This window comes from Phascolarctos cinereus, unplaced genomic scaffold (genome assembly GCF_003287225.1).
Source record: "Phascolarctos cinereus isolate Bilbo 61053 unplaced genomic scaffold, phaCin_HiC Scaffold_7;HRSCAF=346, whole genome shotgun sequence".
Lineage (NCBI taxonomy): Eukaryota > Metazoa > Chordata > Mammalia > Diprotodontia > Phascolarctidae > Phascolarctos > Phascolarctos cinereus.
Window position 1 is genome coordinate 50,257,765 of NW_027556180.1, and position 72,089 is coordinate 50,329,853.

Sequence of the window (72,089 nt, forward strand, 5' to 3'; positions counted from 1 at the left end):
CATATTTGTAATCCCAATGCCTAGCAGAAATGCTGACTTGTGGTAGGCACTGTATAAATGCTTATTGCTTGATTAACTGAGTAATTGCCAATTGTAAAGGTTGTTATGTGAAAAGGTGAAGTGGAATTTACCCTTAAGCAAAGAGATTCAACCTATGTCCCTGAATTATCTAACCATAACCATTCTTTAATGGGATAAGTAGAGAACCTTGTGAAAGCTTGTAGGAAAATTGTTCATATGTATTATTTGCTCTGTTGAAGGGAGGTGTCAAGATAAACAATGGAAAAAGCTAGATTATCTCAGGGGCTAGAGGATATAGATTCAAATCTTAGCTCTCATGTTTACTAACTCTGTGACCTTGGACAAGTCACTTTATCTCTATGGATATCAGTTTACTCATCTATAAAATTTATCAACTAGATTGCTTTGGACATCTCTTTCTACTCTATATCTATGATCCTTTAAAAATTCCTTTGTACCCATAAAGACCTACATAAATGGTAAATGGTCGGTGAAGTGATTATTGTTCACAATCACAATGAGAGCTATGTATCATTTCCTTTGATCTTCATAACAATATTCTGAAGTCAAAGATGCCAGTATCATTTTCTCCATTTTAAAAATTAGGAGACTGAAGTTTATAGAGGGCAAATGAATTGCCCAAGGTCATACAGCTAGGTAAAACTTGGAACTAAGGCAGGTCTTAACTCTAAATCTAGGGCTGTTTTCATAATACGACATTGATTTGGTTTATTGATCTAAACCATAACTAGCCTGTAACAATCAGATCTTTGTCTCAGGGTTTAAATATAAAGAATTAACTGCATGTTTATTCCTTCAGAAGCATTAAAACAATAATTTAGTGCCTAGTTAACACGAATAATAAATTCTAATGAGGAAGTATAAGATTTTGTTCTCTTTCACCAATTTCCTTTCCTTGTACCCACATAGCAACAGAGAATGTAAAATATTCTATTTTCTTCTTTTATCTAAATACTTCCTTTATCTTGCAATTTTCTAAAATCTGAAGAGGCCAAGAGGAAGTTAGAGGTGAATGTAAATTTTAATTGTGGCAGAGAAACAAACTGCTGCCCAAATGTCAGGGAGTTTCTTCCCTGGGGAATCTGAGCTGCTGGGATTGTGCTCTATTTTTTTTAATCTGTTATAAATTGCACATAGCAGCAGAACAGAGCACTACATGGATTTCAGGGGCAGTTATATTGCCCTTTGCCAAAAAATTGAGGTAATTATTATAACAGGATATGACTGATTGAATTTTGAAAAATGAAAAGAGTAGGGCAGAAAGGGCAAGGACAAGTATTGGCTTGCCAAATGTACCCAACAGAGCAACTACTCAAGACCACCAGTGTTTCTATTTCCCCTGGTCATATTTCTGGTTCTTACCCCAGATGAAGTTACGTCTCTGTTTGAAATGGAAATAAAATGTATTAAACCATATCCTACTTTAACCCTTTTTTAAATGCTAAATATTAGGCCAAAAGATCAGACAGGTTGTGTAATACCAATTCTCAAAAATAAAACTATTATGCCAGCATGATGGGGAAAAGCTTTAACCTGCTTTTGTCAAATATGATAACCCTTGTTTCTGGAGGTAAAGAAGATTTAGGGGGCACAATTGTTGTTGTTTAGTAATTTTCAGTCATGTCTGACTCTTTATGACCCCTTTTTTGGGGTTTTCTTGGCAGAGATACTGAAGAAGTTTGCCATTTCCTTCTCCAGCTCATTTTACAAATGAGGAAACTTAGGCAAACAGGGTTAAATGACTTGCCCAAGGTCACACACCTACTAAGTGTCTGAGGCCACAATTGAATTCAGGTCTTCCTGACTCCAGGCCCAGTGATCTATCCACTGCATCACCTGTCTGCCCCAGGGGTACAATACAGGACAAACACACACACACACACACACACACACACACACACACACACACACAAATTCACATGAATAAGAATGCAAAACTGTAGGGCATCTAGGTGGGGCACAGTGGATAGAGCACCAGCCCTGGAGTCAGGAACACCTGAGTTCAAATCCAGACTCAGACACATAACACTTACTAGCTGTGTGACCCTGGGCAAGTCACTTAACCCCCATTGCTCCCCCCCCAAATGAATGCAAAACTGGCTTGACTGTAAATAGTCATTAGCTTACATTTCTTCTTATTTTTGTGGCTGAATATGTCATCACTCCTTCCCTCTCTTCACAAAAAAAGCAAAATAAAGGAAAAACAAAGAAACACCTTACTACCTTGGTTATAAATCATATAGCACAATAAAATCAGAGGTAGTGAGGCAACTGCTCGAACATGTTTTCCCATTTTATGTCTTACTTGATATACAGATGCTTCTACAGTTTGAAGCAAATGTGTCTTATATCCCCATCAATAATAGAGTTTTGGTGATTTCACCTGGTCTTATGATAACATTCAAGCCAACGGTTTGGTTTATTGATTGATTATTTTGACTTAGTCAAATACTTATAGGAAAAATCAATAGGAAACTCATCAGGATTTTCCATTTTCAGGCATTTCGTTCTCTCATTCAATTATGTGACCATAAAGTTGTATTTTGCTATTGAAAATCATCTGATTCTATAAAACTACCTATTATTTCTCATATTTTCATCCAACACATGTCCTGATATCCTTCTTATTAAGGATATGTTATCTCATAGACCGTCTTCATAAATAGTTTGCAATATGAGAAATAGACATACTGGACACACTGGGATTTCCAAATCTTTCTGATTTTGTGTTGTCTCTGGTACAGATTAATTTGGGTGGTATGTGGCCAACTTAAGAAGTCCTCCATAAAATCATTTTCAAGTGTCATTGCCACTTCCTTATATCAGAGGCCCAAGTAATAGAATTCTAGTATAATGACTCCATTATCATTGCCAATGAGAAAAGACACCATAGAAAGAATGGAATATTTTAAATTCTCATTTCGTGTCAAATTTAGAAGGCAGTACTGCTCATAATATTTTATGTTCTTCCTCTATAATAATTTGTAAATGAGATAACAGTCTAAACTTTAAAATTTTCACTCAGGACACATGTTCCCCTCCATGGCAAGAAGATCAACTGTCTACCAGAAGCTCTTTGAGCCTTCTTGTTATGGTGACTTTGCAGTCACTTAATCTTCTCTAAAAGTAGTAATAGAATTAAAGACTTCGTTTCCTGTTTTTCAGAGTGGAAACTTATTATTTAAGCATATTCAATTGAAGCTGCTGCACATAATACTCAGTGCCTTCTCATCATCATTGGCTTTTCATTTATTTGTATAAGTTGATAAGTTAGATGCACATAGACAGCTGATACTGAAATAGTGCTTCTACCTGAGAATAGCCATTTTCTGTATTTTGTGGTATTATTTGGCATTTTTTTGTATCCCATGGCTTCTGATGATTTTTGGAGAAAGTATTCATGAGACTTCTGAGAAGGTAATGAAATGGTGGCTTCTTTTGTTGCTTCTCTCTCTCTATCTCTTTCCCTCTCTCTGTCTCTCTCTGTCTGTCTCTCTGTCTCTGTCTCTTCGTCTCTGTCTCTCTCTCTCTCTCCATACACCAACACATTTCAAAAAGGGCTTTTAGATGTGTTGTTTCATTGGTGACTTTATACATTGGAAAGTGCATTGTTTCTAAACTCTGAGGATCTGAGTTTGAATTATGCTTCTGATACTTGCTGTTTGTATTACCTTGGACAAGTCACTTAACAACATTGGGCCTCAGTTACCTTATCTACAAAATGAGGTTATTGGACTAGATAACTTCTGAGACCTTTTCCAACTTTCGATCTATGATCCTATTGCTCTCTATTTTTTATATTTAAAGATTTGGATGATTTTCATATCAATTCATAACATTTTACATCATTTATATCACTTTCATTTCCAAATTTATTTCTCTCTACTCTCATACTAAGATTTCTTCTATAACAAGGAATAAAACAGAGAGAGAGAGAGAGAAAAAAGAAAGTATTTAAGCAAAACTAAGATCCATGTAGGATCCCAGATCTGAAGCTATGTGAGACTTTAGAAATCATTAAGTCCAGGCCCTTTTATTTTACAAATAAAGAAATTGAGATACATAGAGATTAAGTGACTTGCCCATGATCATAGAGCTAGTGCAACAGCTAGGTGGTGCAGTGGATAGAGCACTGGGCTTGGAGTCAGGAAGGATTCATCTTCAAATCTGGCCTCAGATACTTACTAGCTATGTGACTGGGCAAGTCATGTAACACTATTTGCCTCAGTTTCCTCATTAGTAAAATAATCTAGAGAAGGAAATGGCAAGCCACTCCAGTATCTTTGACAAGAAAACCCCAAATGGGGTCATACAGAGTTAGACATAGCTGAAAAAAATGACTGGAAAAAATGCTAGTAAGCATTTGAGACAGGATTTAAACTCAGATGTTCCTGAATCCAAGTACAATGCTTTATCTACTACTCCATACTGCCTCTCACATACCACACCATCTTTCAAGTCTATAATATATAATATTCTGAACCCACAGTCCCCCTACATCTGAAAAGAAGGGAAGGGAGCTACATTTTCTCTTCCATTTTTGGGGACAATGTTTGGTCATTATAATTACATAACACTGAACAATATTTTCTAACTTAATGTTCTCTGTTTTCCATTTTATTCATGCTTAGAATGAAATTACATAGAATCAAGGTATAACACCTTAGTCTGGAGAAGGCATAAATTTCTTCACAGGATATTCTCAGTTTATTCTTAGCATTAGTTTCTGACAATTACCTTTTAGTGGTCTATTTGCTCATGCTCCTGATGAGTTCTTCATGGTGCAATGGCCCAATACCCACGAAACAAATGAGAAATAGCAAGGCTTTTGTCTTTAGGAGGAGAAACTGGGAAGTATTTTCCCATTTAGCTATAACTTCTTTATGACTTATTTAATCTATCTATCTATTTTTGTAGTGAGGCTGTTGCATAGATGTGATTTTGTTTCTTCCAGTAGTGTGTCAGTTACTTGCTTATAGGACAAAGATTGTACCTTAGTAGTGCTAAGTTAATATGTTTTTTTTAGATTGTATATGAACTACATGACTCTTAAGACACTCTACTTCCTTACCCTTCATGTCTACCTTGTCACTATGCAAGTTAAAGTGAAACAGACAGAACTGAGGACAATTTTCCATTTTTGTCTGAATGAATTCCAAATAGTAAAAAAAAAAATCTTAGAATTATAGAATTTAGATTGGTTGTGATTTAATATATTCCCTAATAAAATGAGCAATCATAAAGCATATTGACTTCACTATTTTTCCTCTCTTGGAATAGGGACTAGTACATCAATATAGGGAAATCTCAGATGAGTAGACTTCCTCTACCACTATAGGTTGGCAATTTCTGTGGCACTTATAGTCATTGAGGGTTGCCTAGTGCACTGAGAGGTTAAGTGATGGGTCACACAAGTAGGACTTCATCCCAGATCTTCCTAGCTCCAAATCCAGATATCTATCCTCTATTCTAGGTCAGTTATCATATTTTGTGACTTTTACAAATGTTCTATTATAATGATCTTATGATATGGAAGTGACAGTGTTCTCAGAGGCTATGCCAAAGGATCATGTGATCTTGAAGGTTCTACTGCTTTAGAAAGCCTTAGGGTCTAGTTCCAATAAATGTCTGTTGTCCAAGAACCAATCCTAGTTTCATAGAGGCAGGCATTCTTCGGGTTGGCCACTAGGCAATGAAATATTTGTTAACCCATAGCACTAATATAAGCATATAAGATCATGATCATTCTCTTTTGCTTCATTCCATGGTGAAAATGGAGGAGTGGTAAGAAAGAATTCAGAATGTACTAAAAATTACACAGTTTTTAGGTCTTGTGCAAATAATAAATTAATGGTTCATATTCTATGTGATTTCTATGTTCAGTGATCCATATGTTGAGTTAATACGCTAACAAGATTTGTTGACATTCTTGCTATAAGTGAAATCAGAGGACAAATAATTTTCAGCTCAATGGAAGGATGGCTTATAGGTTCTCCTCAAATTTTAATAATATAATTCATGGAGGTAGTTTCATCTTCCACTCAAAGGTTTTGTGATCCCAAGATGCTGACTGTCATTCTCCTCACTTTGAAAAATTTAATTGATTGTAACATAATCACCATGATGAGAAGACAAAATGTCCAGAAACAATGGAACTAAGAAAACCCTGGGGGTTTTTAGGGAAGATGGGTGACACATGATGATGTAATATGCTAATAATTAGAATCTTAGTGTTCTGATAAATCTTCTTCATATCCTTAATGAATAAATTTATACTTCCTAAATTTTTTGATATTATAATATGAGAAAGTTATATTAGGGTTTTATATATTTCTAAGCAGTCAGAAAACATATCTTTTCTTCAAGTTGATAAACTCAAATTATGGCAGATATCTGAACAATACAGAAAGTGGTAGGGTGGGATAAGATGGGGTGAATAAATGGAAAATGTTTGTCCATGGACTTTCCCATGAATCTCTCCTTTTTCTGACATATATCATTTTACGTTTTATTGTATAGTTTAGTGTTAATTATACATTTACTTCCTTACTATAAATAGTCTTAGATTGTTTTCTGATTTTTTAATGTATATGGCACTCACTCAATCTTCCCCACAAAATTATAAACCACCTGAGAACAGGGATTTCTGTATCACGCACTGAATTATTTGCTATCTCTTGAAGCGAAATTTGCTGTGCATGCTATGTATTTAGTATTGGTTCTTCAATAGTAAATACTTGTTGGAATTAATTATACACTAAGGGTTTGTAAAGCAGCAGAACCTTCCAGAGAGTAGGTGCCTTTGGCATAGCCCCTGGGATGGTGCCTCACAGGCACTACATAAATGGTAATATTATAATAGCTTGAAATATATGCATGCAATGTACTTTTTATCATTGTTGAGCATGGGTGGAGAGGAAGCTAATAGGGAAAATGAGTTTTACAAGTTACTTTCTGTATATTTTCTCATTTTATTCTCATAACAATGCTGTGAGGTAGATAAGGCAATAATTAGTAACCACATTTTGCAAATGAATAAAAGGAAATTTAGAGGTTCAAAGTATCTTATCGAAGGTCATATGAATACTACAGAGACAGGATGTGAGCCCAAGGCTCTTGCTTCAAAGTTCAACATTAGTTACACTGTATTTTGCATTAGAGTTGTTGTTTGTACTTCAGTTTTGAAGAGAACTGTTGACATCATGGGGGATATCTTGACTTGCACATGAATTGGATTTAAATGAAGCAGAATTATACGAAGCTGTCAGCCTCACTCTCTCTTCTAGAGTCATCAAAGTCCAGTGGCAAGATGAAAGCCAAGACAACTGGTGATGGCCCAAGATGCAGTGGATGACCGTGAGGTTTTTGATGTCTGACCAAGCTCTAAGTGCTCCACAGTGGCTAATTAAGCTGCCTTCATAGCCATTGGAACAAATTCTTCTCATCTACCCATTCAGCCACGGGAAATCTTTACATGCTTGGGGTAAACATCCCCCCAACTCACTAATGGGTGTGACACTTGTTGGTCACCCTCCACCTGTTTTAGCTTGTCTCCTAAGACAGTTTATCACAGCATGACCACCGTGCGTGTTAGAGCTTCCTGGAGCCACAGGTGAGAGCTGGGTGAAGTTGGGAACCACAGAGAAGCTCTGAAAATCTCTTAGCAAGCCCTCAAACCAGAGGTGCTAGTCCTCCCTGAATAGCCCATACACCCATTAGAGTATAGTGTAATGGAAAGAAGGTTGAGGAGACTAGATTCATGTGAGTTCTGCATCTGTGCTAGTATAAGGGAATGAGATCATCCTCAGTCAGAATCTAACGGAATAACAACTACTTCCTCCTTTTCTTTAATGTTGCTTTCTTAATCTGATCAACTAAGAAGAAAAATTGTGCTGCAAATAAAGCAATATCATTATGATTTCATTGATGTAAGGTTTAAATACATCAAGATCCCAGATGTGAAAGCAATGTAACAACTGGGTCATAGTTTTCACTCCTCTCCATATGTTGCTCACAAATAATCTAATGCATTTTAGGTTTTACTAGTGTACAATTATTTGCTCACTAGTTCTGATTAAAAATTCAAATTTCAGAGTAAAGTAAGGAAGTTTATCCTCTTTAGAATTTTTTTTCATTGTTCAAAATACCTCTCTCTAACTTTATAATGTTTCATTTTTCATGAAGGGTTTTGGGGAAGGGAAACTTCCTAAAAACTAATATGGCATATAAACATAGAATCTAAAATGGTTTTCCATGGAATTGCAAATGTCAGCAAGTAGAACTCCCCCATTGACATAGATGACAACCTATATATACATACATACATACATACATACATACATACATACATATATATGTGTGTGTGTGTGTGTGTGTGTGTGTGTGTGTGTGTGTGTGTATTCTCAGAGAATTATTTGTACCTCAGAAAAAAAAGTGACTTGTTTACAGTTGCATAGTGAGAGAATTTCAGGGACAGGGTTTGAACTCCAGGTCTATCAGATTCCTAGTGTAGTACTCTCTCCATTATGCTCTGCCTTATTTTGTAACAAATAGCATACGAATAAATAGGAGATTTGTATGAAAATGCATTTTATTAGATGAATGTGGAAGCTAGTTCTTTTTTATTGTAATTTTGATTCAAGGTTTAATTCAGACATCACTTGGATCATTCCAAGGGCTGTAAATTATAATAGCTGGAGGTTCCCTTTTCTTCTTTATTTTACATTTGCAGATGCATTTGATGCATTTACCAGAATTTCAGACATGCTCAATTTCTTTTTCAGGCTGTGATGAACATAAATTACTTGAAGATAATGACAGAATGATATCCATAGAAGAACAGACGACATTCCTTTATTCTAGCATCAATTACTCTTATGAAGACAATGGGGCATAGCGAGTGGAGAACTAAGCTTTGAATGTGCGCATATACTACATAAAAATTAAAATAACAAAATAGCAAGAGCTAGCATTTCGGTGGTGTTTTAAGGTTTGCAATTGTATTTGTTCAGTTGTGACCCGATCAACATGACCCCATGAACTTTATCCATGGGGTTTTCTTGACAAAGATATTGGAGTGGTTTGTCATTTCCTTCTTCAGTGTGTCCTTATTTTATAGATGAGAAACTGAGGTAAATAGGGAACAAATGACTTGCCCAGATTCATACATCTAGTAAGTGTTTAAGGCTGGATTGGAACTCAGATCTTCCTGACTCCAGGCCCAATGCTCTATCTACTGAATTAGCTAGCTGCCCCAATGTTTTCAAAGGGTTCTGAAAATGTTACCTGATTTGGTCCTTACAATAATAATCCTGTAAGATAGATGCCATTATTATTCCCATTTTACATATATGGAAATTGGGGGTGACAAAGGTTAACTGAGTTGCCCAACATTCCTTAACTAATAATTGTTTGAAGCAAGTTTTGAGTTCAAGTGGTCCAGGCTCCTATACTAACACCCTATCCCCTATGCTTTTCATCCACAACAAAATCTGTGTGTGTATGTGTGTGTGTGTGTGTGTGTGTGTGTGTGTGTGTGTGTGTAGTAGATGAATTTGTGGGAGAGTGAACTTAAGATTTCTAAAGATAATTGTATACCACTAGTTTATGTACATTAAATTAAATTTACTTTTATTTAATTAAAATGTCTTTGTTATGAACTGAGTGTGTCATCTGGGTGACTGGTCAAAAGTAAAATCTTATAGGGGCTTGTGTATTATTGGAGATTATATTAGATAAGGCATTTATTAAGATTTGCTGTATGCCAAGGATTCTGCTAAACATTGAGAACATAAGTACAAGCAAAAAGAAAGACAGTTCCGCCTTTAAGGAGGCTTATATTGTAATTGTGGAAGAAAACACAAAAAAAGGGAGCTGGAAAGGGCAGTGGAGGAAGTATCTATGCAAGAGCCAAGTGGAAAAGTAGCTCAGAGAGTGTTGGGCTGAGTTAGGTTTGAAGGTTATGGTTTGGCAAAGACTTTGAACCACAAAATACCTAGAACCTGGGTGAGCTAATTGAATCAGAAGAGGTTTCCTCTACAGAAGGAAGAAGAAAAAACAAAAACAAACAAATAAACAAACAAACAAACAAACAACTCCCTAAGAATTTGAAGAGCAGCCAGCACTGGGTACTCCCTAGCCCTCTTACTTTGCCCCTTCCACCCTTGTCTGGGACAGCAAAGAGTCCCTGTTCCTCTGGCCTGGATTATTCTAGAACTCATCCAAGACGGCCAGGATAAAAATAATGCCATCAACAGAGGCATCTAACCTTCCTACCCCACTGCCTTGCCAAGGAAGTTTGACTACTCACTGGGCAGCTAGGTGGTGCAGTGGATGGACCACTGGGCCTAGAGTCAGAAATAACTGAGTTCAAATCTAGCCTCAGACACTTTATAGCAGTGTGTCACTTAACCTGTGCCTCAGTTTCCTTAATGTAAAGTAGGGATAATAAAAGCACCTTCCTCTCATAGTTGTGAGCATCAAATGAGATGATAATTTTAAAGCATTTAGTACAGTGACTATCACATGGTAAGGGCTGCAGATGGAAGTCAATAACTAAGCTCTCTCTGATGAGATGGAAGACTCACAGGCCTTACCATCTTCCCTGACTCTGTGGGCCCTTCAGTCCCCTAGGCCTGTCATCTTAACTTCTTCAGTAGCCTGCGGACCTTGCTTTCATCTCCACACACAATTTCAGGACTTCTGAAGCTTTGCATCGAGACTGTTTTTGTGTGCCGTGTTCACCAATCAGAGTGTGAGCTCCTTGAGTTCAGGGACTGTCTTGCTTTTTCTCTTGGTATCCTCAGTGCTTATCATAATGCCTGGCGCAGAGTAAGTCTTTATTTTTTTTCCTTTATGAACTCATGATAGACAAGTGGAATGGGCTGTCTCAGAAAGTCTGATGTTTCACTTCAAGTTTCACTTTAAATCTTGATTCTGGATGACTAATTGTTAGAGATATTGTAGAAGGGAGTCTTAGCCAGACACAGGTTGGAATAGATGACCTCTGCAACCTTTTATACTCTGAAATTTTGTAATTCTGTGTGGGGGAAGTTCAAAGCAGGCCTTTCAACATAGCTTAGATTTCACTTCTATGAAGCAATTATTTTTAGGCATACACTTTGAGCCACCTCACTATTTCTGGGACAGTTAAACAAATAATAAAGTCCCTGCCTCTCCAAAGAGAATCTGGCATCACTATTTTTTTCAGAAAACTGGAATTAGTAGAGATGGCCTGGGGAGCTGGGGAGATTCTCCCAATGGTTTTACATATTTTTAATAGGGGAAAAATGTCACATTTGGCCCCATAAACTCTCTGGACCTTTGTGCCCTCATCTGTATAAAAAGAAGAAAAGACCAAAACCACCTAAGATCTCTTCTAGACTTACTGTTCATTGAGTATTCAGAAAAAGATCAGGCTGACTTATGTTTCACGACCTTCTTGGCTGTGCTTGTGATTCTAGGAATTTGCCTCCATGTGTTCACTGTCTTCTCACATTGGGACTTCTGTCAGTGCCTGGGGCCTGATTTCTCTGGACCATTCTGTACCCCAAGGCCCCCTTCTCCAATTGATGGGTCCTTTATGGGGCCTACATTTTAGAGAGGGGCCCAAGCTGGCCATGCTTCATTCCCATCATGGCTCTGCTCATGGTTTTCCAGACTTCACCAGTGTGCCCCTGTCTGAATACCTTACCCTCCTCCCCCCAACTTTTTATCTCACTCATATGCCTGTTTGTCTTATATAGTTAAATGTTTCCCTTGGTTTCTCTTTCCCAATTAGAATTTAAGTTCCTTGAGGGCAGGGATTGATTTTCTTTTTGCTTGTCTTTTCATCCTCAAAGCTGAACTATGCCTGGCATAGAGTAAGAATGCGATAAATACTTATTGCCTATCTGACTGTTACAAATGCAGTAGAACCTTTTAAGACAATGCTCACCATCACAAAATTCAGATATATAAGCTGCTTCCTCCACAGTATAACTGCCTAGAATAAAAAGTAGCTATGGCACACATTGGAATGATAAGGCAGTCCTCTGAATTAGTGCTTCTTAAATTGGGAGTTGTGACCCCATAGTAGGTGGTGAAAAATTTGGCAACAGTAAAATATTTCTGAATGCACAGCCACTAAAAATTAATTAAAAATCAAATGTGCAGTGAATCCGAAGTGTTTCTGAAAGCATTTGCCCAAGTTGCATCATGCAACTTCTCCACCTTGGTTCTGAACACAAAGCATTCTCATTTTGTTCTGCCCATGCCCTCAGGCCACACAACACTGAAGTTTAAGAAACCCTGCAGTCTGAACAAGCATTATAAAGAAGCTCCTGAGACCTAGTTGACTATGAAAATTACTTATCTCTAATCTGAATGGCATTTTGAACCTTGGAATAGTCACTTAAATGGCTATCAGCTGATATTTGTTGAGGGATATAATGTGGTCACTGCTGTGATAGGTTCTTTGGGAAGTCCTCATCTTCTAGGAGCTTACAGACTAATTAGGACAAGATTAACACAGGTGAAATAATTAGCAAATACTGAAAGACATGGCTAAATTTAGTTTTAACAAGTAGCACAAGGCTTAAATATCTGTTGAGAGAAAGGGGTAATCAGTGAGATCAGTGAGAACCTAGGTGTCATGAAAGGCTTTTTGGAGGTGGTTAGATTTTAATTGGCTTGTTTCAAACGCTGACAAAAGGAAAAGGCATAGCAAATGAGAAGAATATGTCTTCCATATTCCTGTCAGTGGCATCACCATTCAGGTAATCAAACATATTCTAACCAATGGTATTACCTCTGACTCTTCTTTCTCCTTGACCCTCCACTCCTATGAAATGTCAAGTCTTACCTTTTTTACTTTTGTGGTGTATTTTTGTTTCTATGCATTATTCTCATTACTACCTGTCTTAGCTTTTGCAGTATGTCTTTCCTAATACATCATTTTGCTTCTACTCTTCAACGTGACCCTCTAATATAGCCTTCCCATTCAAGATTAATCTTTCTTTTATACAGCTCCTGTCTGTCAGCTCAAAATGCCTTAATGCCTCTGGAGGAGAGTTTGAACTCCTTAGCCCTGCCTTCAAAGCCTCTTGCAATTAGGCAGCATCCCACCTTTCAAGTCTTAGCACACGCAACTCTCTTACATGTACCGAATCTGTCCTGCACACCTCCCTAGGTCCGAGTCAAAATTGACCACTTACTGACCCTCATTCCTTTTCTCCTCCTTTCAAAAATTTATTCAAGTGTTAAAGCCCAGTTTAGATCTCACATCTTCTATAAAACTTCTTGTGACTGCTTCAGTCAGTAATGATCCTTCCTCGCCCTGTCCTTTGGATAGCAATTATTTTCTCCTTCTTCTATGTACATGGCAGGCACCACTTTCTATTAGGATCATTTTTATATGTGTGGTATTCTACACTAGTTGTGAGCTTCATCAGATTGGGAACTAGGTTTTGATATTTGATGCTCTTATTTGTGGATAACATTGTGCTAATTGTGTAAAGCACCATGACCCCGCAAAGACTTCTGGAAGAGATCTGTGAATAACTCAAAGGGACTTGGTGTATCTATCCACACAGGAAAAACACTCTGGATGAAAAATAATATTGCTCAGATTTCAACAATGTATTGACTGGTGCCCTCTAGAGTTTTCTAACAGTTTAACTATCTGAATGTCTAGGAAAGACAATACAGCTAGACAAGGAAGTGAGCCAGTCCTTGAAAAGGAAGCTTAGAGTTCGATGTGTTGCTTTTGGGCAGCTGTAAAGCTCTTTTACTGAAAGAAGAAAGGGAATGAGTATTTGTTATGAGCTAGGTACTGTGCTAAATGTTTTATAAATATAACCTCATCTAATTCCCACAGTAATCTTGGGAGGTAGGTAGGTGCTATCATTATCACCATTTTACAGTTGTGAGGAAACTGAGAGAGTTAAAATGATTCACCCAGGTCACTTGCATAGTCAGTGTCTGAGGCTGAATTTGAACTCAGGTCTTCTCAACTCCAGGGCCAGTGTTCTATCTACTGTGCTGCCTACCCACCTCTGTTGACTGAGCCAAGCTTTCCATGAAAACAAAGGTCTATCTTTTTAATACTAACATTTTGCCACTGTAGCAAAACATATAACAGCAAGACATGGGATACCACTGCCCCACCAAAAGGGGAGATAGATATTACACAAAGGGCAATGGAAAGATATATAGTAGGTGTGGGTAGGCTGCTATATACTACCAGTAAGGAACTGGAATAATTTTATGGACATGCATAGAAATGCATTGAATTTTATGGACAGGCATAGAAGAGCACCTGGTCACATAGCAAAAGTAAAGGATGACAGATGGATATTCAGAATGATCCACTAGTCCCCTTGAAATGTTGGGAAACACTGAAGATGGCCTCCAGAACGTTAGGTGAATGCCATATGGCAAACTTTCAGTAGAGTATGTACAGGTATCACAGACGTTGGGTAATGTTTGTGCTCTGCATCATTGAAACAGACTCTTAAGTCAATAAAGTCACATATTGACTTGAGTATCTCCTTCAGTGCCTAGCATAGTGCTCTGTACCTAGTAGGTGCTTTATATATACTTGTTAAAGGTGAAGTTGCTCCATCAACATCAATTAAAAGGATCCACTCTAAAACAAGCAATGGCATAGACTGAAATGAAGGGCTGATATTGAAGGATAGTAAGAACTTACTTTATAGAGATGGTATGGGCAATGAAAGCCAAGAAGTTACACGTTAGAGTTAATGGGATGGCCAATGTGGCCTTTGTAGAAGGGGGATTTTCTTGGTAGCAAAATGCAGAATAGACTGTGTAGGGGAATGTGGAGATGCCGCTGGGAGGAAGAGGCAAAAAATGCGTTTGATTATGAACATGAAAGAACAGACGGAAATGAAAATGCTGGTTCAGAATTGAATGATAAAGATGCAGTCCCTCAGTTTTGGAGCCCCTGAGCTTCCCCCTTTTATTTGGCCTTGCTGCTCTTTTGGATTAAATCACTAGTTTGTCAATCATAAATGCGATGTTTATACTGGCAGCTTCTAGAACTTTGTCCTTTCAAGATTAATGGGCAGTGAATTTGTGAGTGGTTCCAAGTGAGTCGAAAGGAACTTGATTGCTGGTTTAAATCTCTACCAAACAGATGGTTTTAACTCTAATTCTTCAATTATTTTTTCCTCTCTTATCTCTTCTTGCAGATTGCTTTTTCATTTATTTCCAAGAAATATTTTCCATCCTTATCTTGCATTTCAGGGCCTTCTGGTTCATTTCCATCCCATGGAAAGTTAACCATCAGAGCTCCCTCACTAGGACTGACCACATGCTCCCATTCTCTTTCCAAATTCTTTGCACTTCTTGACAGCAGATCTTTTTCCCACCCTGTTCTGTTACTTACAGTTCAAGAGAAGTTTTAGGAGTCATGACAATTGTGAAATAGCAGATTTATGAGGGTGGAAAGTTGTAGTGAAAATGTCATTGGTAAAATCATGCGTATGATAAAGGCATCTCAAAATTTCATCTGAGGAGCTCAGTCTAGGTTCCAAATGGGCATAGATTTAAAACTGGAGAGGATCCTAAAAAGGCCATCCAGTTCCACCCTCTCATTTCATAAGTAGGAAACTGAAGTCTGGGTTTTATGTGACTTACCTAATTTTACTTACACATGTGAAGTCTTCCCTTTCTCTGTTCCCTTTCTCTGTGTCTCGTGACACACACACAAATTTTCAAGCCTGCACTGACACCTTGGGTGATAAATTCACATTTTGTAGCTTCCTAATACTGCTAGGGTCAAGAGCAGACTCCTCTCTTGGTCATTTCATGCCCTACCTTACCTGACTCCAATCTACCTTTCCAGATTCACTATCTTTTACTTTGTTTCATGTCCTGTTGGGTCCAGTCAAACTGACCCCTTGTACCCTTGCCATCTTTTGTCTCTATGCCTTTGCAATGATTATTACTCCTTCTCACCTCATGCCTAGAGCATATTCTATCTTTATCTGCTGCTCTTCAAAACTCTAGAGTTCCACTGAAATGCCACCTTTCTCATGATTCCCTGCTGCCTTTCCTACCCCCAACTGCTAATGCCTTCCTCCCATGAACATATAATAATAATAATAATAGCTAGCAATGGCCAGGCACCATGCCAAGCACTTTATAAATATTCTCATTTGATCCTCACAATAATCCTGGGAGGTAGTTACTATTATTATCCCCATTTTGAAGATGAAGAAACTGAGGCAAATAAAAGTTAAGTAACTTGCCTAAGATCACACAGCCAATAAGTGTCTGAGGCTGGATTTGAACTCAGGTGTTCCTGACTCCAGGTCCAGTACTCTATCCATTGTACTACCTAGCTGCCTCATGTATTTGTTTTTATATATGTCACATGCCAATAGCACAGAACTCTTTGAGGGAAGAGACCATTTCATTTAGTCTTTGTATTCCCAGCACCTAGAAGAGTGCCTGGCACAGAGCAGGCACTTCTTAAATCCTTGCTGGTTTGTTGATTGATTTGGCTTCCTGTTCTAAGAATTTTTTTTTTTGTTTTGTGAGGCAATTGGGATTAAGTGACTTACCCAGGATCACACAGCTAGTAAGTATCAAGTATCTGAAGCTGAATTTGAACTCAGGTCCTCCTGACTCCAAGGCCAGAACTCTATCCACTGAACCACCTAGCTACCCCTAAGATTTTCTTAAGAGTCCTGTGCAACTTATGAGGTAAAGATTTTTTTTTTAAGTTTTAAAAGTTTCAATAATACCATCCACTATTCGACTTCTGAAACTCTTAATGTGATATATTTCTTGGTAAAAGAAAATTTTAACAGTTTTCTGTCTTCTAAAGATCAATAGAGATGTTTTAATAAAGCTCAGGGAAAGTGCCAGCTTCTTCCTACAAAAAGTATTATGCTCAGGAGATTTTTGAGACTGTGAAATGGTTTCAAGTTAAAATATCTCTAATATTCAGGAGCTTGAATTTTCTCATTCTCTGTCTCGCTATCTCTCTGTCTCTGTCTCTCTGTCTTTGTCTCTCTCTGTCTCTGTTTCTGTCTTTGTGTCTCTGTCTCTGTCTCTCTCTCTCCCTTCTCTTCAATAGATATACATTTATTTTATTTCTAATTCCTTTACTTAAATTGTCTTTCAGAAAATACTTTAGGTCTTTCAAATCCTAGCCAACAGTTTCACGGACTATTCAAATACAAAGTACCCCTCCCCACATAAAATATTTTATATTTGTGTGTTTGTGTGTACATACCTACACACACATATGCACACACACATGCACACACACATGTGCACAAAACTACACATATAACCATTTATCCAAGTCATAGTAAAACAGAAATCAGAGAAAATATACAAGCCAAACAGTACAGAGTGAAGGAACTTTCTTGTTGGGAGAAAGATAACACAACTCAACCAAGGCAGAGTATCTTATTTTTTAAAATTTTATTAATTTATTTTGATTTATCAACAATCACTTCCATATGCTTTTAAGTTGAAAATTTTTCTCCCCTTTCCTCCTCACCACCCTCCCCAAGATGGCTCACAATCTGATATAGGCTATACATTTACATTCCTATTAAATATATTTTCACATTAGTGAAGTTGTAATTAAAAATTAAAACCGAAAGGAGGAATCATCAGAAAGAGGAAACAAAACTTAACTGAAGAGAAAAAAAAATGATAGCAATTCAACTTCCATAGTTCTTTCTTTGGATGTGGATAGCGTTTTCCCTCACGAGTCCTTTGGAGATGTCTTAGATCCTTGTGTTGCTGAGAAGGGTTAAGTTTATCAGTATTAGTCATCGCACAACGTGGCTGTTATTGTGTACAACGTTCTCTTGGTTCTGCTCACTTCACTCAGCATCAGACCATACAAGTCTTTCCAGAAAGACAGAGTATCTTAGATCTCACCCAAGGAGAAACTCCTTGAAGTCTTTAGAGTAGGAAGCTGGGGATAGTGACATGGTGGAGACTTCCTCCTCCTCTCATGTCTTCCCAAAGTCTTTTCCTTCAGCAATCTGAAGTGGGGTTGGCTTCTGTTGTCTTCTTTCTTGAAGCTGGAAACCAACTCAATGGTCAAGAAAAACTTGATGCCTGACCAGTCCCAAAGAGGAGGACTCTGAGAACTGAAGCTCTCTCTCTTGCCAACTCTGCCCAGACCTTCCAAAAGGGCAGGTTTTCAACTCCATCAATAAATAGGGAGTCTAATATGCTTTTTACTATAATTCAAAGGGGATCAAAGCCGACTGAAAAGGCAAAAAGGAATGAAATCACTTAATACACACTTGCCAGAATTATACTTATTCTCCCAGGCTGTGGTGATGGCTTAGTTGTGAATCTAGTCCTTAATGGGCCCCATGATTGTTTTTTTAAGTGAACTTGAAATGTCTAATGTCTAGAGAAAATAGAATATTGTTCTCCCTCATCTTCTATTTACTTAGTATTTATAACAAGAGACTCAGATGTGCTCTGAGATTGGGTCTCAATCTTTTTTCATCTATTTCACTTAGTGTTCCTGGGGTTCCTATTCTTCCGAGCCATACACCCCTTCATAAGGCTTTTTGATATTTCTAGACATCTATATTTCTAGAGAGAGTTATGGGGCAAATAAACATAAACACACATGGAGAGATCACACTGAGATCCAGCAGTTTCTAAATGTGGCAATGTTCTTAAATGACCCAGAATAGCTGTAGTTTGACCAATCTACTGATGATAATAGGCCAGATAGCTATGTAATAACCCAATCTCTGCTAAGCCAAGGGGCTGAGGCAATGCTCTCCCAATAAAGGGTTCTAGTCCTGAGCTCACATGGCAAATAGGTCCACAGCTGGAGAAGCCTGACATCTAAGGAGAAGGCTCTTCTTTTCTTCCTTCCTTCTTTCCTTCCTTCTTTCCTTCTTTCTTTCCTTTATTTTTATTAACAGGGGTTGCGACCTTTATTTGGATCTGGAGATGGATATAAGGGATAGGATAATATGTTCTCCTAACACTCTCCAGCCCATCCTGACTCAAAATGGGCTTTGAGCAGGGAACATACCATCCAGCCCAAGGTAGAGTCCTCCAGCCTTCCTTTCCTGAAGAATCTGGACTAGAACACTTCCCTAAGGGAACACGGGACCTTAGACCCTCCAGTGTTTCAGCTGAAGTAAGTTGATCATTTGCAATCAATAAGCTGCAGGGAAAAGACAGCTAGCCAAGTTAGAGGGCTAATAACTTCCTTAGTTATAAAAGAAAACCCAAAACATATTGACCCTAAGGGGACACAATGTAACAAGGAGCTGTGGATAAGGGAACATAGGTAAACCTTCTGGTTCTCCATATAGGATATGATAGGAGCTTTTTGAACCTCAGATTTCCAATGGGGTTGGAGGTGGTAGAGAGAATCAGTCCTGTTCCCCTGACCAGGTTCTTTGTACTGGAGGAAAAGGGAGGTGGGTGGGCCACTTAGAAGGAAATGGGAAAAGGCTGAGCTGAGCCCTCTGGATAGTATGGAAAAGTGAAAGAGTCTATGAAAATATATGAGCCTCCTACTTATAGAAAAGATCTTTTCCCACCCTCTCCAGCCATTGAAGTGAGCATCATGGGTGGGATCTATTACAGTGGAAGAAGGAAAACAAGAGGGGATGAACAGGTCTAAGGAATTGCCCTCCAAAATTTCCTGTTTCCCACATCATACATCACAGAGTAACATCTTTTGATGCCACCTGAAGGGTTCATGGAATCTTGGTGAGATGTCAGAGGCTAGCAGGATTGGTGGAGCCATAGGGCTCCCCCTCCCCAGCTCTGGAAGACACTCAGGGCTGTCATCCAGGTGAGACAAGATGACAGTGTTGTCTTCTATGACTGCCCTGTGGGATTTAGACTTGAAGGTTGGGCTCTGATTGGGAAAGCCAGAGTGAAAAGGGCCTAGGGCTCACATACAAACTTGTGTAATTATCATTCAACATTCTCTTCTGCATGATCCTTTCACCATAATAGTAGTAGAGGTCAACTTGTCATATGCATGGCTGGATGATTCTTGTCAAGGCCCCAGAGCCACCCAACATTTTGCAGCTCTATGAGCTTGAATTCCACCCATTGGCCTGGCCATGCAATGAAGTAAGTATTAGTTGGGTCATTCAACAGAGCAACCAAAAATTGCCAGAGCTGTAGGGAGCCTGGTTGCTGGTATAGGGATCCTTCCTGGAATTCCATTAGACCCTCCTGTTTTATGTCCCCTTTAAATTTCTCTGGGACCACACCCTCTGGGAAGGGCCAAATACATTTCTCAAAACCACAACCCACGGTTCCATCATCCAAGGAGTGACTGGGGAAATCTTCTACATGTAAGTACATATATTGACACCTAGGGACATCTGAATTATAGGCGAAGTATGTCTGTTCCTGTTAGATCACCACTCCCGCTACTGGGTACCTGTGCCTGATGCTGGTGCTACCCCAACCCACCTGTTCATACAGGTGGCCATGGTATTCTCTCTTGAAATTCTGTTGGGGATTAGGCAGGCAAGGCTCAGACAGTTGGAGCTGGTAGAAGGCTTCAGGGGTCCCCTGCTCCCCACCTGGGAGGATGGGAAAGAATAGCATATTCTTCCACAATGAACCCATTTCTGGGGTTAGATGGGGTTGCCTCTGGGGGTCTTGAGAAACTCTGTTCTGTCCCAGGAAAGTGCTGCAGAGATGACTGTCTTGAGGTGTTATGTGTAGGAGTCTTGATGGTAACTTATCCGGGGGCATCAGGGGCACTGGTATAAAGGCATTGTCCACCATGATGGTAGGACAGCATGGCTTCCAGATGCAGGACAAAATTGCATCAGTATGAGGTCTCTGTGGCTCCTTGATCTTGGTGGTGGGACTGTGGACATCTAAGTTTTCAGAATGGAAATCTGGCACAAACTACTCATTACCATTGGGAATCTCAGGTTTGGTAAGCCAGGTCTCCTGAAGCTGGCTCAAACTTTGAAGAGATCTCCTGACTACAGGGGATGTCAGGGAGCCAGAGTTCATGAGTGGCCTCTGCATGGCCATGAGACCACAGCTCATGCTCTCCTTTCCTGGTGATTTGCTGGAGGAGGAATATGGTGCTTTTTGTCCATGTATACATCTTCTGCTCCATTAGGTTACTCCCTCAGACCTAGAGCCTCAGGCACACAAAAGGAGGGAAGATCTAAAAAGGGGACATCAATCATGTTGGTGCTTGGGGGTCTGGAGTATGTCTCCTGGATTGGAAAGTAGGGGCTGAAGGGTTCTAATCAGAGTAAGGCTTCCTTAATCCCCAGTCCTACACTCACTAACTTGTTTTCCAGCAGAAATAGAGAGTTGTGTGCCTGGGGGATTCTCCCCCCACCCCGGCCCCATGGATGCATTTCCTTCATTACAGGAGCACCTTTCCCTGTTTCCTTTGTTTCCAAAAGGCTCTCTCTTAAAGGCTGTTTCACATTGACTCTGGCTCTTTATGCCCTTAGCATGGAGACCTAGGTAAGGTCACTTACAGACAAAATTTGATTCAGATGACCAAAAGACATCTTAAAGACACTCAGTATAATGTGTAGATTAGGTACAGGGCAGCTGTTTATTTTCCTCAAACCCAAGAAATGCTTAAAATATAAAAAACTCATAGTTTTCATTGAGGAAGATTCAAAAGAGGAATAGTAACCTACAGCTATTATACTGTCTTTAGAAATTTATACTTATGATATTAAAATGTTAGGCACTTAGTGGAATTGCTGAAAAGACATTTCTTCCACACGTTTCTGAACAGTTCTATCAAAGTTCGTGTCTTCTAGAAAGAGAGGTCAAGGACTGAGATTAATCTTCTCTTGGATATCTTCTCCACTGAGAAGTGTTGTAGTAGTTTCAAGGATGATTTCCACAATGCATCCAATGGTATCTAAAGCATTTGGGATCTCCTAACCTCTTGAACCCCTGAGGTCACTTTCAAAACAGTAAATGTCCATCCCAAGATTTGGGATGAGTCACCTATTCTCAGGGAAGTAAGAGTAAAGCAGAAAAGGAAGCATGGAGCCAAGACCCAACCTCAGGCTTTCTTAGACATACCTGTGTACAATGTCATGCGTGAGTAGTCACCATAAATTTTGGAGATTTGGAGAGAAGTACTCCTCCTTCCCCATTGGAGGTTGAAGAGAGAGCTTTCTTTTATCTCACATACTTGGCAGAAAGGGAAAGGAGAGGAAGATGAAAGCAGAAATAAAACTCTCTCTCATTTTAAAGTCTACTGAGTGGCATACTCTTCTTGTTAAATAACCAATAAAGAGATTGCTTTGGTGTGTCAAAGTACAAGTACTTCAGTTGTGAGCCACAGGAGTTCCCAAAAATCATCAGGGGACCTTAGTTCGGCTTCAGGTTTGCTTCATATCATAGCAAAAAAAAAATGGTGGTGGTGAAGGGTTCTACCAGTTACCCCTATCTACTACAAAAAGAGACAGAGGGAGGAAGGAAAATAAAGTATTGGAAGGCAGGGATGGAGGAAGGAAAGAAGAAGCAAGGAAGGAATAAAGGAAGGATAGAATAAAGGAAAAGAAGATGGAAAGAAGGGGAGAAGGAAGAATAAGAGGATAGAAAGGAAGAACGGAAGAAGAGAGGAAAAGAGGGAGGGAAAGAGGACAAGTAAGAAAGGGAGGGAAAAGGGAAGGAAGGAAATTAAAAAAAAGAACAAATCAGTCAACAAGAATGTGTTACACCCCTACTCCATGCCTGAGTGTATGCTGAGTATTGGAGATATGAATCAAGAAGTGAGACAGTCTCTGTTTTTAATGAAATTGTATTCTACTGCTCAGACAGAGCGTGTTCATGGATATAGGTTTTTATTTTATATATTTATATATAATATATTATATATAATTTTATATTTACACTGTATAATTATGTGGAGTAAAATAAAATAACTGTAATCATATATATATATATATATAAAATTAATGTGCATATATAATTTATATACATTAATATCATGCTACTATATTAACAAATTATATCTTATATGCAATTATATATGATATATGTATATTGTGTACATATAATTACATAGACATACAGTTTTTATATATCTATGTAATTATAAAGCTATATTAGGAGTTCTCTATGAATTGTGAGAGTCAGGAGAGACTTTTTGAAGGAGATAGCATTTTGGCCAAAATTTTATGGGAGCTAGAAATGCCAAGAGACAGAAGTAAAGGGAGCATTCATTTCAGAAACCGGGGAGAAAAATAAGTCAAGTGAAGATGGAGGATGGAGTACCATGTACAAGGAAGAGCAAATAAGCTGATGTGGCCAGAATATAAAGTGTGTCAGTGTAATGAATGAAATAAAAAAAGACATTCTGACCTTGCTCAATATGCCTGCAGTTTGACCCTGACTCTTGTTTCATATTAATCTTATTCCTAACTAGATGTTGAAGGACTGTTTATGGTATTTGCTCCCAGGAAAGACTGACCACCCCTCCAAGAAGCTGATATTGATAAAGAGGAATATTCTCAGGAATAATTTTGAGAGCAGCTCCTTTCCCACAGATGACATGTGTGTGTGTGTGTGTGTGTGTGTGTGTATTTTTTAAATTTTTTGGCAAATTGCCTTCTTTGTTAGAAGGAACTTCTAAAGGTAAGTAGTCCTCACTCTACACCTTTGAAGTCTCCTCCAAGGTGTGGATATCTGGGATTTTTCCATTGGGATTCTAGAGGCTGAAAACAGGGACTCCCCAGCCCATGTGATCCAGATGGAGATGGTTCCACTGACTATGATGATTGATTGTGACAAGATTTGATACCAATTGAGAATTAAGTATGTTATTGTTACCTATTGGGACTTACTAACTCTAACTGTATTCTGCTTACTAATCTTAATCCTATTTTGCTATCTCAATAATAAATATTTTTACTATATACTTGCATATAAATCAAATTTGAGACTCTGTGTCATTTATAAACTAATTTGAACTAAAACTAATTTAAGCTACAGTAAATAAGGCTGGTTAGTAATACAGTGAGCAATAAATAGGTGTCCAGAATTGAGAAAAAGGTTGAATTCAGATTTTGAATATTTTGATGCCAAATAGAAGATCTATAATCAAACCAAGGGGTGATATGAAGCTACTGGAGTTTCCCATGCTGTTGAATGACATGTTTCAAACAATGCTTTAGAAATATCAGATTGACAGCTATATGGAGCACAGTGCCTAGCACATGGAAGTTACTTAATACTTCTTTTTAATTGATTAATTCAAAAACAAAGGGCAAATAACATCAACAATTAGAGTGTAACTTATGAGAGGAGAGGGTGGATATGGAGTATTTGAAAGATTATTGCAATAGTTCAGGTGAGAAATTATCAATGCCTAGATTTTTAAATGAAGTTAAAAAAAAAAGACATGATAAGCTAGGAAATAGTAAGAGAGCACCTGGATGAGTCCAAATCACTAGATCAGATGGACTACATCCCAAAGAATTGAGGAAGCTGATTGATTAGCCATCACCTGTGTTCTTTGATAGAGTAGAAGATGGAGGAGGTGCTGCAAACCTGGAGAAGGGCAAATATAATGATTAAAGAAAAAGAAAAAAACCAAGATGAGAGAATAATAGAGTATATAAGCTACAACAATGTAACTTTCATTCCTGGAAAAATTCTAAAATGGTATTTCATTTATTTTTATTTTTTGGAGGCAATCAGTGTTAAGTGACTAGCCCAGGGTCACACAGCTAGTAAGTATCTAAGGCTGGGTTTGAAGTTAGGTCCTCCTGACTCCAGGACCAGTGCTTTATCCACTGTGCCACCTAACTGCCCCCTAGAATGTATTTGAAAGGACTCAATTACATTCAGAAAGAGAAATGATAATCACTAGGAACAAAGATGGCTAAAGAGTTATTTCTCTTCTTTTTTTTTTTTCCTTATAGGAGAATTACTACACTGGGCAGATCAGTATGATAGCATTTACCTAGATTTTATGCAAACATTTCACAAAATGCCTCATATCATAGACAAGATGGAGAGAAGTAGATTAGACAAACAGTTATATGGATTTGGAAAGTGATGAATGGCAAGATTAATAGTAGTAATTTCTGGCTAAGGAGTATGCTTTTAAAGGGATTATTAAGGCTTGGATTTTGAACATCAAAGGTAACCAGTAATCACTAAGAGCAAAAATAGCTTCGTCAAGAAAAGAGAAACCCCATTTGTTATTTTTGGAAGGGTTATTAGACTGGAAGGATCTGGGACATGCTGCAGGTGCTGTTTTTAATCTAGATTTCAGGAAATGTTTCATTGTAGTTTGCTCTTCATTCTCAAAGAGTATCATGACATCAGGAAGATGATGCCATAACTTGCAGTTGAATTGGATTTAAGTGAGGGTGGACTTTTCATGCTTATGGACAAGTTCAAGAAAGCGGGCTAGAAAAACCTAGAATGATGTAGATTTAGGAAGCAGTTGAAAGGCAAGATCAAATGAGCAGATATTAATGTGGGTAACTATTAAATTCCAAGGAGTGGATCTATAGTCAGCCTTGTCTCAAGTTTTCTTTTTTCCTTTTTCTTTAGCATTAAATACTTGGATAAAGTGATTTGTATTTAGGCACATGTTGAAATGGTTGTCTTCTGAGGGTCCATTCCAACTCAGAGATTCTGGGATTCCAGTTTGGTAGAGAACCTGTTAGCAACAGTTTTCATCGGAGCTAAATAATTGTATTATCACATGTATTCTTTTTGTGAACTACCTGTGACGTATACTGCTTGTGTGAACCCTGGGAAAATCCCTTAAGTTCTCAGTGTCTGGGCAGGTCTGAAAACTTGTATTGGTGAAGGGAGTTTCATCACCCAGTAGTTAACTACACCAATGAAATGACAGATCCTAGACCCTATCCCCAGGTTGCATTTGTTATTTCTTTTTATGTTTTGGAGGCAATCAGGGTTAAGTGACTTGCCCAGGGTCACACAACTTTTTAAGCTTAGGTTCCTGGACTGTTATCCAAAGGATAAAATGAGCAACAATAAAAAAAGTGACAAGATTCTTTGCCTGCAGTCTTTGGGCTTTCTGATGTTTCTTATTATCTTGAGGAAGGTGGTAGAAAAATTAGGATGATGGGGTGGAAAGAGCAGATGATCCAGAAAAAAGAGAACCTGTCTTTAGTTAGGAGGACACCTTCACTGTCTGGCATTAGTTTTCTGAAGGCATTCTTTTCTGTTCTTGTGTATAAATTTCTCCATATCACTGAACCATTTTAACATCTGAAAAATGTTGTCTTGGCAATAGAAATTACCAAGGCGGGGGGGGAGAAACCAACAAAATTTTTGGACACATCTGCTGTTTATCCTATATCATTTAAGAATTATAATTTAGCTGTGCTGACAGGCAAAAATATTCTTGATTTAGTAAATAGACATGGATTTCACAGATTCAGTGATAAGAAAGTTCTATTTAAATGTGTTTTCAAGACTGTAAATCCTTAGGTGTGAAAAATAAGTATCCACTGCTAATGGAATATATTAACATAAGAAATGTCAGAATAAAATGCAGAAATTCATCTAATGAAATCTGACCCATAAAGATAGTAAAATTACATTTACTTCACACTTCAACCAACAGTATTTGTAATACAGTGAAGCTGCATTATTATAGCATACATACATATCCTAATTGCTTAGCAAGTATCACATATCATATTGATATGACCTTTAAAAATATTATAATAACTCCTTACCTCATTGAGCGAAGTGAAGTTAATCAAATAAAGAGATATGCTTTAGGCAAAACTGATGAGAGGGAATGCTGATTTACAGTAGAACAAATTAGAAGTTGTAGGGTAATTTTCCATATGCCTCTATCCACCCTTTCTTCTAAAAGTAAATTATTCCTAGATGATTCCTCCTGTTTTTTATAAATATAATGAATGATTTATTATAAACTTTATTTTAAACTTCAGCAATACAAATTGAACATGTTTTCTAAATCTATGAGGTTTCTTAAGACTGAAGTTTCTTGCCATACAGCTTCTTATAGAAAGGGATGGAAAGTAAAAAACAAAACAAAAAACCCCAGTATTATCAATAATATTTTATTTTTCCAAATTATATGTCATGACAATTTTAGTATTTATTTTTGCAAGATTTTGAATTCTAATTTTTTCTGCTTCGCTCCCTTCCCCTCTTCCTAAAATTCTAGAGAACTTGATATCGGTTATGCATGTGCTATCATCTAAACATATTTCCATATTAGCCACGCTGTGAAAGAAGAAATAGATCAAAAGGAAAAAGAAACAACAAAAAAGGAAGGTGAAAAACATATGCTTCAATCTGTATTCAGAGCCGTCAGTTCTTTATCTGGGTGTAAATAGCATTTTCCTTTGTGAGTCCTTTATATTTCTCTTTCATAGTGTTGCTGAGAAAAGCAGAGTTCTTCATATTTGGTCATCACATATGTTGCTCATACTATACACAATGTTTTCTGGTTATGCTCATTTCAATTAGCATCAGTACGTACAAGTCTTCCCAGTTTTTTTTTCTGAAACCTGCCTGTTCATCATTTCTTATGACACAATATTATTCCATTATATTCATCTATCACGGCTTACTCAGACATTCACCAATTGATGGCCGTCTTCTCAATTTCCAATATTTTACCACTATGAAAAGGGCTGCTATAAAGATTTTTGCATATGTAGGTCTTTTTTTCCCCTCTTTCATGATCTCTTTGGGATACAGAGCTAGTAGAGGTATTGCTGGATCAGAGGGTAAGCACAGTTGGGTTGCCCATTGGGCATAGTTCCAAATTGTTCTCCAGAATGGTTGAATCAATTCACAACTCCATCAACAATGCATGGGGTCCCAATTTTCCCACATCCTCTCCAACATTTATGATTTTTATTTTTTTTTATATTAGAGAGTTTGATAGGTGTGAGGTGGTACTCCAGAGTTGTCTTTTTTTGAATTTCTCTAATTGAAAGTGAAGCACTTCTTCATATACCGATAGACAACTTTGATTTCTTCATCTGAAAATCACATGTTCACATCCTTTGCCCATTTATCAATTGGGGAATGGCTCATATTCTTATAAATTTGACTCAATTTTTCATATATTTGAGAAATGAGGCCTTTATCAGAGACACTTGCCATAGATTGTTTCCCAGCATTCTACTTTCCTTCTAATCTTTGTTGCATTAGTTTTGTTTGTTCAAAACCTTTTTTTATTTTAATAAAATAAAAATTAGGAGCCAAAATGGTGTAGAAGCGGTGACTTGCTTGAGCTCTCCCCCAAACCCCTCAAAATACCTGTAGAATGACTCTAAACAAATCCTAGAACAGCAAAACTTACAAAAAGACAGAGTGAAACAAATGTCCAGCCCAAGACAACCTGTATGGTTGATAGGAAAGGTCTGTTGTGCCAGGCTGGGAGAGGAGTGCAGTTCAGCATTGGCTGCTCAGGCAAAAATGGAGCAAGAAGAAACCCAGAGCATGCCTCAGGGGACTGAATCATGGGAAGCTGAAGTGGTTTCCAGCCTTCTCAACCCACAAACACCAAAGACAACCTAGAAGGTCAGTGGGAAAGGTCTGTCAGACCTGGGTGAGAGGAGAGCACAGTCCAGCCCTGGCCACAGAGCAGTGCCGGGGTGACTACCACAGTTGCTTCCTGAACTCTTGGCCCACAGACAGTAGGGGATCTAGCAGCGGATCCCACTGGAATTGCAGGGATCTCTTTGCTGTAGCTGAGGCAGGATTATCTTGCTTTACCTGTATTTGGATCTAGGTTGCAGTCCTGGGTGGCAGTCCTGGGGTGAAGAAGAGCACTGGCATAATGGAGCTTATGGAGGTGGTGAGACGTAATCCTCCTCACAGTTCCAAGGCAGAAAAGAGTGCTTGTGGTCATTCATAGACCAGAGAACAGGTCAGGAAAGGAACAAACACCTCTCCTTTGATCATATCAGATTGGAGGAACTGAAAACTTACAGGTCCCTAGAAGTATCTCTGAAAACAGCTGCACAAAACTTCTGAAGCTTGGCACAGTACATTCTCCACACTGGAAGCAGACACCTACCTTAACAAAGAGTTTAAAACTCAAGTAATTGTCTAGGAATATGAGCAAACAGAGGCCAAAAATGCAGACTATAGAATCTCACCTTGGTGACAAAGAAAATCAAAACATACAGCCAGAAGACAACAAAGCCAAACCTCCTACACCCAAAACCTCCAAGAAAAAAAAAAATATGAGTTGGTCTCAGGCCATGGAAGAGATCAAAAAGAATTTTGAAAATCAAGTAAGAGAAGTAGAGGAAAATTGGGAAGAGAAATGAGAATGATGCAAGAAAATCATGAAAAAATGAGTCAACACCTTACTAAAGGAGTCCCCAAAGAATTCTGAAGAAAATAACACCTCAAAAAAAATAGACTAACCCAAATGGCAAAAGAGGTCTACAAAGCCAATGAGGAGAAGAATGCCTTAAAAAGCAGAATTGGAGAAATGAAAAAAGAGTTCCAAAAAGTCACCAAAGAACATAATTCCTTAAAAATTAGAATGGAGCAAATGGAAGCCGATGACTGTATGAAAAGTCAAGAAATTACAAAACAAAACCAAAAGAATGAAAAAAGAAATAGAAGACAATGTGAAACATCTCATCGGAAAAACAACTGGCCTGGAAAATGTATCTATGAGAGACAATTTAAAAATTACTGTATTACTTGAAAGCCATGATAAAAAAAAAGAGCTTTGACATCACCTTTCAAGAAATTGTCAAGGAAAACTTCCCTATCATCCTAGAACCAGAGGGTAAAATAAAAATTGAAAGAATCCACAAATCACCTCCTTATAGAGGTCCCAAAAGGAAAAGTCGTAGGAATATTATAACCAAATTTCAGAGTTCCCAGGTTAAGGAAAAAACATTGCAACAGCCAGAAAAAAAAATCAAGAATTGTGGAAACAGTGAGGATAACACAAGATTCAGCAGCTTCTACTTTAAGGGATAGGAGTGCTTAGAATATGATATTCTGGAGGTCAAAGGAGCTAGGATTAAAACCAAGAATGACTCTACCCAGCAAAACTGAGTATAGTCCTTCAAGGGGGAAAATGGGCAATCAATGAAACAGAGGAATTTCAAGCATTCTTAATGAAAATACCAGAACTGAATAGAAAATCTGACTTTCAAATATAAGACTCAAGTGAAGTATGGAAAGGTAAATAGGAAAGAAAATTCATAAGGGACTTATTAAAGTTGAACTTTTTTACATTTTTACAAGGAAAGATGACATTTATAACTCATGAGACCTTTCTCAATGCTGGGGTAGCTGGAGGGAATATATATACATACCAACATACATGCATATGTACATGTATACATATACACACACACAAACACATATAGGTAGATAATATACAGAGGGCACAGGATGAGTTGAATATGAAGGGATGATATCTAAAAAAAATGAAATTAAGGGGTGAGAGAGGATTATACTGGGACAAGGAGAAAGGGAGAGGTAGAATGTTGTAAATTATCTCACATAAAAGAGGCCAGAAAAAGCCTTTACAGGGGGAGGGGAAGAGTGGGGAGGTAAGAGGGAATGAATGAACCTTACTCTCATCAAATTTGGCTTAAGGAGGGAATAACATACACACTCAATTGGGTATGGAAATCTATCTTACCTTTCAGCAAAATAGGAGGGAAGGTAATAGAAGAGGGTGGGATGATAGAAGAAAGGGTAGATTAGGGGAGGGGGTAATCAGAAGCAAACACTTTTGAAGAGGGACAGAGTCAAATTATAGAATAGAATAAATGAGAGGTCAGGACAGGATAGAGGGAAATAGAGTTAGTGTTTCCCAACATGACTATTATGGAAGTGTTTTTCATGACTACACATGTATAATCTGTATTGAATTGCTTGCCTTCTCAATGAGGGTGGGTGGAGAGGAAGGAAGGAGGAGAATTTGGAAGTCAAAGTTTTAAAAACGAATGTTAACAATTGTTTTTATATGAAACTGGGAAATAAGATATACAGGCAAAGGGGTATAGAAATCTATCTTGCCCTACAGGAATATAGAAGGGGAAGGGGATGATGATGGGGGGGTGATAGAAGGGAGCGCAAATTGGGAGAAGGGGTATTTATAATGCATGTCATCTTGGGGTAGGGGAGGGGAGAAATGGGAAGAAAATTTGAAACTCAAAATCTTGTGGAAATGAATGTTGAAAACTAAAAATTAATTAATTGATTGATTAATTAATTAATTGAAAAATCCCTCCTAGTGCTGCCAGAACAACATTAAAATGTAATTGGGAAAGGTTTTACAAATCAACTTCAATTTTATATATATATATATATTATATATATATATATATATATATATATATATATATATATATATATATATATATATACACATATATATATATATATGTATGTATGTATGTATATAAAACAAAATTATCTATCTTATATTTCATAATGCTCTCCATCTCTTGTTTCCTCATGAATTCTTCCTTTCCCATAAATGTAATAAGTACACTGTTCCTTGCTCTTCTGATTAACTTATGGCATCACCCTTTATGTTTAAACCATGCACCCATTTTGACCTTATCTTGGTATACAATGTGAGATGTTGGTCTATACCTGGTTTGTATCCTATTGTTTTCCAGTTTCCCCAGCAGTTTTTTGTCAAACAGTGAGTTCTTATCTCATAGACTGGGATCTTTGGGTTTATCAAACACTAGGTTACTATCGTACTACTGTGGACTATATACACATTGACTCCTGTGTCCTATATAACTAATCTATTCCACTGATGCAACACTCTATTTCTCAGTCAGTATCAGACAGTTTTGATGACTATTGCTTTACAATACAGTTTGAGATCAGATATAGGTAGGCTACTTTTTTTTCAATTTTTTTGCATTAGTTCTCTTGATATTCTTGACCTTTTCTTCTTCCAGAATTTTGTTATTTTTTTCCAGATACTCCAGACCTTTTCTTCTTCCAGAATTTTGTTGTTATTTTTTCCAGCTCTATCAAATAATTTTTTGGTAGTTTGATTGTTATGGCACTGAAAAAGTAAATTAGTTTAGGCAGAATTGTCATTTTTATATTAGCTTGGCCTACCCAAGAATACATTTAATATTTCTATCTTTCTATATTGTATTTTGAGGTTTTTATGCCCTAATACATGGTCATATCTTTGTGTAGGTGAAATGTGCTGCTGAGAAAAAAAAAAGTATATTCCTTTCTGCTCTCATTCAGTTTTCTCCAAAGGTCTGTCATACCTAACTTTTCTAATATTCTATTTACCTCCTTATTCTCTTTTTCGTTTATTTTTGGTTGGATTTATCAAGTTCTGAGAGGGGTCAGTTGATGTAACCCAATAATATAGTTTTGCTGTCTATGTCTTCCTGTAACTCACTTATTATCTCCTTTAAGAATTTGGATGCTATGCCACTTGGTGTATATGTGTTTAGTATTGATATTGCTTCATTGCCCATAGTACCTTTTAGGAAGATGTAGTTTATTTTCTTATCTCTTTTAATTAGAAACGTATTTGCTTTTACTTTGTCTGAGATTAAGACTGCTGCCCGTGCTTTTTTTTTTTTTACTTCAGCTGAAACATAGTAGATCTGCTTTAGCCCTTTACCTTTACTCTGCGTGTATCTCTCTGCATCAAGTATGTTTATTGTAAATAACATATTGTAGGATTCTGGTTTTTGATCCACTTGGCTATCCACTTACATTTCTTGGGACAGTTCATCTCATTCACAGTTATGATTACTGTGTATTTCACTTCATCTTTATTTTCTTCCTGTTTGTCCTCTCTCCTCTTTCACCTTTTTTCTTTTCACCAGTGTGTTGCTTTTGTCTACAACCTCCCCCAATCTGCCCTCTCTTCTGTCAGCTACCCCACCCTTGCTTAATCTCTCCCCTCCTACTTCCCTGTCTGGTAAGATATATTTCTATATTCAACTGGTTTTATATATTGTCCCCTCTTTGAACAAATATTGATGAGAGTAAGATTGAAGCAATACCCATCTCCCAGTCTCCCTTAGCCCATTCTACCTCTCCATTCTTTCTGCACCTACTGTACTCCTCCTTCTCATCCATTAAACATGTTTTATGTCATTCCCTCAAATTTACTTTATACCCATACTCTCTGCTGATGTATATTCCTTCTAACTGTACTATTAGTGATGCAGTATGTAAGAATTGCAGGAATCATCTTCCCATGTAGGGATGTAAAAAGTTCAGCTCTATTGAATCCCTTGTTTTTTCTTTTTTTTTCTTTTTGCATGTTTATACTTTTCTTTGGTTTTGATACTGGAAATCAAATTCTTGGTTTGTTTCTACTCTTATCCTTATGAAAGCTTGAAATACTTCTATTTCATCGAATAACCATTCTCCCTAAATGTATTATGCTTAATGTCACTTGGTGATTGATTCTTGTTTGTAGTCCTAGCTCCTTTGTCTTCCAGAATATCATGTTCCATAACCTACAATCTTCTAATGTTTGGGGCTCCCTGATGTTTGAATTGCTTCTTTCTGGCCAATTGCAGAATTTTTTCCTTGACCTGATAGTTCTGAAATTTAGCTATAATGTTCCTTGGAGGTTTTTTTATTTTTATTTTTATTTTTTATTTTGGGATCTCTTTTTTGAGGTGATGGATTCTTTCAATGCCTATTTTGCCCTCTGGTTCCAAAACACCAGGGTTTTCCTTGCTAATTTATTAAAAGATGTTCTCCAGGTCCCCCTTTCAATTAGGGCTTTCAGGTCATCCAATGATTCTGACATTGTATTTGCTAGCTCTATTTTCCAAGTCAGTTTTTTTTGTTGTTGTTTTGTTTTTTCCCCATGAGGCATTTTACATTTCTTTTTTTAATTCTTTTGAATCTGATTGATTCTTGATGTCTCATAGAGTTATTAGCTTCCACTTGTCCAGTTCAAATTTTTAAGGAGTTGTTTTCCTCAATTAGCTTTTGTACTTTCTCTTCTACTTGACCAATTATGCTTTTTAATATAATGGAAAAGGATACACAAAAATCCACTGAAGAAACCAGTTTCTTCAGTGGATTTTTGTGTGTCCTTTTCCATTTCACCAATTCTAATTTTTAAGCAATTGCTTTCTTTTTTCCAAACTTTTGGCTCTCCCCCCCCCATAATTCTCTTGCATCACTCTAATTTATTTTCCCAATTTTTCTTCTATCTCTCTTAAATGATTTCTAAGCTCCTTTCTGAGCTCTTCCATAAGTCCTTCCTGGGCTTGAGACCACTTCCTGTTTTCCTCTGAGTTTTGCTGATAAGTGTTTTGACATTGTTGTCCTCTTCTGAGTTTGTGTCACCATAATAACTTTCTATGGTCAAATTCTTTTTTTTTTGTGCTTTTTGTTCATCTTCTTTTTTGGCCTTTTCCCTTTCTTTTAAACTTGAGCTCTACTCTCAGGGTAGAAGAGGCACTGTCTCTGGCTTCTTGTGCTAGAGGCTGCAGGCACTGGCTGTTTTCCTGGTGCTGTACTGATGTTGCCTTGAAGCTTATGGGGACCTTCGTGTCTGGTTCTATATTGAGGGTGGTGAGGTGGTGGGTGGCTAGCATTGCTGGAGGCCTGAGGGGTCTGGCAGCTTACCTGGTGCTAAGCTGGGGTACTAGTGGTGGTATCTCGCATGTGCTGAGGCCCGGTGGGTTATTTCTGCATTTCCCAAGAGATACACTGCAGCACATGGTAATTCTCAGAGCTGGAATCTGCTTGTTTCCCTGGCTATGCTGAGGCACATATGGGTTGGGGGGTTGGGTCTTGGTGTTTGTCACTGGGGCTCAGGATCTAGTCCAAGTTTATTGAAGTGGGACTTGCTGCTGGCTTGTTGGGACACTTCCTGTCCTGGACTGCATTCACCTTTTACCTCAGTGAGACAGACCTTTCCTACTTATCTTCCAAGTTTCTTGGGCTCAAAGATTGTTTCACCCTATACATTTCCTGGTGCTGTTCTTTCCAGATTTGTTTTGGGGTACTATTTTATGGTTGTTTGAAAGTGAATATGGGAGAGTTATGGTGATTTTCTGTTTACTCTGCAATCTTGGTTCCTGGAAGGTGAATCTGAAAAGGATGAATGATAGAGTCAGATCCGAGCCCTAATATTTAATTATCTATGTTTGCTTTGCTGAGCTTCAGGTTCCTCATACATAAAATGGGGGAGGGGCAGAAGTTGAACTAGGCCATTACTTGAGTCTCTTCCAATTCGAAGTCTATGATCCTATGTTTAGATCTTCCGCATATTCTCTAACAGAATCCTGTCTTCTAGCTTTTGTCCTTAGAACTAGCTCAATCTAATGCAGTCTGGGGGGAGTGTTGCTCTAAGCTCCTGGGTTTCCAGATGGAAGTAGGTTTATTGTGGCAAAACTATTTGGGTCCTCCTGCTTTTAACAGCTATTTCCTGGTCTTGCCCCAATCAAGGTAGAGAAAGGCACTATTGATCTGCTTCTTGTATAAGGTAAAATGTTGTGTAAAATAAAATCATTCATTATGAAGTTTCTAGATCAGTGCTGTCAAACTGAAATAAAAAGAGGGGTCACTAAACTATACCTAAGGATACTTGTCACATTGACATAGAAAACCACATATTAACATTATCTATGTTCAACTCTATTTTATTTATTATTAAATATTCCTTAATTACATTTTCATCTGGTTCTGAAACATTATGGAGTGTTGCTGGTACTGCCTGTTGCCTGAGTCTTTGACAGATTCCTCTGCTCTAGATTCTTTTCAAATACTGACTCAGTCCTGGTTCTCCAGATGAGAAATACTTTGCCCTTATTTATCTCCAAGTAATCTTCCCCTGACCTTTCCTTATAGACTTTGCAGTGTATTTCTACTCTGTCTTTACCTTCATTGACCTTTTACTGGATTTCATCCCCTACAAGCTCGGACTTGACCTTGACCTGCTCTGCTACAGTAATGATGATGATCAAGATAATGGTGGCAGTGGTGGTGGTAATGACAACTAACATTGTCCTTACTCTGTGCCAGGTACTGTGAAAAGCACTTTACAATTATTATCTACCCTGGAAGGTAGATGCTATTATTATCCCCATTTTACAGATGAGGAAACTGAGGCAAACAGGGATACATTGACTTTTCCAGGCTCATACAACTAGTAAGTATCCAAGCCCAGATTTGAACTCAGGTCTTCCTGACTCAAGGCCCACTACTTCATCCCCTCTTGCACCTGCCCATTGGGCTAACTAGATGTTTTGTCCTAGTTGGTTTGCTTAACATGGATTCATCGTTCTTTGCAAAAGTTGATTCATCTTTTACTTAAAGCTATTGCCCTAGGCAGGATATCTCTGAGTACATGCATTAGTCCTCAATCGGTTAGTCATTCAGTCAATCAATAAGCATTTATTAAATGCCAAGCACTATACTCAGTGGTACTAGGTATATAAATGTATGGAATATATATATATAGACACAAGTGTATATGTCAGTGTGTACACACACATGTATAAATAATAAATACAAGCAAATATTAAGTAGTAAAATACAAAGTACTTTGGAAAGGGAGCAGTAGCAGTTGGGTATTAGGGAAGGCTTCATGTAGAAAGAAATGCTTGAACTGCATTTTGAGGGGGGAGAGGAAGTCTAAGAGTTAGAGGGAAAGAGGGAGTGAATTCCAGACTATCGCAAAGGTAAGTGTTATATGTGAGGAAAAGAGAAATTAGTTTGGTAAAATTGGAGAATATGGGAGGAGAAGTAATGTCCTATGAATCTGTAAGTATAGGTTGTGTCAGATTATAAAAGGCTTTAAAGGTCAAAAAGAGGAGTTATAGTCTATCTTAGAGGCAATAGGAACAATTAAAAATGTATTGAGGGGTAGGCAGTAATATGGGTAGATGTAGGCTTACAAAAAAAATCAATACAACAGCATGGAAGTTGGATTGTAGTGAGAGATTTGAGGCGAGGAAATACATTAAGAGGTACTTGTGATAATATAGGTGGACTAGTGATTTGGGTCTGAATTAAGGTTGCTATGTGAATAGAGAGAAGGGGTCAGATATAATAGATGTTGTAGAGATAAGAGATGATAAGATTTGGCAATTGAATGGATATGTGGGGTGAGAGAGGGAGAGTAAGGAATTTAAGATAATACCAGTGATATTAACTGGAAGAATGGTGATGCCTTTGAGAGAAATAGGAGTATTAGAGAAAAAAAGTACTTTTGAGAGAAGTAGGAAAGCAACAGGAAAGAAGGGTGGATGTTAGGGGAAGTATTTTGTATTAGACATGTTGAATTTGAGATGTTTTTGGGAAACCTAATTTGTAATGTACAATAGCAATTGGTCACAGAAAACTGAGACAAAGTGGAGAGCCAAGCTGTTTTTATACATCTATGAATTATCTGCATAAAGATAAGAGTTAAAACCTTGGGGAACACTGAGATTATCAAGAAAGAAGAATATATATATATATATATATATATATGTATGTATATATATATATATATGTATACACACACATATATGTGTATATATATACACACATATATACACACACACACACACACACACACACACACACATATATATATATATATATATACACATATATATGTGTGTGTGAAGAAATGAAGAGGGCCCAGGACAAAGCCTTGGGGAATATCTCCAATTAAGAGGTGTTATATGGGTGATGATCCAGTAAACATAAATGCAGAGAGGTTGGACAGGAGAACCAGTATAGAGTCATATCAGGAAAACCCAAAGGAGGAAGAATATGATAGTGGAGAGAGTGATCAACAGGTTTAGAGAGATGAAGATTGAGAAATGACTTCCAATTTGGCAATTAGGGAATGATTAGGACCTTTGGAGAGAGCCTTTTGGTTTAATGAATTTAGACATCAGAATGCAAAGGAGTGAGGAGTAAGTGAGAAAATGATAAGTGAAGAAAACAAAATGAGGCAGCTATTTTAGGAGTTTGGCTAAGACCAGTAAGATATATAGGATAGCTTAAGGTGATGGTGGGTCTTAGGGATCTAGTAAAGTTTTGGATTTTGTGGTTGATGAAGGAAACTTGGGTATGTTTGAAGGTAATAGAAAAAAACAGTAGGTAGAGAGACATCGAAGATAAGAGTAAAGGATGATTAAGATTGCAATCTGCTGGAGAAGACCTAAAGGGAAGATGCCAATCATGGCTGGTCTTGGCAAGAGGATGGACCACTTCATTGTCAGAAGCTGGGGAAAAGAAGGAGAAAGTGAAGGGTTAAGTTATCGAATTCTGAGAGGGAAGAAAGTGCTCATGTTGAATGACCAATGAAACAGGGCTGTTGAAAGAAAAATAAATTTGGAGTAAGACCTGAATCCTACCTCTTCCATTTACAGTCTACGTGACCTTGAACGAGCTACTTCATTTGTCTGGGCCAATAAAATTCAGAAAGATGATTTTGAATGTTTTCCCCAACTCCAAGTCTTATGGCAACCACAAAGATTTTGTTGAATTTTATTTCCCTACATTCAGCCTCTGGATGGAGCCTCAACATGATATGTATTTCCCTTGCTGCCCAAAGTGTAGATATCCTGCTAGACTAATTTCCAATAATCTAAGCCTATAGTTCATTTTTGTAACTGAGGTTATAGACAAGTCGTGATCCCAACAAACAATCACAGTTGTGGTGTAGTGGAAAGTGGAACAGCTTTGTCATCTGAAAACCTGGGTTCAAATCCCAGCTTTGCTATTTATTACCTATGTGACCTTGCGATAAATCCTAAGCCTTTGGCCCATAGTTTCATTAGCTATAAAATGAATGTGTTGAACAGGTGAACGTTCTTCACTCTTTTTGTGTTATGAACCCCTCTGGAAATCTGGTGAATCCTATTTGATCACTTATCAAAATAATGTTTTTAAATGAATACTATAAAATATAGGGAATTATAAAGGCAATTCATTATATTGAAATGACACTATCACAATATAAAAAAAAGTCTGCAGACACCTACCCTAAGAGACTCTTGGACTAGATGATCTTTAAGGGTTCTTTCAGTTCTACATCCAGCACAACTGGTTTTTCTCACTTCTCCCAAACCTTTTCAATAATTCGTCACTTAGCATGGCTTCTTTCCAACTTCCTCTGACTTCTGCTGGATTTCTGTAACCCTTTTTTGTTGTAGTTCTTCCACAGAAAAAATACTTTTCATTCAGCAGTAATTAATGTCATACAGGTAATGCTCACCAGTAAGCAGGACTGTTTACCCCTTTAGAATGTTTAAAATAAGGTAGTTTCGAATAACATACTTCCTTACTACATTAGATACAGGATTTAATTTACAAATATTTGGAAATATGCATGTATACAAACATGAATCATTCACATACATGCACATATTTTATATGTATTTTTAATACATATACATACCTACATATATATGTGTATATATGTGTATGCATGTATGTGTGTGTGCGTGTGTGTATATATATATATATATATATATATATATATATATTTATATTTATATATATGTACACATGTACACACACACACATTCACTTCTGGGAATGTGATCCATTATCCACTTCAAAGCATACTCTTAGGCATACTACTCGTGCCTTTCTCTGGGAATTGTAACAATTACTTCATATCTAGAATGGAGAATTGACAAGGGCAAAGGAAATAAAAAAGGAAAAATGTAAATGTTCATAGGTTTCACATTTATATGGATGGAATTTTGCTTCTCACATATGAGTAAACATTTTGCTTAATTGACTCACGATTCAATGGGCCTGAGTGATGAAAGATTTGCAATAAAGTATATAGAATTTAAATGATTTTGAATAAAGTGTTGGATGGCCTCCAGATCCATGTGGTTTCCAAGACTCAAGAGACTCTTGTAATTTTTCTTTTCTGGTGCCTCATGGTTCATAGCGGGAGATAGTTTTTTAATTTTTATTCATTTAGAACAAGGGTTCTTTCTTAAAAGAAAGTGTAAGTAAAACCTAAAAGAAAGAATCATGCACTGGATTTGGAAAATAACTCTACTTTTGCTAAAAATCAAGGAAGGGAATTTGACCAATAAGGCCACTTTAAAAAGATTTTTTTTTAAAATTTATCCTTAAATGATATTACATCAGCCTGAACTCTACTGTTTTAGTCATTAAAGGTGTAGTGACTCTCCTAAAGAAACAGAGAATTTTATCTCACTTAAAGAACTTCTCCCTGGAAAGTAACATCAGCGCAGAAAAGTCTGGGAGGTATATTCTGGAGGTCCATTTTCAGTAACGAAGCAGAGGGAGAGTTGGTTCTCACCTCAAGAGGTGTCATGAAGCTACGTAGCATCATTCTCATTCCTAGTTTGTCTTTTAGAAGAGATAAATCCTTCAAATATTTCAGGAGGAGAAAATAGTGTGTATCTGTTGGAAGGAAAACAATCCCAAGACCTTGAGAAGCTGGCTTTATTTGACACTTGTGTCTTTACTCGATGGCCTCATCAGGCACTCTTGGAGTGCTCCTTGCAAATGCCCAAAAGATTTTAGAGCAGAGAACTTTAGAGCAGTACAAAAACCTTAGAGTTCATCCGGTGTAAACATACATGCTTACAGATCAGGATGGTGAGTGGCTTGGTCCACAGTATGTCTTTTTATTCATTTGTATTCAGGAAGAGCATGAATGAATCAATTAATAGCATCTATTGAGCATTTACTATGAGTCATGTACTGTGTATTGAGTAGTAGAAATACAAAAAACAAAACAAAACAACAGCAACAACAAAAAAACTAAAGCCTGATGTGCTAACACAGTGCTCACATTCTGAGGATCATGTATGTAGAGAGCATACACAGTGGAAAGGGGAGGTAATCTTGAAACAAAATCCCTAGAAGCTGTTGCAGAAGACTAGATTTGAGCTAAGTCTTGAAGGAAGCCATGGAAGCCAGGAGGTAGAAGTGAGTAGGGAAAGCATTCCAAGATTGGGGAATAGCCAGTGAAAAAGGCTTTGATTCAGGAGATGGAGTCTCATCTCATGTGAGAGGAATAACATTAAGATTACTGTTACCAGATCATAGAGTATGTGGAGGGGAATAAAGTTTAATTATCTTTGAATGTCTTCCTGCGTTATTATTTCATTATAAATGGGACTATTTAGTGGAGTCCTGTACTAGTTCTTTGGCTGAATATTTTTAAGTATCCTAGTTCAAGAACATAAAAAGAGGGACTGTCTTTTGACTTTCTTTCTATCCTCAGTGCTTAACACAGTGCCTGGCATATAGTAGATGTTTAATAAAGACTTATTGACCGACTGAGAGATAACGCCTATTATGGGGCAAAGGAAAGCTGTAGAAGCAGGAAAAGAGACTGCAAAGGAACTATTTCATTAGTTCTCCTTGTTCCTGGGGCATGTGTCTTTGAACCATGTAATGACTGCTAGGGACAAGAGCAAAATACTACTCTCTTGGGAATGTAATGAATGCCATGGTTCTCTGTTACTCATAAAAAGTTTGTGATTAAAAAATGTATAAGATTCTGCTAAATAGTTCTGTCACTATTATCCAAAATATAAAATGAACAAGTAAAAATTGCTGTTCAGGATATGGCTTAAATTCCAAATTAGATTTTAGTCTACTTAATTTGCAATCAGTTTGTGATAGTCAGTGGATCACTTTGAAAGTCTATTTAGAAAAGTGCAAGGAGTGTGTGCATGTTGGACAACGCCACCTTGTCTCCACGGAAACAGAAAAACCTCTAGGATTTAAAAAGATAGTCTCACTGCAACAACTACATTAAAAAAAATGTTCTCACCATTGCCTTTTTTACAATACACTCAGAGATGGGGGGGGGGGTTAAACCACCCTGTAAGGAATAAATATAACAGACTAGATTGGGAGGCAGCTGAGGGGTTACTTCTATTAAAACTTCCTTGTTTCTCACAGGGTACTTTCCCTTCTCTGTTTTTCTTTGAACATTTTTTTTTCCTGGATCTCTTGTTTGCCCTCATCATTTTCTAACTTATATTACATTTATAATAAATGTTTACATCTGGAAGGAACCTGAGAGAACATCTAGTCTGAATACCTCATTTTATGGAGGAAATGTAAGCTCAGACAGGTCAGGAGATTTGACCAATGTCATTCAAGCGGCAAATGGTTAAGCTTGGATTTGAACTCAGGTTCCCTAACTCTGAGTCTGGTGATCTTTCAACAATACCATTGTCCTGCGCATATTTCATTAACCCTTTAGTAGAATGTCAACTCCTGGATCTCAAGGCCAGTGCCTTTTATAGCAGGTGTTTCACAGTTTGTGGACTCGCTTCCTGGTCCAACTCTCCCTCCCCCACATCCCCAGTCTAACTGGACTAAATCTCCCACAAGACTTTGAGGGATTCTTTTCTCCGAAATCCCAGGGGCAGTGAGGGGACTGGTGGGGAGTTGGATTTTTCTCCAAGGCTGAGTATATGCTGCATAAGATGTCCAGACTGTGGGTAAGGGATGATGGAGATGGTCTTTTTCAGTTGAAATCATAGGAATCACAAGGATAAGAAGATTTTTTTTCCCATGCCTTAATATGTCTTTGGCCCTGGCTTTACCATTCCACTAGCAGAGAAGCCCAATACTGAATTCAAAGTTGGGGGAGTGGTGGTTGAAGGGGGAGATAAGCAAAGAGGAGAAATGGGTGTCCCTTGTAGCCCAGCCAGTAAGGGAGAACCAGCAAGTAGCTACAAGCCAGGTTAAAGTCACTTTCAGTATTAAGAATGGCGAGCAAGAATTCTGGTCACACTCTATGTGGATTCTTATTAGTTCATAACTCCTCTTTCCTAGAAATAACAGGTGCTTGGAGGTTTACATTAGGAACTCAAACTATATTTCTTTTGCAATGAGAACTAGCACATGTACAGAGCATCTCTGCTGCTATTCGCCAGGGTAGAAGAGAGTAGGAAGCATACTTCTGAGAGAGCGATGATATGTAATAGAAGTACCTTGGAGACTTTTGAGTATGCCTAAACATTCTGTAACTGCTTTCAACCTGCTAATCATGTGTTTAGATGAAGCCTTTTCTCTAGTTGCAAGAATCAGAATGGAGTCTGTCATTCTCTTTGACAGTTCTCTCCCTGTTCAACTCCTTCACTGCAGCATCTGGTGAGAGAGACAATACTATAAAGGAGAGGCCTTGAGCCCTCTTCTCTCTGAGATCAAAAAGTGGCCCAGTGAAATAAGACCCAGTCATTTCCCCCTGCATTTGTTCTTTTTCATTATAGGTGAAGTGATTATACTCTATAACCTCCTGAATTTCAAACAGTCAGAAGAGCAAGCCTCTCAGCATCCCAGCAATCCTGTGTCCCGGTGTCCAGGCTTTACAAGCTGTCTAACATCAATGCTCAGATGAGCAGTAGGTGACCCTTGCGACATGGCCAGGCACTGTGCTAAGTGCTTTTTACAAATATTACCTTATTTCATACAAAAACCTTTTGTGCCAGACAGATCCTTTTGGAACTCTTATGGGTAATATCTTTCACAATAGAGTCATAAACAAAGGACTTACTAAACAATCTATGATATTAAAAAAAACCCAAAAGGTTGATGTGATGTTTAAGCAATTTAATAACCCACTTATCTACCAAATACTTTGGCCCAATATAATTTTTAAAACATTAAAAAAGGCTCATTTCAGGTGGTTCTTGCTCAATTTGTTAAAATATTCAAAAGTTGATATCGCTAATAAATTGTTAACATGTGTATATTAAAATAGTATTTTGCTTAAAGTATGTGATAATTTTATTGGTACGCCACTTGAGAGTCTGAATTAATATTTTCAAATCACTGTCAACACAAAGTTGATCAAGATTACCTAAAACAAGCCAGGTGGCAAAGTGACGTTTATTAGTTTTCTTGGGTCCTATGCTATGATTTCTTCAGGACAATGAGTTGCAAACATGGTCAAATTTCAAATTCTAAAAGTGATGTCATGAAGCACTTAATATAGTGGTGATAAAGTCAATGGTCAGTTTTGTGGTGATATTCCCATGCAAAGCTGATTCGTGATACATGTGCTTTTGGAGAAGGAAGAGCTGTTAACGTAAGAAAACTCTATATTTTCTTCCAGATCACATGAAATGTCACTTTTTTTTCCATAGTTGAGAAAGTCTGAAAGATGTTTCTGCAAGATGTGTGTGGCTACAAGTTCTATGTAAGATTTACATACAAGACTGTGTGGGATATAACATATTTTGCCATGGATTTCAGAGTTTGTCTTGTATTTTGAAAATACATATGAGTTAGGGAGTGCTGAAGAAAGAGGGAAGAGCCATTAGGTCCTGAGATATGTCCCAGAGGAAAATAAGATGGATCAGATTGAAGCAAAAGAGTAGTGAGGATAGTGGAAAGAGTACTAAAGAGTCAGTTGGCTTAGGTAAAGATTCGAGATCTGATACTAGTGCAGCTCTGGGTGTCACCTCCAAACTGTCCAACTATGTTTACTCATCTGTAAAATGGGGGCAATATTACTTGTACTATCTTCTTCAAAGGGTTGTAGTGAGAAAAGAAAAAAAACTTTTCAAAAACCATACAAAGTAGATAAATGTGAGCTATTGGTATATGTGGAATAATAGGGCCAGAATTTGACTTTGTTCCTGTAGAAATCACTGTATTGAATGAATGGAGAAGCAATCTTCAGGTGAATGAACACTTTAAAACAGGTTTCAAAATCTGCTCTTTGAGTTTCTTCCATAAGACCTGGGAGAATGTCTCTTTGTTCCAAATCTCTGACTATGCCAAGTTTCTCTTTTTCCTCTTGGCTTTTATGAATTCTAACACTTTCATGGGCATTTCTCCTTCCAGGAGTCTGTTTTTCTATGAAGTGGAAATCTGGCCTCTGTTTTACTTGTTTCTTTGATCATCAAATTTTTGTTTTAAAAATTCCATTGATGATGGAATTTAAAGATGATTAACTTAGAGTCCCTATAGGTATTTTTGAGGGAATATTTCTTTGCTTTATAGTTGACATTCCTCTCACCCTATCCCAATATGTGATGGAAGTTATTAGTACATGAATTACACCATTATAAGTTTAATTTTATGTGTGGTGGATATTAGGTTTAAAAAATAACTATTGTAAGGTTTAACGGCAGGATGAATGTAGGTGTGTGCATATGCACACATGCACATACATACATGTGTATGTGTGTATAAACGTCTCTCTCTATATATGTATATATATATGTGTGTGTGTGTTTATTGTGTGTGTTTATTGTCTGTGTGTATATATACACATATATTCCTCACAATAATCTTAGGGGAGTCAGGTTGCATTACTTTTCCCATTTTATAGATAATATTAAAGTAAATATTAAAGTAGAGAGAGAGGTGAAGTGATTTGCTCAGGGTTGGTTCCATAGTTGTAAGCGCTAGCGTCATTGGACAGTTGTTCATTCTTTGTTCTCAAAGAGAGCCAATGACATCAAGAGGGTGATGTCTTGACTTGCAAGTGATTTGAATATAAGTGAGGCAGGGCCATGTAAACAGCCTCAGTCTCTCCTCCAGAGTTACTGGAGTCCAGTGGCATAGGTAGGACCAACGGGTAATGGCCCCAGATGTAGTGACCTCCCAGGTCTTTCCCAGGTCTCTGTCTGAGGCAATGCCCATTCAGTAATTAAATGCTAGGTAAGAATAGACCCAAAAGATGGCCAACTTTGCCTTCATGAAAGAATTAATCTGGGAGAGGAAGACCCACAGAATCTCTAGCCAGAACAGAAATAATTGCTATTTACACTCACTCTGAGCCACACAAATGCCATCAACTCTCATCTTCCTGACTTTGAGTCTAATGTTCACTCTACTGTGCCACCTAGCTGCCTCTCCTTAAATCTCCATTGGAAATGTTTCTTTCTCCTTGACTCAAGCTACAGAATTCCTTTGACTGGGAATTCACCTCAGAATACTGTCTGTACAAGTTCGATAACTTTAACACAGAAAATATACAAAATTGGGGGAGGGAACTGAACTTGCTTTCAGTTTTACTATAATTATATTCAATATTCCCACATTCTTCAAAGTTGACTACTGACATGCTGTTAGGGGAGCGCATTGGTAATGAATACTATACAATTGAGACCTTTTTCCGCAGGGAAAAATGCCTGGAATTTTGTGCTTCATAAAACTATTAAAGCATTTATAGTTTTGATAATTCTATCCCCCTCCAATAACTAACTGATTGAATCTCATTCTTCATGCAAGTTTGTGAAGTCTGAATAAATGTTTAAGAATGATAAATTACAGAGTTATAGTTTGTTACTTCTTTCTTTCTTTCTTTCTTTCTTTCTTTCTTTCTTTCTTTCTTTCTTTCTTTCTTTCTTTCTTTCTTTCTTTCTGTTTATGCTTTATATTAATATCCAGGTGTGATAGGACCAGAGATTCCACTTGCCCTCCAACTATATTTCTCCAAAATGGAATATTTTGGTGACAAAGTTTTCCCTAAAACTTGATTGGCCCCCTCCTCCCTGCAGGTTCCTGGTTATCTAAGAGCATAAAAGTTCAACCATGTAGAGTCAGGACCTCTCTAACTTGGGTAGATATTGGAAGAACATATGAAATACCATACCCTCCACTGATGATCACATGCATTTCCATTTTCAATTGAAGAAGCTGATTTTAGAGAAGCTAAAAGATGCAGTATCCTTGTTGTATATTCTTGCTCTGTTAGGTCTAAGTAAACCTTCTTTAATTAATTTTTCCATGATTTATGAGTGTCTCATTTCATCTGAAAAATGAGCCTGAATTAACAAGATGCTGGTATTAGGCCTGCCTATAACATTTGGCACGTTTGGTAATTAGGGTAAGAGAAGATGGCCTTGTATCTTACAGTGAAGTCAAATTGGGGGTAGGGCACTGCAAATACAGAGGGAGCGGGTGAATAGAAAGCTAGACACCACACGGTAGCAACTGGTAGGAAGAATGCTTCTGTTTGTGTATGGGAAGTTTTCTCCCTAGGAAAAAAACAAAAACAAAAACAAATTCTCACTCAAATGGAATGAATAACTCAGTGGACACTAGAGGACGTTTCCTCAGAGGGTAAAGACAAAGTCAAGGACAGGTTTCCATGGTTGTTTTTAACCATTCTTGCACAAGTTAGACTGCCAGCATAACAGTACTGAAAGTGAAGTGGCTCAGTGCATTCAGAGACTATAGACAGATACTGATTTTTAAAAGACCATTTGATAAAACCTGAGGAGTACCTAGTGGTGCTGGTGGCCACTCAGGTGAAGGAATCTTTCCTGCTGAGGATGAGTTCAACAGGAACTTCCCACCTCTAATATCATGGATTGATACACGGTTGAGGTTTCTCTGTTACATCTTTTGCACGTGATCTGGATCTACTCTCCCAGCTTCCATTTGTAATGATATGCAAGGTCTCCAAATGGAGGCTACTGCTTTCCCTACGGGATTCTAGGATTGGTTCTCAGGGGTTGAAGGAGGTATTTTAATAAAACAAATTTTGAACCCCCAGCAGTATGTTCATCCTGTGATTATCAGTTGATATCAATTAGGACATCAGAATTATTTAACTTTTTAGAAAGAAGCATTTGCAGACAAAACAGACCCTGCCTTGCCCTTCCCCCAAGTGTATAAAAAGTCCCAACAGAATCGAGGGAAGAGTGGTGCTAAACCTCTCAGCTGTTGGATGCTGGAACTCCTTTCCTCCCCTTCATGGAGTACTCAGGAAGTTTCCCATCGGTATGATGCTGCTGCGGCTTTTCTGCTAGTCTCTTCATAGTGTTGGAGCAGTCTTTCCCCTTGGCCCTGGTAGAGACACTGCTGCCGGATGCCCTTCTCACACGCTGACAAGAAAGATCAAATCCCAGAACCCTTTTAGACTCACAAGAACTTCCTTTGGTAAAGAGAGAAGGGAAAGAGTTGAGGTTCTTTCCTCCAGCCTACTCCCCAGCAAGATCCCCTGTTAGGAGCTTATCTAGAACTGTTTTCCCTCCTCCCCCTGTGACATGGACCTACTTCCAAACTAGCTTTCTGGGTTTTAAATCCTATGTTTTTTTGGGGAGGGGTGGGAAATTGGGGTTAAGTGACTTGCCCACGATCACACAGCTAGTAAGTATCAAATGTTTGGTCTGAGGTCACATTTGAACTCAGGTCCTCCTGACTTCAGGACTAGTGCTCCAACCACTGCACCACCTAGCTGCCCCTAAACCCTATCTTTTTTGAAGCCCTATTACCTTATCCTCTCAATCAATCCTGAGCCTGATAATTATATTTTTTAAAAGTTCCTCTGGTTTTGTAATGATTAACTTTGTCCATTTGATACTTTGTTGATTTGCTTTTCTACCTTGTTTCAAATCAGGTTAGCTAAACATTTATCAATTTTGATAACTTTTGCAAAGAACCAATTATTCATTTTGTTTACCATTTATATCACCTTTTTGGTTTCTAGTTTATCTCCTCTACTTTTTTTTTTTTTTTTTTTTTTTTTTTTAGTGAGGCAACGGGGTTAAGTAACTTACCCAGGGTCACATAGCTAGTAAGTGTCACAGACATGATTTGAACTCAGGTCCTCCAGACTCCAAGGCCAGAGCTCTATCCACTGTGCCACCTAGCTGCCCCTTCTTTACTTTTCGAATGTCTCATCTTTTGTGATTATTTTGAGTTTATTTTCCGGCTTTCTAAATCTTAAAAATGTATATTCAGTTAGTTAATCTTCTTTTCAGTTTCATTAATATATTTTAAGGATGTAATTTTTCCCTTGAGGACTGCTTTAGTAAATCCTAGACATTTTAGTATGTTGTTTCATCTTTATGATTTTCTTTTGTGTAATTATTATTATCTCTATAATTTATTCTTTGACCCTTTGTTACCTATGTTTTCATTGTTAAGTATCCATTGGGTATGTATCTGTGTGTGTGTGTGTGTGTGTGTGTGTGTGTGTGTATGTGTATGTGCATGCATGTATGCTTCCTGAACTGATTGCTATTTTTATTGCATTGTGATTTATAAAGGATTTCTGCCTTTTTGCATTTTTTATTATTCTGTCTTATTTGCAATACTGTTATGATATAATACATAGTCAGTTATTATAAAAATTCTATGTGGTGCTAAGAAATTTGTAAAATTTTTAGCAGTCACATTTGGAAGATATCATATGTTTTTTTCCTTTCTTTTTTTTTTAACCTGTAGTTCTCCAGCAATTTGTTGCATTCTATATTTTCCCCTTTCATTTGTGTTTTTACTAGATTTGTTGCAAAGGGAGAGAGGGGCATTAAAAATCTTACTGGCTGTGTCTTCTTGTAATTGAGTTAGTTTCTTCCTTATGAATCTAGATGCTAAGGCATTCAAAGCATGTAAATTTAATATTGATCTGAGTATGTGCATGTGTATGTATGGTTCCTTTCAGCATAATGTGGTTTCCTTGTTTATTTCTTGTGAATTTTTGTTTTTACTTTTTCTGATAGCATAATGACTACTCCTGCTTTTTTGGATTCACCTGATGAATATAAATTTGTTCCAGCATCTCATTTTTATTCTGTGTTTATCTCTGCTTTTTAGGGATGTATCTTGTAAGCAACAGATAGTGGACTTTTATATTCTTATCTAATCTGACACTTTTTTTTGTTTTATTGAATTGCTTAATCCATCCACATATAAAATTGAGTTAGGTTTATATTTTACTCCATTTATCTCTAAAGTTGACTTTTTAATTACAATTTTTTCTTCCTTTTTCCCAGCAAACACAATACTTTTTCTCTTCCATTATTTTTGATAAATCTATTTTAAAGCAGCCCAAGTCCCACCACTTTCTTCTCCTCACTCTTAAGCCTCTACATCCCTATTCCTTACTTCTTTCCCTCGATGTAGATTTTTGATTCATTTGTCAATTCCTCTCATTTGTCTATTTTATCTCATTTTCCACCTTTTCCCTCCTAGCTAAGTAGTCACATAAAATATCCATTCTCTCCTCCCCTTCAACTTGTTTTGTTTGTTAGTTTTTCCCCAATTTTCTATACCTTTTTCTTAAAAAAGATTTCACTTCATGCTTATCATCATTTCCATTCCCTTCCTATTTATACTTTTATTCTTTGATTCATGAACCTTATTATACTTAATATTTCTTCTTTGGTGTCAGTATTACTCATGGAATTAAAAGCTTTTAAAGTACCTATTTTTTGTTCCATCTTCTAAACAATTCTGCATTATTGCCTTGCAGATGTTGCCCTCTCCCCTCTTTTTTTTTCTCTCTCATGTCTCACTCTTAGAAATATCAGTTTATTCAGGGGATAGAAGAATAGAAATGTTGCCCCATGGTAGCCATTACTAGCCATTACCCTTCCCATTGTCATTTACTTCCAATTTGCCATGAAAGTTTCTCTGTGCATCCATATCTCCCCAGACTTGTAGGTATCAGTTGCCCTCAGAAACTGATTACCCTTCTTTTGAGCCAGGATGCTGTATAAAGAGGTACAAAGCTCCTTCAGAAAGAATGGTCTCTCTTAGCACCAAATTCCTTCAGATTATAAAAAAAAATTGTAAGATCTCTATCTCTCATTGTAGAGTATCTCTCTCCTCCTATAGGAGCTTTCTTCAATAAGACTTCCTCTGAATGCTGAATTGAGATATTGAATAAACATTTGTTAAATGCACTATGTGCCAGACATTGTGCTAAGTGCTGGGGATACAAATAGGAAAAAGAATGACAGTTCTTACCTTCAAGGTGCTTAAAATCTAATGGGAGAAAGACAGTACCAAAAGGAAAATAAAAAGCAGAGGGGATTGAGGCAGACAGCAAGGAGCATGACTTTTTTCTGAAGGGGAAACAAAACAGAATTGCTGATGGAAAATGGAGATTTACAAATGATGCAGTGAATGCACAGGGTTCCTCTTTTGGAAAAAGAAAAAAACAACAACAACAACAAAGAAAGCACCACAAAAGAAGTTATCCTGCAGAGATTCTCCTCTCCTCTCATTGCCTAGCCACCTTGGGCAAAGGCACTGGAGCCTAGTCAAGAAATGTGTTGGAGAAGTCCCAAGGTAGTACAGCCAGGAGAGAAGTGGGAAAAAAAAATCTTCCCCTTTTTACATTACCCTTTGTCTTCTAGCCCATCTTCTTCCTGAGAGATTGCAGGAGCTATTTTCCCTTCATTGTTTATCATTGACTTGATTAGATTACAGGCATTTTACCCTCTAGCTTCTTCTTCCCTTCTACTGTTTTATGCACACTCTCACTCTGTAGTTTAGCTCTCCTCCATCCTCCACCAATAATAACAACAACAACAACAATAATGATGATGATGATGATAATAACAACAACAACAAAGATTTGCCTTGTTGGGGTGTCTCAAAGTTTAATTTGAGGTGTTTCAGGCCAGTTCTTGCTTCACCAGTTCTTTTAATTCAGGCTTTACCTTTGTCTTCTTGTTTATGTTTAGAAAGAAATCTCTTAATGGTATCTCCCTTATTTGTTGTTGTTAATGTCATAGTTTCCTTTCTCTTCTTAATTTATTTTCCTCTTCTTTGGATAATGTGCTTCATTACTTGTGCCTTCATTGATTATTGTATTTATTTATCTCTTGTATTTCAGTTTTCTGCAGTGTTTACAAAGCAAATATCTGATTTTTGTTGTAGGAATGATTCAAGTGTCTTTTTTAATGGAATGTCCATATTTTTCCATTCATCATTAGGCTTAGGTTTACTGAGTATGTCACCTTGGGTTTGCATCTTGGCTTCCTTTGCTCTTCAGAACACCTTATTTCCTTCCCTTTTGTAGTTTCTGGTGGGTGCAGAATAATCTTTACCCGGTAAAGGTATGGAGGTTTAGATTTGTGTTAGGTGCTTTACGTGGGGTCAGATGATTCCATGATCGCTCAGTTGATTCAATTGACCCCACCTTTATACATTAGCACAATGCTGTTTTGTTGTATCTTCCCTGTAATTCTAGCTTCATCTCCAATCTTTCAGTCAGAGCCTTTATTGCTGAAACCAGTTCTTCTATATGTTATTCCTGTTATACTCATGTTCTGGCACAATAATTTTCTCATGAACCCACACCTCAAGTTTGTCAATGTAGCTTTTACTTTCTTAGTATTTCACAAAAAAAAAAAAAAGAAACATAGTTGAATGGGAAGAACTCCGCATAGAGAAGATAGAAGACCAGAGTGCAAGTGGCAGCTCTGGTAATTAGCAGTTCTTTCACACCAGCCAAGTCACTCAGCCTCCATATGGCTCAACTTCTTCATTTGAATTAAGTTCCCCGTGTGGGAGCCTTTTGTCATTTTGTTTACACTGCCTCATTTTTGCTTCCTCTCATGTCTGTCAAAATTCTACCTAACCTTCAAGGCTCACCTCAATACCACTACCTTCATAAAACCTTTTGTGACACTCACCAACCCCAAATCATCTCTCCTCATAATGGTCAAATAAATCTAATTCTTCAAGAAGATTTTGCTGATCATACGCTGTTTTTTGTTATGGTTGGTTATCTATATTAACAGATTGTAAACTTCCTAATGATAAACACTGCCTTTTTTTTATTTTGGGGGTCCCATCTGTGAGCCCTTTAGCATAGCGAACTCCCAATGAGAAAATGCCCTCTCCTGATGCAGATTAGCACATAGTCTACAACTTTGAGTCTCAGATAGTTTCCCTGATGCATTGAGAATTTGCGTCCTTCCAGGTGACACAACCAGGGCGTATTGGGGTCAGAATTTGAATTCAGGTCTTCCTGATTCTAGGGCCAGTTTTACATCCACTAAATGATAGATGTCTATGCACATCTTACTTATCTTGATCTTTTCCATAACGTCTAGTACAATGCTTCACATATAACAAGCACTAGGTAAGTATTTGAAAAAGTGAGTTTCATCAGTAATTTCCATACCAGTAGTAATTATAAAAGTTATCACTTTGGTAAGTTGATTGTTATTTTTGGGATATTACTAGATTCTAGGCTTTGATAGGGCATCCTACTGCAAATATGGAGCAGAACCCAATGCCTGTACTGTTGTCTTTGATATTACTGACAACTCAGAATACTTTTACACCTCCCTAGAATCTATAGTGTGTTCACTCTGTGGTTTGTTTGAAAACCTCAGTACTCCTCCAAGAAGTCCAATTCTTGATTTTGGATTATATAACTTAACTATTGTAGCTTCAGTCTCTGATAGATGAAGGATATTTCAATGTCAGCAGGTTGAGAATCACTTAACAGAGGATCTGCTTTACTTAAAGCCTAAGTACTGAAACTGTTAAGTTAAGAGTGAGGAATTGTCAGGCTTTAGGCTCTCAGAACTGGTTCTTAAGAGCAGGCTTCCAAATTGAGATAATTTGTGGCTTGTGTCCAGGTTCTTGGCTCTCCAAGGCACTCCCCTGATTCCATCTCTTACTGAATTGTGCTAATATGGAGAACACTCGATTTCCTATTATTGTGCATAAACTGCAATTCAGTTAACGTAAGTGTATTAAACTTTTTGGTTGAGTGAGGAAAGTGCTGAATTTGGAGTTACAGGGCTAGAGTTCAAATTTCAACTTTGCTACTTGGGTGACCTTAACAAGTCAATTAACTTCTCTGATCATTAGTTTCTTCCTTTATAAAGTGGAGGGTTTAGATTAGATGGTCTCAAAGGTCCCTCTGTGACCTTCTAAGACTTTTATAATTTATTAAGTTATTTTCCCCCTCCCAACAGTTACCTTATGATGTAGATTGTACAAGTATCATTATGAAGGTCTTTGTGGCATAGTTGAGAAGGTATTAAACTTGATGTCCAGAAGTTGAGGGTTCAAATACTACCTCAAACAGTTATAAGATGCATTATCCTATGCAAGCCATTTAAGTTTTCTGAGACTAGTTTCCTCATTTTTAAAAATGTAAGGGTTGGCCTAAATGGATTCTTTAGTACTTATTTTACAGGTGAGGAAACCAAGGTTCAAAACAAGTTGCCCCATGGTCACACAGCTAATTATTATTAGAGTTGGCATATGAATTCATGTCTCTAAACTCAAGGTCCATGATCTTTCCATAATATAACATGACTACACCACTATTCTCCATTAGCATGGATAATGGAGAACTTATTTTATTTTTTATAAAAGTATTATAATTGTCAAATTTTCTTAACCCATTATGATCATTTAAGTTTTTATGGTTGTGGAAAAAGCTGACTTTTTCCTCTCTATAGACCATATATGCCCTCTCATGTGCACAACAGAAATAACTATGCTACATGACTCCTAAAACCTAGTTGACATTACAGGTTTATTTTTTTTACTTATTCCAGGATTCCTAGTGGTGGTGGTGGTGTTGGTGGTAGTGGTGGTAGTGGTGTTGGTGGTGGGGTGTGCGTGTGTGTGTGGTATTCTAAAGGATCTGAACTGAGGTTTGCTAAATTAGTGAACTAATCTAGAAAAAAATTAATGAAACATATTTCTTCTCTTACAGTAGTGAGACAAAGGGAGAGAGAAGTGCTATCAGGACAGATAGTGTTAATGGCTCAAGGGAAGTTTTCAGTCTGGTACAGTTTTGCTTTTTTTGTCATAAGGGAGGGTTCAATTTTTATGAAATGAGTGGGATATGACTATGTTTCAAAGAAAAAATCAATAAAATGAATTTAATGTACATATATGTAATGGTATATGAAATACTTGGAGTAAAACAGAATAATTAGATTTATTGATTTATACAATAAGTCTTACATGTTTAACATATTAAAATTTTACTATGCACATGAACTATAGTTCATGCTTGTTTTTATATTATTTCCATTATTTCAAAATTTTTTTCTTTTTAAATACATCTACAATTCTCCATCAAGAGCCTCATTTTTATCATATAGAGTGTTAAATATACTTTTGATAAACAGTAAATATTTTTAAGTCTAGCCTTAATTATGGCCCATAAGTTTCCAAAGAGGTTAGAATCAGGCAAGTGTCCAGGCCACTGAAGCATGTTTGTCTCCATCTCCAATAAACTTCTTTACCTTTTGTGATATATAGAATGATGCAAAGTCATGTTGCAATATTCCATCTCCATTTGGAAATTTGGGTAATTCCAGATAATTCTGCTTCTCAGTTTGGCAATACATTTAATGGAGTTTATCATTTTCTTAATAGAGACAAGACTTCTAGGTCCATGAGAAGTAAGCAATCCCACAAATTTTACCTTTGCATTTGTGTATTAATATGTTGTAGTCAGAATAAATTGCTTAGATATTACAGGCTCACCTGGACTTCTGTAGAGCCTTGAATGAAAAAGTGAGTTTCATCAGTAAAAATGACCTTTTTCAACCTTCAGGATACCAGTCTTTAAATTGCCTTACGCATAACAAACATTTTAAATTCATAACAATGCTTAGCTGCTTCTCCCCAACATGATTTAACTTCTCACTGTTCTTTCAACATCAAAAAGCCAATGTCCCATTGTGGAAATAAGTAACCTACTCTCTGACTGCCAAGGCACCCTGAAGGGCTTGTTTTCTTGTTATCTGGCATTTCATTTGGCTCCTTTGCAGTAATACTTTGTCGATTTTTATCGGTGTTTTTAATTGTTGTTCACATTTTGGTCTTCAGTGAGAATGCTACTGTTTCTTTGCGGGCTTGAAAAGTCCTTGAAAGGAAACACTGAACTTTTCCATACCAGTAGATGACATGATATTTCTAACAATCATTAAAATGTGCTCTTTAAAAGCTATGCTTTTTTCAGTATACTTGGGGTAAAATCCATTCTTTAAAAACACAGACAAAAACACAACAAAAGATAGCAGTGAAACATATACGTATGGCACAGAATCTAGTAGTCAATACACAGATAATTAACTAAAAAGTGGAGAAATCAGCTCAACCCCATTTCATCTGGTCAAGGACAGATATATTCTGAGTCAACCTATTGTCATTAAAGCACACATATGATCATTGCTCTCACAAAAAACAAAACAAAACAAAAAAACCATTTCTTGTTGTAAGCAATTCACACGCCACTCTACTTGACAAAATCAAATATTAATAACAAAACCTTAGATATAAAATAAGGAAAACAAACATAAATAAATTAGAAAACCAAATGGAACTGTTAATAGAAAGCATGAGCTTAATTGGTGAAGTTAGGATTAGGGTGTCCCTTGAACTACATGTCACAAAATGTAAAAGAAATCTATAATGTCCCTTAAAGGAGAAACATTCAGTTGTGGTTGTGCCACAAATCCTAAAGAAAAATTTATTGGGAACCCCAGAAAAATAAATCCTTTAAAAATATATCTTATAACCTTACAAAAACGTTATGGCAGTCCATAAAGGTGTGGTTACTTTCTTTGTAATTATAAAAATAGACACATGATGAAAGGACAGTTCTCATGCAATCAATGGTTAAATTAACCTAGAAACATGGATTTTTTTGGGGGAATTTACACACACATTCTTGAACACATCAAAGGAACACCCACATATGTGCACACACATATGTATACATACACACAACAGAAGTAAACAAAAACAAATTAAAGACCCTCTGCATAAGAATTTATTTCTTGCATTCCCCAACATCTGAAATTCAGTCTGCTTTATTAACTAGACATTTCCAAGATCCTGTCCATGCCTTGCTTGCAGGCTATGGTGGGGAGTCCACCCGTGGTTTCAGTATTATCTAGGGAATAATTAGACTTGGCATTACTCATTCCTGTGGTTTGGCCCATGACTGTAGTGGCTACCAGATAATAAGAGATACTAATTAGGTAGGTTTCCTCCTATAAAAATTAAAAAGGATCCAAAGTGAGGGATTATAATTAATATGAAGAGATGAAATCATAAGCTGAAAATATATTTAAGAATTTGACCACAAGCTGAAAAAAACATAATGATAATATATAACATTAACATCTTTAACATCCTGGTCCTAAGAAATATTGGGATGTACTCTGGGTTTCTCTTTAATTTTGCCTTCTGGCATCATTCTTTCATGTCTTAATATCAAAATCATTCCCATTCTAAATTTACCGAAAGATACCTAATGACTTCCTGTTTATGAAAAAAAAATGTTCTATCTGAACTTCTATCTCCTTTGGTCATTTCATGGTTTATTCTCCCTCCCACCTTCATCAACCCTTATTTATCCTGAATCTCATTTTCTCGATGGTTTTGATTCCCAAGGTGATAGCTATGAGAAATAATAGATGCGAATGTATCACTTTTCACAAGATAATACGTGTGCATGTATGTACACACACATGTATTTCAACAGTAAAGGAATAGACATATTTATACAAATACAAGACTCTGGGGCAGTAGGGTGGGTAGACAGGGACTCTATGGGACTCTTAAAATCACCTAATGCAGGTGGCCAATAACTTAGCCTATGCAATAGTTTGGCTGTGAAAACTTTAAAACACCCAGAAAATGAATACTAAATCTGTCTATGCTCAGGAAAATTTGCTAACAGTTATGTAATTTAAATCTCAGGCACTTTCTACCAAAAAGATATATTTTCTCCCTTTTTCTTTGTGTCTAGCTTTTTTACTCACTTTTTTAAAACATAGTTTGTGGTTGTTCCTGTTCTCAAAGTTACTTGGGGTCATAATTACTTTGCAATTACAATATCCCTTCAACCTTTCCTTGCTTTTGGAAATGTTTTATTTTTGTTTCTTGAACTTTTTGTTCAGTGTATAGTACTAGGCAACATTGCAACTCTTAACCACAGTAAATTACACATTCCTTATTGAATGGTTGAATTCCTTGAATGTCAAATCATATAATTAAAGTAAAAGTTGATGATGATGATGATAATGATAAAACACATTCCTTAAAATAAAAGGAAATGAAATTCTTTCCCTGTACTTCCTGAATCCCTATGGTGTGGGTCAATTGAATATTTCCGAGGTTTCAACTGCTGTTTTGTGTAATAAGCTACTCAAGCCCATAGCTTATGAGCCCTGATTGCAACCCTAGCTGACCCTTTTGCACCACCAACTTTCTTTCTTGTAACTGGATTCCAGGCAGGTGTTTTCACATGTATCTTCCCTTTTAATGAAATTTCTATTACCCCTTTAAACCTCTTACATTGGAAGATGATGAACCTATGAAGAGGCTTCTGAGTGATGTAGTTCTGAGAGTAAATATCCATTCTCTCACCCATCTCTTAAACATACTATGACAATTATTATATTATATCAATACACACAACCCCTTCAAATGGTTTTGAGTGAATCAAATAGTTAATAAGTATCTGCTAACAGGTTACAAATTAATTTCTAGCTGTGTTTTTGTTTTGTTATTGCATGGGTCATCTGATTGTACTTTCTGATCGGTTCTATTCCTTTGGTCACATTGACATAACCTTAAGTGATTATGGTACAACACATAGTATACAGGAGATATAATTAGGAATAGGAGTATTCACATTATGTCTCTAACATTGATTAATTGTGTGACCATAGGCAAGTCACTTAACCTATCTGACCCTCACTTTGCTCTTCTGTAAAATGAGGATAACCTGTAGTATTTGCTCATTGTGAGGTTGCAATGTTGCCTAGTACTATACACTGAACAAAAAGTTCAAGAAACAAAAATAAAACATTTCCAAAAGCAAGGAAAGGTTGAAGGGATATGAGATAATGGGCTTTACAAACTTTAAAGTGATATATAGATGCCAACTATTGTTGTCATAGTTATTATTCTCTTAATACTAAAGACCTGATAAACCATGAAAGGAAAGATATTTCCTAAGTTAAAATAGTTAAAAGGGCCAAAACAATAAAATGTAAAAGTAACTCAGAAAATATACCTGAGTCTTCCAAACCTAAATTATTACTCTAGTAAAATACTAAATAATGGCATTTGGCTTTCTGGTGAGAGGTCCTTTTATAATTCTTACAGGAGTCAGAGAACCCCAAATTACTTTCAGAGTAAGACAGAAAATCAGGAGGCAAGCTCTAGACTTTAAATAATAAGTAAAAAATGGACTCAGCTTGATATAGACAGGCCTGTAAGAATTTTTAAAATTCTTTCAATGTTCCTGCTGTGAGCAAGAGCAGCCCTAAAACTGTGTCCTTTGAAAAGAGTTGGCACTAATAAGATATGACTATTTTGAATGTGTGAAAAGCTAAATTAATTATGAAGTCATTTTTAGCTATTTCAGACTCACTAATATTATCGCACACTCTTTGGCAGAGCTTTAATTCCTGGATCTTTGTCAGGAGGTTAGTCATTTAGTCAAGAGAGGCAGCTTGCATGGGTGCGATAGCAAGAGAATGAGGGTAACCTATTTAATTTCTGCAAATAAATAGAATTCTTGAGTTTCTTTTTTACTTTAAAATGGCACCAGGTTTAAATGGGATTTCTATCTTGCTTCCTCCTTTTATAAAAATGTAAATTCTTACCCTTAAAATGTTGTATACCCCCAGAAGCGTTCTTAAATTGGTTAATTAAAAAGTGAATGCTGGGGAATGAAAACAGAAAGAATTTCTCACATGCATTTTAATAATTCATAATAAGCATTTACACTATAGAGCATTTGAAATTTGTAAATCATTTCATATATATTACGATTTGAACTTCCTAATGTCCCTGTAAGTAGTTATCACAGGTGTTAGCTACATTTTATAGTTAAAGAAACTGAGGCTCAGAGAAATTGAGTGACTCATACATGGTCACATGACTAGTAACTGTCAGAAGTAGAATTTGAACCCAAATGTTCCTGACTCCAAGACTAGCACTCTACTTTGTGGCTCTTATTCAGCAAAATTTACTACTTACTTAATTTAGAAAGATCCTAGACTAGGTCTAGGGGCAATAGGAAAGTAAAATAACAACATTTGACTATTCTTTAGGAGTTTTTAAATTAGTGCCAATTACAACCTGTCTATGCCTAATAATGATGTGGAATTATTGTCTAAGCCTTTCCTTCAATCTTCAGCAGAAGGTGTACCCAATATTCTGGGAATCTTTCTCTGGTTCATTTAATTCTGTCTACCACTGCAGCACTTAGACTGCCCTATCTTTTTTTTTTCTAATGCACCACCTTCTATTTTGAGAGTCATCAATAATGTCTCTCCCCCCTCCCCCACTTCTCATGCAACAGTCATTATTGCCCATTTATATGCACCACCTGTTTCCTTGAGAAATTTAGGTCACTTGCAAATCAAATCTAGCCAATAAGCATTTATGCACTCTGCTAAATTCTAGGATCACAAATAAAGGCGATGAATATAGTCTATGCCCTCAAGGAGTTCCCATACTAATAAAGTAGACAACATGTAAACAATGAGGTACAATCAGAGCCTATGGAAGATGAATTTGAGAGAGAAAGGTGCTAGAAACTGAGTAGATTGGGAAAAGCCTCCTGGAGTGGGTGGGATTTAAGATGAGTTTTGAAAGAAGTCAATGAAGCTAAGAGGTGGAGGTGAGATGGTTGAGCACTTCAGATGCTACTTTTAGCCTTCTGAAGCCACATTGCAGTACCGGGAAAATCTTAGCGTTGACAAATGGACTTTTATGATAGCGAGCAGAATGGAATCACTGACAACCTTTCCAGTTTCACCAGTGAGATCCAGCTGGTTTTCCTATTGCTTCAATCCATGGTAAGCTTGTTATTCACCCAAGATAAAGCTATTGCTGGGCTAATTCAAGAGGCCATTTCCCAAGTGCATGCCATAACCTGGGCAATAGACATTCTTCATCCTTCTCTGGTGTGGATGGTTAGAGCAATTCATGGGAACTGTAGTATTCTGGGCTTAATGTAGTTAACATAATTCTATGAATGTCTGTTATTAGAAATGCTGCAGTGGATAAAGATCCAATTTTGGAGTCAAAGAACCTTGTGAAAATCACTTTAACTCTCTAGCAATTAGATTCTTTATTGGAAAAATGGTGGGGTTATAATAGGTACATCTCAGGACCCTTTCCACTTGAAACCCATGCTCCTGTTATTACTCTTCTATTTGGATTTTGCACAAAACATCCTCCATGACACTATTGAGTACATTTGGTGACCATATGTCTTCTTGTTTCATGCCTCATTCAATGCTGATGCTTAATGAATTTTCAATAGGATAAACTTATCACTGTGCCCACATCTGTTGTGGAATCCCATATAACCTTAACATGTGTATGGTAGATACAAGTTTGAGGAAATGCATTGAAACTATATTTCGATCTATTGGGTAAAATACTTTTTTGAATAATAAACAGAAAGACTCAGAAGATCTTATAGTCTCTCTCTAAATTAATGAATTGCATAATTGTGAAGATATGGTCAGTTGGGTAGAGTTTTATAGGTAGAAGTTCTCCCATTTCTCCTCTCACGTTTTCATCAGATACCATTGGTGACTGCAAAGTCACTTTCCTGAAGGTTAGAAGGTAGTAGGATATATAGTGCAAAGATTGCTAGACTAGAAATCATGAGAAACCTAGGGCTTAATCCTGACTCCGACAGCTGAGTGATGATGGGAATGTTTCTTAACATTTTGAGCCTTAATTTCCTCATTTGTCAACTATGGTATTTATCTTCCAGGATTGCTATGAGGGCCAAATAAGATAATACATGAGAGTATTATTTAAATGTTAAAGTTTAACAAACACATCTATGCTCAGGCACATGTTTTCATAATTTTGAATTAAGCGTGACTCCTTTCTACTTTACTCCTGTCTCTTCTACCATAACTACTATGTAATTTTTCTCCTTACTTTTAGTCTGTCTCTTCTCTAGCTGCCAAAATTAAATTATTTAAACAAAAGTCTGGTCATACCTTTTCCAAGCTCCAAAGCCTTCATCAATTCGCTTTTTTGCCTCCAGGATAAAATAGGAACCTCAGCCTAGCGTTGAATGCTTTCCACAATCTAGCTCATATAAAACTTACCAGATTTAGTCCACATTTAGTCCACAATTTAGTCCACATTCTCCTCCATCCTAAATTGAAGCCACAATTACTAGGACAAAGGAAGAAGAGTGTAAACCTTGCTTCAAACACTATCTGTGTGACCCTGGAAAAGTTGGTCATTTTCTCTCAGCCTCAGTTTCTTTATCTGTGGAATAGGGATAATAACAGCACCTACCTCTCATAGTCTTTGTCAAGATCAAGTGAGATAATATATTCCAAGTTCCAAGTTAGAGCACTGTTATAAATGATAAGATAATCTCCAATATTCAGAATCCTTATGTTCCTCCACAGGTCAAACTCAGCTCGAATGTCACAATGGAATTTTCCCTGATCCCCTAAGACTTGGTTGTTCTATCCTTCCTCAGATTACCTAGAACTCTAGAATAGTGGATGTCTTGGAAACAAAGACAGCTTCCTCTATGTATGACAGGCTATAAATGACCCTAATGGTAAAAAGGAGATCTTGACTTGAGAAGTATCATCTGACCAAGTCAGAGAACCCCAAATTCGTAACAAGGGACAAATAGCTCTCCATAAGTGTGCATTCATAATACTCATTTCTCATTCCTCATCAAGAGCATATCTATGGTCACAACATCACTCATAGCCACAAACAGAATAATTTTATAATGATATAAATTTTTCTGGTGGTTCTTAAATTAATCAAGCAATCTATTTTTAGGAAAATACAACGACCCCCTCAAAAACAGGTTGGAAAAACTAATGACTTCGACGTGAAAGTTACAATAAAATTTATTATGTTTTCTTCATAGGAATTTTCTTTTCTTGCTTCCTAGTATACTTGGGAGGGGTCAGTAATTTTGATGAACTATTTTGTTTTCAGTCAATGTAAATACAAGTTCCTACCATTTTTGTAAAGTGTGAAATAATATACAGTGCTGCCAAAGAAACCACACATCTGTGTTGAATTTCCCACTCAAAATGTTGATGGTTATGAACAAGTTAGTGGTGAGAGGTTATTGTTAATATAACAGAAAAGTGGTTTTAATGTAAGTTGGACCAAGAAAAACTTTTAAACTACAGGCATCCTCAAAGCAGTGTGGGCAGTGTAGTGAAAAGAGCTCTTGGCTTATATAATCAGGAGAGAGTAGAGTTTTAATGCTATCCCTGAGACTCAATTACTGAATGACTGTGGGTGTCTATTAACATCTCTTAGTCTCATTTTCCTCATGTATAATATGGGGTACCTATATCCCATAGATAACTGTGAGGATTAAATAGATAATATATACAAAACAGTCTGTAAACCTTAAAGTATTGGCTACTATGTGCAAGGGAAGCTGAGTGATACAATGGATAGAGCACTGGGTCTGGATTCAGGAAGACTTGAGTTCATATACAGCCTCAGATATTTATTATCTGTGTCACCCTGGGCAAGTCATTTAACACTGTTTGCCTCAATTCCTCATCTGTAAAATGAGCTGGAGAAGAAAATGGCAAACCCCTACGGTATCTTTGCCAAGAACACACCAAATGGAGTCAGGAAGAGTTGGATAAAACTGAAATGACTGGACAACAAAAATTATGTGCAAAAAGTCTGGTTATTAATTTGGTTTTTATTTCTAGACTTTGTGTCTTCTCATAATCTCCCTACAGGGAAAGAGAAAAGGCTACAGAGAAAAGAGTTAGAAATTGTTGCTGTCTCTACTCCTTGATATCCTCAGTTTCTTCATAAGTAAAATAAGAATGTTGAATCAGCTGACCTCTGAGAACACTTCCAGCTTTAAATCTGAGACGTGAAATATGAATTTCTCTAGCCATTTCAGAAATCCTTGAATGCAAGTTATCTTGTAATGCTAATGACATTGGAAAGTAATCTTGATAACTGTGGTAAAAAATTTAATTCTGCTTAAAGAAAATCATACATTCATTTTAATTTTAATTATACTGATAGAATAGGTTGTTAGTAAGAAAAGAGATCAATTAAAATAAACATTTTTTTTTCAAACACATTGACTAGTAAAACTCCTCTGGACTTAAAACATATTAACAGAATCCACAAATGCTAATATAGAAATTCTTGGGGTACAGAATAGTTCTGGTAGCAAACAGAAGAACAGAGATAATTTAGGAACAAGATAGAGGAATGTAAGGTTATTTTTATGCCAAAAGAGCACCATGCTGTACATAATAGCTTTTTTTGACTTCTTTCCCATTTTCTATAGTTTATATACTGGAGGGTGAAAATATGCTTGAGTCATCCCCCACCCCCTAAAATCCCAATTCTCACTACAAACAATATTAGAGCTCTACTAAATCTAGTTTAGGAAATGCTGCTGTCCAGTTGCAATTTATTCTGCACCTGGTACAACGGACTACTCAGAGTCTGAAGGTGCAGTCTTTTACTAACAATATTTTCCAATTAGCTCAAGAGAGATAGTCCCAAGATGATGAAAAGAAAGCAGTCTGGGAAGATAAAAACCATTAGCAAGGATAAAGTGTAGGCAAGAGGTTTCTGGGATCAAAAGAGCTTCTTACTAAAGGCCTAAAAACTACTTTTTATACTCTCCTTGCCCAAAGGGGCTACACTCCAAGGAACCAGAGTCAAGGTGACCCCAGAGTGTCTGCTCCACATATGCCTTGCTTGTAGTGACCCCCCTAGTTTCTGAGTGTAGGAGGTTAGCTCACACCCCGATTCTGTTCTGAGCCCTCCTCTCTACTCCCTCTATACTATTCTACTTGGTGATCACCTTAGCTCTATGGATTTAATTATTATTTCTTTGCTGATGATTTTAAAATCTACCTCTCCAGCCCTAATCTCTCTGCAGACCTCCAGTCTCCAATATCAGATGACTTTTCAGATATCTCAAAGTAGATGTCCAGTAGAGACTCAAAACTCAACAGGTCCAAAATTAAAACCATTATCTTTCTCCTTAAACCCTTCCTCCTTACAAACTTCCTTATTATTATTGAAGACACCACCATCCTCCCAAGGCCCCCAGACTCTACAGCTTAGGTCTCATCCTCAGCTCTTCACCATCACAGTGGTTATAATATATTAATGAAATCCACAAATGTTAGTCTAGAAGTCCTGGGGTGGGTGGCTGGGTATGGAATGCTCCTGGTAGTAAAAAAGAAGACCAGAGGCAATTTGGGAACAAAATAGAGGATGTGTGTGCTAATGTGGTCACCAGGTATAATAGTATAGACAAAGTGGAGAAGAGGGCCCAGATGTGAACTAACCTCCTACACTCACTGTCTTTCACCCCCAAACCTCTATATTCAATGTGTTGCCAAGACCTTTGCAACATTTCTCAAATATGCCATCCCCCCTTGACACTGCACCCAGTCTAGTGCAGGCCCTCATCACCCCATGCCTGGACTATGGGGCTGCCTGCCAAATGACTCTCCCAACTCTTATTCATCTTCCACTCAGCTGCCAAAGAAATTTTCCTAAACTGCTGGTCTGACCCCATTAACCTCATTCTCAATAAACTCCATTGGCTCCCTGTTACCTCTACAATCAAATACAAAATGCTTTGTTTGGTATTTGAATCTCTTTATAGCCTAGCCTCCCAATACCCTAACACACATACACACACACACACACACACACACACACACACACTATTCTAGTCTTCTTACATCTTATTTTCTACTACATATGTTCCAATATAGTGATATTGGTCTCTGGGTTGTCCTGCGAACAAGACCCTCCATCTCTTCACTCTGGGCATTTTCTCTGGCTGTCCCCAATGCCTAGAATGCTCTCGCTCCTCTCCACCCTCTACCTTCTCTGGTTTCCTTCAACTCCCAACTAAAATCCCATCTTCTATTGGAAAACTTTCCCAACCCTTCTTAATTCTAGTATCTTCACTCCATTAATTATTTTCTGTTTGTCGTCTACATGACATATACATACATACATATATATATATATACACACACACACACACACACACATATATATATATATACATATATACATATATATTTGCTTATTGTCTCACCCATTAGATTTTGAGTTTTGGGGGGCAAGGATTGTCTTTTGTCTTTTTTTTTGTATCTCCAGTGCTTAGTGCAGTGCAAGGCACATAAATTAATTAAGCTAAATAGCATGCCTGCCAGGCTTAATGAATGCCTATTTATGGCCTCATTGACTGAATGGTAAGAGAGAATGAGGAGTTGTTGCGAGTGTGGGTAACTGGGACAATGGGTGGTGCCCTCCACAGTAAGAGGGAAGTTAGGAAGAGGGAAAGGTTTAATAAGAACCATAATGAATTCCGTTTTAAATATGTTGAGTTTAGGAGATCTACTTAATTATAAGTTATTTGTGGATGATGGACTAGATATTTAATTTAGCAGCAAAATGTTATGTTTAATTTTTTAAAAAATAGAATACAGAGTACTTTTACAATTGGAGTAGGAATGTGGGACTGGTGGTTGCCACTTTTCTTCATCTTCCTGATCTGTAAAAATAAGGGGATCAACAAATGATTGTTTTTAGATCTCTTCCAGACTTTGGAGCCTATGTTTTTATTATTTTATTCCATCTAGTCACCACTCAGCCTCTCATTCAACATTCTTTTTATTCTTCTGCTAATTGTATTTCATTGTGTTAAGCATCAAATATAAAGAATAAAAAAATTAAATTATACCTGTTTTTAAGGAGTTTATTGGTGGCAGAAAGGATGAGCACACACACGCACACACACACAAACATACACACACACACACACACATATATATATGCACACACATATATTTACATATATGTATATATACACATATTTTATATACACAATATGTATGTGTATATATACACATTTATATATATACATACATGTATGCATTACATTAATATGTATGTCTACATGTTAATATATCAAATAATCATTAATATATTGATATACATATTAACATTATATATATGTTATTGTGTATGTGTATGTAAATACAAATGAATTCAGGAGGAGGTTGAAGGCAGAAGTGATTGAAGAAGGAGATGAGGGGGAATTGGAATACGAGTAGTGTAGAAATTGGTATTTGAACTCTTCTATGTAAGAGATTTAGGCATTCAACAAAACAGAGGTGAGGAGGAAGTACATTCTGCGCAAAAGGGATGGAAGTGTTCAAGGCAACAATAAATAGGCAACTTTGGCTGAAGCATTGTGTGAGAGGACATAGTGGTGTGTCTGGGAATCAGATTGTGAAGAGTTTAAAATGTTTAAAATGTGTCCATTTTATCGTAGAGCTAGGAGGGAGCCACTGAAACTTCTTCAGCCGGTGAGTGACTACTGAAGACAATGTTTTAGAAATATCAAGTCTGCAGCTGTGTGAAGAATGGATTAGAGAATGCAGCTATATGAAGCAAAGAGATCACTTTGGATGCCCTTTGAATAACACAGGGGAAATAGAATATTCAGGATGTGGAGAAATCCACTTAACCTCCCCGAGCCTCATTTTTTGTCTATAAAATTAGTAATCTTGAATAAATTATGGCTAATCTCTCTTCCAATTTTATATCCTTTGGTCTCATGACTTTTTAAAATTTTATCTCATCCAGGTGCCATTGAGAATTCATAAGTTTTAAAAAAGTTTAAAAATGAATTCTTTACTTAAACATGATCTTTAATCAACAGAATTACATTATGGTAGCAAAGATGTTTGATGAGAAAAAATGACAGAATAAATATGCATTCTTTAATGGAAATTTTACACTGATTGGCTTCATAACTCTGCTTCACAGTCCATTTGATACCTGAGTCAAGTCAAAATGTATGTGAAGGCTTATTATGTGACCAAGTGGAGAATATTAAGGAATCTGCAATACAGTTCCTTTCTTTAGGAACTTAAAAAGGGGCCTAGGAGACATACACAAAACAGAAAAATTTAAGCCTTCCTAATAATATAGGGATAGCTCAATTATTGAAGGGCAGCTAGGTGGCATAATGAATAATGCTAGAGATATAAGTTCTGAAATTGGGGATTTAATCAAGAAATTAAGTGGTACTGGGCAAATCATTAAACCCTGTTTGTCTCAATTTCCTCATCTGTAAAATAAGCTAGAGAAGGAAATGACAAACCACTCCAATATCTTTGCCAAGAAAAGAGCAAATAGGGGAACAGTAGGACATGACTGAAATGATTTAACAAAAACCACAGAAATTATTGTTAAGTCTTGACATAATTTATGTGCATTTGAAATCACAGGAATGTGATTAAGTAGAAGATAGACAATGACTTTAGCCTTGGCCTTAGCTTCTGTCCTGCCTTTGAGATTAATTTATTTAGCAGATGTAGTGTATGTGAGATCCCCAAAGATGTGTTAAGGGATCAGACACATACTTCATCAAAGTCCTATAGCAGAGCTCATCCCCAAATTGAGGGAACGTAATCTTTAGTCTGCAATTAAATGTAGAGCCTCACAGACTTTCTAGACTTGAACTAGAATGACATCTTTAATGGAAAGATAAGCCTTAGCAAACATAAAGTTCAAAAACAGAATTAAGCCTGAGTGTACAAGGTATCTGGGAGTGACTGCTGTGCTCTGTTTTTCAGAGCTTGGTGCCTAGACCAAGGAATCACCTGGTGAGGAAGACCCATCTTTTCCAAATCTCTGAGAAAATTGCATATTACTTTTCTTCTTGGGGGGAAGAGAAGCTGACATAATTTTATTTGTACAAGAAAGTGTCTATTTTCTTTAGTCAAATAATTTTAAGAGTTTTTGCATTTCTAAAATAACTATAGTAGGAAGAAAATTTATTGGCATCTCTCTATAAGGAAGTTCTCAGCTGAGGACTCCAGCTGAAGCCAAGCCTCATGCCAAGTAGAGCTACACTTGGCAATGAACATCAAAGTGATACAGAAATAGCCAGGTGAAACCACCAGCAAGCAACACTAGACAGAAAATACCTGCTAGAGATTATGTGAATGTAAGTGTTTTAGGGGCAGCCCTAGAGGGAATACTGAGATGTACAACACCAGTTTGATAACACTGCCCTGTGGTGTTTAAGGCATAAACTGCCCATGCCCTTATAAGCCCTGGACACCTTCATCTTGTGATATATATCCCTCCTTGCCTACACCCCTACCTAGCATGTTTCCTCTGTGTGTCCCACTCACACACTTACCCTGTGTCCTTCTCACACATCTATGCGTGTATACTAGTCCTTGCATATTCTGTTCATGTGACTGCTCTTCTCTATAATGTCATGTATATTTGTGAGAGAGTGTGGCTCAGGTTTATGATGGAACTTTACCTATGCTACTCCAGCATCTGCATCTGATTACACTTGTATCCTTAGCTTCCCTCCCACCCGTCCCAGATCTGCTGATCCTGCAGGTCCAGCAGGTTCTAGCTTCTAATACAGTCACTTGTGAGCCACCACCATTAAGTTTACATTTACTAGCCAGAATGCAAAATTAACTCTCATCAAAAATATTTATTATGTAGTATAATAAGAACTATGGATAAAAAAATGTTAACTCAATGAAGCTGGGTCATTCTCTTCCAAAATAGACATACTATTTATGGGAGAAAAAGGGGGCACACAGTGAGAGTCCAATGGTAATGAGGTCCATAGAGGGAAAACATGTGGTACACAGCTCAAACATCTGTTACTGCCAGATGTTGATATTGTCTGTTGTGTCTTCTCATTGTTAATTCCTGGATATAGCATCTCTTCTTGTTAGCTTATTCAGCTGGGCTCCCAAAGTCTGTTCCTCTCCAGATCTTTCCTTTAGATGACCAGGACTAGTTCTTACTTGATTCCATAGTAAGTTTTCCTCTTTGTTGTCAGAGGTACACTTCTGGAAACTACTTCCTAGCTTTAGTTTCTTGACTTGACTTGACTCTCAGGTTGTGTCAGGTTGACTCTCTGGAGAATGTGTGTCTGCTCTCCACTGGATACATTGTTTTCTACTGAGCCAGAAGGTCTGATGCTATGAAAAAAACAAAACAAAACAAAACAATGAAAAAGAGAAGTCTCATACAAAGAGAATGGCAGAAATTCAAGACAAAAATTCAAGCATGAAGAGGTGAATATGAGAGGAAAAAATTAAAGAGCATCAAAAGTTTTGGATGGAGATCTCAAAAACCAAAGCAACTTATCTCAATGGCAGACCTTGGAATAAAAAAAGAAATATTGACATCCCTAGCACCAAGGTGAAAGAAGAATCTGGATAGTACAACGTAAGAAAATTTCCCAGAAGTATTAAACTACAGTGACCATAAAAGAATCTCAATAAATGTCATTGAATTATATAAAAAAACATAAAAATTGATAGAATTCATAGAATGATATTAGAAAAGGACAGTGGATAGAGCTCCAGCCCTGGAGTCAGGAGGACCTGAATTCAAATCCAGCCTTGGACACTTACTAACTATATGACCCTAGGCAAATTGCTTAACTCTATTTGCCTTAGTTTCCTCATCTGTAAAATGGGCTGGAGAAGGAAATAGTAAACCACTCCAGTATCTTTGCCAAGAAAATCCAAAATAGGGTAACAAGGAGAGTCAGACAAGACTGAAACAATTTTTAGAGTTTCTACATCAAGGAGAACATAGTGAAAATGGGCCAGGGAAGGCAATTCTCATCAATGACCTCAAATCGATCAACTTGGATCACTTATGTTAAATAATCAATAAAAAGAAATTTTAAAAAATGCTGTAATATATTATACCAAAAGCAAAGTAATCCAATTTGAACTTTAAAATAGGATATCCTGCAAAACTGAGCATTCTGGATGTTTTTCCCCAAAAATGATTGCAATAGGATTATAGATTTCCCTTCATTCTTCCTTATACACTCAGACTGCATAGAACCTTTGACAAACAAACTCTCAAAGTACTAAGGTAAACAGAATTGTATCAAAATACAGAAGTAGGGGGCAGCTAGATAGTGCAGTGGATAGAACAAAGGCCATGGAGTCAGGAGGACTTGAGTTCAAATCCAATCTCAGACCAGACACTTAACCTTTATGTGTTGGTTTGCTAATAAAAAAAATGTTCGTGTAACAGGAGAAATGATGAAGATGAACAATTATAATCTTTAATTTTAACTCATTTTTAATATGAGTTATAGAATCAATTAGAATAAAAAAACATGATTTTCTGCATAGAAAAAAGTTAAAACATAGATACACATATAGTACTATAGCTAGAATCTAGAATAAAATGTATTCTTATTTTGCTGACCCTAAAACTGCAGTTAAGGAAGTAGGAAAATATATATTCAAGGCACTATCAATATTTAGAATTGGTAGAAAATAAGTATTTTTGAAAAAGAAATAATACAAATAAGATCTTAATAATATAGCAAAAATGATAGGAGACTTTAATATTTCCTTTTTGTACTTACCCAATTAACATAAATATAAACAAGCTGATACACAACCATACACATAAAATATATATACATCGATATCTATATATTTGAAGAGACTTTTGAAAAAAAACTTCATTTCATGCAGTACGTGGCAATTTTTTTTGAGAGTATACTTAACTTCTCTGCGTAGCATAGAACTATCATTAAGATGATCATGTGTTAAGAAATAAATAACAGAAAGCAATATAAAAAACTTGAACTATTAAACATATCCTTCTATACCACAGTATGATTAAATTTGTAACCAAAAAAAAAGCAAAATGCTCGTATTCTCATTGTAGGAAATGGGAAGAAAAATGCAGACTTAAAAACTGAAATAACATCTGAAATAATGACTTTGTTAATAAGAAGTTGTGAGGATCAACCTAGTTAATATTTCTCAAGCACTTTGCTAATCGTAAAGTGCTATATATGCTATTATTATTATTATTATTAAGAGATAAAACCTTTTATTAGGCATTTACAATGGGACAGACAGAGTGGGGACAGATATACTAGCTAACAAGATAGTTCCTACCCTCAAGAAGCTTACATTTTACCAAAAGAAGATAACATGTAAGGCATGCCTAAAAAAGTAAGGAGGGAGGGTGGCAGAAAGATTAGCCATATTTTTCCAATGTTACTAAAGCCCTGAAAGTTTTTCTAATAATATTAGAAATGAAACAAGGATGTCTTTTGTGATTACTATTATTTGACATAGAACTAGAAATATTGCTAACTGGGGCAACAGCACAAGAAAATGAAATAAAAGATAAGCCTGGACAAAGAGGGGGCGAATCTCTATTTGTGAATGTTAGGATGATATATTCAGAAAATTCTAATGAAACAATAAAAGCAATTGAATCAAGAGAATATATAACTTGATCAAAGAAACAGCATACAAAATACATCCACAAAAATCAGCTTTGTGGCT

At 36.9% G+C, this 72,089-nt stretch overlaps 1 pseudogene; it reads right to left on the bottom strand.

Moving 5' to 3' along the window:
• Positions 1-19,711: 19,711 nt before the first annotated feature.
• Positions 19,712-26,749, bottom strand: LOC110203553 (ETS translocation variant 4 pseudogene; annotated as a pseudogene).
• Between the last annotated feature and the right edge of the window lie 45,340 nt (positions 26,750-72,089).